This window comes from Lathamus discolor, chromosome 3 (assembly GCF_037157495.1).
Source record: "Lathamus discolor isolate bLatDis1 chromosome 3, bLatDis1.hap1, whole genome shotgun sequence".
Taxonomy (NCBI): Eukaryota; Metazoa; Chordata; class Aves; order Psittaciformes; family Psittacidae; genus Lathamus; species Lathamus discolor.
This window is the reverse complement of record NC_088886.1, coordinates 47,440,016-47,512,104: the sequence shown is the minus strand read 5'-3', so window position 1 is coordinate 47,512,104 and position 72,089 is coordinate 47,440,016. Positions and strand designations below refer to the sequence as shown.

Genomic DNA, 72,089 nt, shown 5'->3' with positions numbered 1-72,089 from the left:
CAAAAATAGCTTCATCAGTAATCTCTTATTCTTTGGTGCAGTTTTCACACAAAGAAGTTACATGAATAAGGCAGTGCAGTAGTTTTCACATTTTCTGTTACTATATGCTGATATTTTATACCATGTAATTGTAAGGTTCTGTCATGTTTCATATACACAGGAATACAGCTTGACGCAGCATAAAGTTTTAGAATTTCAGTGGTATGATCTCTGCCTATGAAACCTTGTTGTATTTAAAACAAATGAAATGGTGTGTTCTGCTCTGTGATATTATTGTCTGCTTTGCAGAAGTATACACAGAATACACAACTGTATTCTATGGGAGCTCTATAACAGATTAATATCTTTGGTAGATCTTAAGGCTTTAAAAAACAGTCACAGTGCTGAACAAGGATGCCAATGCCAGGCTGGATAGAGTATGTTACTGTACTGTCATAATGGGTAAGTAGAACCTAGCCAGGTGCATTGAATCCATCTGAGAGTTGCCTGGGTGAGAAGAGATATAATGTCAAAAAAAAAAACAAACCCATAATGCCATGTGATTTGTGATGTATCTGTTGAAACTAATACAGTGAAAAATGTGCCCCTCCATAAGCTACCACTGCCATTACCAGGCTTGTAGGGACTTCATTTGCCTTGAACATTCTACTTTACTCTGAAAAAATGACAGAACTACTGCCTCTTTGACTTACACTGATGATGCCACCCTATTGCAGGGAGCTTAAGCCTGAAAGTCTATTTGTGGTGATTCTAGAGGATTGCTAATGTCACAACAACATAGGAGCAGACAAGTGTCAAAACCCCTTTTGCAGATACTTCTAATATTGCCAAACTATTCTCACTCACACATTCCCACACATGGAGGAGAAGCCAACTTTTTCACTGTATTCAAGCAGATGACTGGAAAGTGTCACCTTTCTTGATAATAAATACGCCTGGGAAGGAGATACAGACATTACTAAGAATCGTAAGCTTTAGGTTTAGAAACAGACTGCAGTTGAGGAACGCTGATGTCTGTGAGCACTGCTATCTGTGATGTCTGCACAGTGGGTATCAGTACAATGGTTTTCATTTTTACCTGGAAGCATTACTCATTTGAGGCTCTTAAGAAAACTTGCAAGGACAGATGTTGGTGATATGTGACAGAGAATCTGTCATTGGTTGAGCCAATTTCATGAGTAAATGTGTGCTTGAAATACAAGTAGACAAGTGCCTACTTTCTCCCTAGTGTTTCTTGCTTTCATTTACTATTTCTTGATTCAGAATTTTGGGTTTGGTTGGGTTTTTTTCACAGTAGATTTTCAAGGCCAGACAAATTACACTGTGGTTTGTTAGGAAGAGGAGGAAGGAGTGGGATAGAGCAGCTGCAAACTTTCAAGATATTTTTAAAACGAGACCCAGACTCACCATCTTTCATACTCATACTGATTATAGCAGTTGACTGAACTTGTATTTCCTATGAACAACTGGAAAAGAACACCTATATTGTGGAGTATTAGGATGTGTCAGTTTTTTCTATAAATTCCCTACCCCATACTCCTTCTGAAACAATCTCAGCTGGTATTTCATCCTCTATGAAACTTAATCTAACAAGTACTTCCTGTAAGTTTCAAGGGAATTCCAAAATGAGCATGTTCACACTTGAAAATTAAACTGTTCCTCTAAATGGCTTTTATGGAGCCATTGTATGCCCAGATGATATTTAATTGAGGACTTTTCAGCATTTTTAATTCCTAACCATTCTGCTAAGTTTGTTCATGGAGCATACCACAAATATGTGCTCTAGCCAGTTCCTTCTAAGCTCACAGCTAGTCATTTGCACAGTATCATAATAACTAAATAGCAAATAATTCATCATGAACTCAGGCAGTTAAAAGTGGATCTAGAGTTAGGATTTCATACTGTTAATTAAGCACAGTCAGATGACAAATAGCCTGTGTACGGTGGGTGTGATTACGATTGGCACATAGCAATTACACACGGTGGCAATTAAATCTAATGCAGCAGAACTGCAAGGGTCACTGAGGTCACAACAGTAAGTTGTGAATGACTGATCAGCAGTCATATCAACCAAAGGTATTTTTTTCGTCTACAAATATAAAGCTTCCTATCAAGTCTTCGGTGTGATATTAGCTGCTTTGTTAATAACATTGATGTTATTAATACACACAGGCCTCCCTCAGGTTGGAAAGATAGTTGCCTACTTAGCTGAAATTCAATTAATTCAATCAAAGGCTGCAGCCTTGGGCTAGTGTTCTAAAATAATATTCACTTTGAGCCTTTCTTACAGCCTTGGAATTTTTCCTTAATCGTATTGAGCATCCTTAGGGTTCATGTATGTGAGGCAGGAGCAGGTTCAGGGTCTGAAACAAGCCATCTTTTCAGATTCACCACCAGATGTGTGTGTTTAAGATAAGACCAAATATGTCCAAACCTGACAGAGCAGAAAGAGGGATAATAATTAATGGCTCTGGAAAAATAACATTTCCTTCAGCTAGAGGAAACTGAGAAGCAGTCTGATGTTAGCAGAATTATGTACCACCAGCATATCCTTCTCTGAAAGTTATTTCTGTTTATCATCATCATATCTAAAAAACAATGAAAACAAGAAGAATAGAACTAACTGCATTTTTTCCCTGCATCCAGTGCAGAAAATGCTGATAAATGCCTGTCAGCAATGAACTTCAATAAATCTTTCATCAGTAGCTTTTATTATTTCAAGAACTATTCACCTTCTTTGCATTTTGTTCAAAGTATTTGTAGATAAATATTTGACAAATTAAAGCACGGAAAAATTAAGGGTTTCAAAAACTTTAAAGATTCATGGTGGGCTTATTTGTCTTTTGTTTAAGCAAATGATAATTTTCAGTGAGAAATCCTAGAACTCTTGCAGTCAATGGAGACAAGTATGAGAAACATGATACTACAGAGTCTTGAATTCCTTCCATCCAAATTCATTACAAACCACAGATTAGTGGTTAAAACCCAAATTTTCCATACGCTATATGTAATTAAGTTTATTTCTCCTTAAAAGCTTTAAACCTAGAACAAAGATAATGCTTATGAATTAAGGCCTGAAGGCACAGCATGGAAAATAATAAAAGATAATTCTTAAATGCTGAAATGTCTTTTGTTTTACAAAGACTATGCAATGGCTATAGAAGCCAGAACTAATTCTTTAGTTCACATACTTGTTTTCCCAAGACTTAATCAGCATTCCAGGTGATTTGGTGGAAGAAAAACAATGCAGTCTCCTAATAATCTAGCATTAAAATGCTCCTGTGACTGCAAGTGAATATTACCACTTTAAAGTACTTATTAAAATATGAAATGTGCTTGAAAAGAGGTACTTCCATAGAGTCTTCCAAACATCACCAACTGTATAGATGGAAGGTTTAGAATTTAAGCTTAAAGATAGCAAAAATGGACTTACAGTCAAAGAGATAACATAAAGTGTTACCTTTTATCTGACTGCAAAATAAAGGTTCAAATAAAGTCACTTACACAGCCAAAGGAAAGGTAATGTTGCCTATCAGATTCACTAGTTTAAGACAATTTTTGGTCTCCTTAATCAGAAAGATACAGTCACTGTATTTTGAGTGGTATTATTTTGTGCAACGTGATCAATTGTTGTATAGTGTAAAAATATTCAATAAAATTTAAGATAAAACACACCTGATGTGTTTTTATAGCCAAGACACAAAATCTCAAGCTTGAAAAAAATAGTGTACTTCTATACTTTTTTAGTGACTTTGTCTCTGTGGGTCAAATTCTCAGCTGATGCAAGTTATCTTTTGATCATTGAAATCAGCAGTGTAATGGTAATTTACACTGGCTAAGGATGCGACTTACCGTTTCAACTAAAATGTTCAGTTGCTGAATTTATGAGGATATAATTGAGGTACTCTTAAAAAAAAAAAAAAAAAAGCATTAATTTTCTCATTTATAATGGGGGTGTAGGGTGGGGAAACAAGAAGGACCATGAAATGATTAGACAACTTCTGTGACTAATAGGAATATTGTCCCTAAAGGGAAAAAGAACATCTTACCAATACAAGTGCACTCAATTAGAGTTTTAAATTAGAGTGTAATTATGTTTTTTAAAGCAGAAAAAAGAAGAAAGCTTTTAATCTTCTAGGTGGCCTCATTTTAGCAAAGAGACAAATTTAGGAAGTGTTTTGGCTAAGATGATTCTCTGCATCTTTCATAAATTTGGATTAAATCCAGCCCCTGAAGGGCTGGAAGCAGTCGTATTAGCTTTCTTGTACTTGACTTTAAAATGAAAGGAAAACCACCCCACCAAAAAACAGCACAACAACCCATATTCTCATGTTCTTACTTATATCTCTTTTTTGGGGAAGGATTGTTTACTTCAATTATTTATATTAACTATAATGAAACATTATAGATTTTTCCTTAGAGGTGAGTTGTGCCTGAGGAAAAACAACAGGAAAACAACCAAGAGGCAAGTCCAAATGTGCAAATCTAAATGTCTGGTTCACACATTTTCAGATATTATTCAGGTCATGTTTCATCCTTGCATCTTGAATCCTGCACAAACAGTGGACCTTTGACTATTTCAGTAACTCAGAACTATGTAGTCGTATAATGCAGTTTGTGTTAGCTTCACCTAAATCCTATAGGAATAAGTTCCAAAGGAAAGCATATGGTGGCTGTCTGAAACCATATTTATTAACGTCTGCTGTGGTCTTGTCAGTTCGCACAAGCTGAACTAGGTTAGTGGTGAGATCTGAGACCTTCCTCCTGGTCCCTGATGCAATGGGCATTGGTTCTAGTAGTTCAGTAAGTGGCATGGAATGCAGTCATGCATCAGTGTACAGTTTGACAGCAGAAAGGAAAAAATAAAAAAAAAAAAAAAAAAAACCAGCTAGTGTTCCACTGATAATATGTTTTCTCCAGCCTGATGTTTGGTTTTGAGTGGGGGGCATTTAATCTTTCCCATGCAGGTTTGTGGTTTTTTTCCTTGTTATTTTCCCAACCAATAAAGTTTTAGATAGAAAAAGCAATCTAAAATTCACAGTGAAAAAAAAAAATCTGCCTTCTGAGTTTCAAATCAAAATGTTTTAATGTTTCTGAGAAATGCATGAGAATGCAAAAAATAAATGTTGAACTGACATGAGCAGAAAGCAAATTGTTGAACTACAAATCTGCATGGCCAAAATCCAACAGAAATACTAAGATTAAAGAGGCAAAGAAAATTTGTTGGTTTAATTGGTGGGAATTCCAGGCAGTTTTACATTAATATAAGGTTAATTAATAACTGAAAATATTTGTGATGGGAAAATAGAATAACCATTATGGTCTGCACTAGCCCTTATCAGCAAGAACTGCAGGCAACACCCAAAAAGAAGCTTCAGAGTAAACTGAGCCATATTTAGGTACTTAATCAAATAAGCTAATGACACACTTTTCTTAAAACATAGATCTTTCAAGGTCCTTAGGCATCTGAGGGTACCTAAAACTTTCAGGCCTTAGGGTTTCAATCTGTCCAATTAATGCCTACTGAGATTGATTCCCACCCAAGTTACCAGCAGCAAAACTTCTCAAGCACATGTATTTTCACCACTAGGCTGAAACATCCAGTCATTAAATTCTAAGCATCCTTCATTACAGATTGCCCACTTCATAAAGAAGATAACGCAGCAAGAAAATTCTAGAGTAACAGCAATTGTCCTGATAATCAACTTATTAAATACTTGCAAAAAAATCTTATCTCTTTGATTTAAGATAAGGATGTAAACCTAATCTCCTGCTTACCAGACAGCACTCTCACTGAACTCCTGCAGGATCTTGAACAGTCTGTGTCTCTTCCTGCTGCTGAAGTCATTAGCATTCAGAGGGCAAAAGAGACCCCTGGTATGATGATCTTTAGACAGCACATCCGGCGAAGGAACCTGGAGGTAGTTTCTTTCCCAGTGACAAATGGGGAAATGAAAATAGAGGTACTTCATCTTCTAGTGCTTGTGATATACTCAATGGAACAAAGGGAACATCCTTGTAGAAATATATAATGCAAGTTCTAACTCATCTAAGAAGAAACAGTAATTTTGGTCTTTACCTTTCTTTTGTTAAAAATAAATTATCATGCCTTCAAATTAAAAATAACAATGAATTTATACTTGGGGGAGCACTGTAGAAATAACAAGTGAAGTCAAAACAAAAAGCTTGCTAAATTACATATTTATCAATTAAAATAAGTATCAAGGGGAATATAGATTGCTGAATGCAAAGAGGAAGTTGGCAGTATAATGGAGACAGGATATGCACATGACTACGCCGTGATCTCTGTTCAATTTCAAAGTATCACTTAGCTTTTTCTTATTTGCACATTCTGTATGCCAGCATACAAATGGAATGCTAGCAGCTAAGGCATGAAGACGTTTGTAGCTTTCTTAACCATAAGTACAGTCAAAGTTGATTGACTGTATCTAATGTATTATATCCGATAACCAAGTAGATAATTGCATACATTTTTAACAACCGTTGGAGTGGAAAACTGTAAAAATAAAAAGAGAAGGTAGAAGAAGGGAGTGAATTGTGCTTTGGTGATGAGCTGGGAAGATTATTAGACCTGACTTTTTCTTGAGATTGTACGAGAAAAGGGAATTTTCATCCATGTAATCTGAATTATAATGAAGACCTTATTTCAATTTGTTCATTTACTGTTTTGTCTTTTTCATTTGTAATAAATTTGACACCTGCTGTTTTTACCTCATGCCTTCATCTAATATCAACTTTTCTGTTAGGGTAAAAGTGTTAACTTTTTACGATAATACCTTTGAAATTGCTTTCCTGGTTATTGTCTTAAGTTGTTTTTTTTTTTTTAATCAAAACAATATAATCTAACAATAACCAGGAAGATCTTGCAAAGGCATTCATGCTTCCTTACTAATTTCAGAATATTGAGACCTCACCTGGAGTATTATGTGCAGTTCTGGTGTCCTCAACATAAAAAGGACATGGAACTGTCGGAGCAAGTCCAGAGAAGGCCCTGAGGATGATCAGGGCTGGAGCACCTCCCACGTGAGGACAGGCTGAGAAAGTTGGGGCTGTTCAGCTTGGAGAAGAGAAGGCTGCGTGGAGACCTCAGAGCAGCTTTCCAGTATCTGAAGGGGGGCTATAGGGATGCTGGGGAGAGGGACTCTTCATCAGGGACTGTAGTGATAGGACAAGGGGTAACGGGTTCAAACCTAAATAGGGAAAGTTCAGGCTAGATATAAGGAAGAAGTTCTTTCAGTAAAGGGTGGTGAGGCACTGGAATGGGTTGCCCAGGGAAGTTGTGAATGCTCCACCCCTGTCAGTGTTCAAGACCAGGCCTTGGGTGGGATGGTTTAGTGTGGTGTCCCTGCCTATGGCAGGGGGCTTGGAACTAGATGATCTTAAGGTCCTTTCCAACCCTAACTATTCTATGATTCTGTGATTCTATTTCATGCTAGTAAGCCTTAGAATCTCTAATTTGCAGTCCAAAATGCCTACATACAATCAGAAAAACAAGTAACCTGTAACCTTAAATAGAACAGGTTTACACAATACAATGATGGGGGTTGGACGAGATGATTTCCAGAGAACCCTTCCAACCCTACAGTTCTGTGATTCTGTGGTTTTGTGAGTCTATTTGGAATACTGCTATCATGCAGCACTACCCCTTAGCAGAAAGTGCAATGCATTGACATCAATTGACAGCAGATGAATACCTGGCTCCGTTCTCCGTATTTCTGCATTTAGTGATTTCTAATTGCAAGTATATAGCACAGAATTGGAAGAATAGTATGGCAGGGAATTACATAAATCCCTTGGTGTTTCTGTTGTTACTGCTAATGAATTTGCCTGCCTTCTCACAAGTCAGTCAGGATTCTGGGTTTTGAAGCAGCTTTAGGACCTAATTGGTAATAATTTGTGTTTGGTATAACTTAATGACTCGAACAAGAGAGTTCTTGTGCAGGAAGTTAAGTGTTAGCTCCTTTCATCGCTTAGAATGTTTCCAAAATTGCACCTAAAATTCAAGGGTGTGAGCAATCCTCACTTCTGGTAATATTCTTGTGGCTTCCTGCTTAAATTTTTCATCAGTGGCTGTATGTTCTTCAAAAGCAACCCCCCTGACATCAGCACTTTAAAAGAGTGTTTTAAGAATGGGAAGTAAGAGTGTACTACCGGTAGTATAGGACTGGATCACATTTCTGGGTGTTTTCTGAGAACTGCTCTGCTTTGCTTCACTGTGTGTACCCTACAACTCAATCTCATGTTTACTCAATGTAATGTGTTTAATTCTGCCATAAACTGAAAGAGCCTTTCACAGGGCACAAGCAGGTCCCTCTATGTACACTTGCTCTAGGGCTAGAGCAAATCACGATCCACAGAACACTGTATCCTGATAACTGTAGTAGTCTGTATGAACACCAAAGAAAAAGATGGATTATAGTCTGATTGGTCTGCAGAAATACAGCAGAGAATGCCATCTTGATACCAGCACAACATCTATTAGTTCAGCTGGCAATTTTTTTCAGATACATGGCACAATTCATATAGTGTGAACAGGGAGGATGGTGCTTGGCCATGTCCACTGGCATTATGTGGAATAATAAATAATCCTTATTTTCTATAATTGGACCAGGGAGCCAGTAAGCCACATTGCCATCTCAGCCTTTTAGCTCTGAGTCACAAAAGACTTTTCTCCTTCCCTGCAACTGGATGGCAGATTGCTTAGGGTGACATTATCTGGGTCCAGATGGTCCCACCTACTGCAAAATCTGTAGTACTTGTTTATATTGTAATGGTTCTATGCCTTGATCTTTTAACAGCTCTCTGAAGAAGAGGGAGGAGGGTTAGTAAGCTCAGTATGCTGTTCTCTTGTGCTACCAGTGAATGGTGTTTCCACATATTTTCATTTCAGTTTGTGACTAAGTTGTTTTCCAGAGAAGACTACTGAAGACATTACAATTTTATTGAAAGTAGAAGAACATTATTTAAATTGCCTAATTATCTTGTTCCCATTGGGGTGAGGACACAGGGAAACTATACTTAAAGAAAGGACAGCACTTCCCTGAAGTGCAGCTCTACTCCAGAAAGTAAATCTGAAACAGTTACAAGCAAGTGAATATTTACCATTTCTCAGGGATTCCATGGGTAACCTACTTAAACTACAAAGAGTAGTTTGAGTGGGAAAGGATCTCTCAGATCTCTGTTAACCGCTGGCTCAAAGCAGTGTCACCTACAAGAGTTACAGGTTACTTGGGCCTGTATCTAATCTGCAACTCTGCAAATTAAGTTTGTAATCTAAGAATCATCTTGTTTGGTTTTGGTTTGGTTTCTTTTTAATTCTGGTTCTGTGCCCACAGATTTTAATATCCATATTAGACCTCAAGGACAAGTGCCTATTTACAGTAAAGTTTGAATGACACCTTCACCTGGAGGCACTCACAGCGGGTAGAGTTCACAGCATGGCAAGTGAAGTCCCATGGACTATTCTGAAGACATGCCTGATTATACTAAACAGTTGAATATACAACTTACCAAATTAGCTTACTGCGTTTCCTGATAGGCTGTCAAAGTGGGGCCCCTGTGTGGCTGGGAGATGATCAGATTTGGAAGTTCATATGGAAGTAAGTTACGCATGAACGCGCCCTGCTTTTAGGGTAGAAAAGACAACACTTTGATAATTATCACCAAATTAGCTTCTCATTGAAGCTAATTAGAGCACAGTTGGGCAGATTATGAACACACACTGGCCTCAACAGGTGCATCAAAACATTGCAGAGATACTCACTCTGGCCTCGACAACATTATAGTTATAATACCACAAAACCATGCCTCAAAGAGCAATCTGAGTCAGGTCATTCAAGATAAAAATGTGTCTATGATTTTCACGTGTGTTAGCAGGTTGAAGTAAAGTCTAGATGTTATCAAAGTCTGAATTACGCCTTCATGTGAAGACTGTGAAGTGCGTAGTCCTCGCAAAGATTGTTCTTCAAGTCTGCTAGCTGAAATAAACACCTTTTCTCCTACCAAAATTAAGCCACTAATCACTAGATCTCTGTGTTGTCCTTAGGCTAGTGGTTAGGACGCTGTCTTGAAAAATGGAAATCATGGGTTGCATACTCTGAGGTTTATATACATACCTATCACTTTGTTGGCAAATTATATCATAAAAGGGTATTAGTAATTCCTCTCTTAGCATTTTAGAATGGAACTCTGCTGACTTCTGTGTTTTCTGTATTTAGAATTTCAATATATTAAGACATACTAGGCCTGCTGAGTCAGGCCCTTAAGCAGGTAAGTAGATGTTTGTGAACTCTAGATGACAGCAGTGTGTAGGAAAGAAAGAGAAGACTTGCTTCTTAAAATAAGGTGTTCTATATCAAGTTTGGTCCAGATCTTATATTTACAGAACAGGTATCTTACAGGATGGCTCAGGTAGTGTCAGTTAAGATGACTGCACCTCAGGTATTACACAACACTGGAGAGGAGGCTTTCTATGTTGATCGCATCTATTCTGCATGAAGTCCCAGTCTTGGTAGCAAGACTAGCAACTAGCTAGCTGACCCATACCCATACCTCAGAATTGCAATACTTCTGACCTAGTTTCCACTCTTAGCAAGCCTGCCTATATCCCAAACCCCAATAACCTTCTACTCTTTGCGGTGAGAAGCCAAGAACATTAAGAATTCAAGGCCTCAAAGCTATTCTTTTAACAGCTTCATGGGAGATAAAGTGTTCATTTTACCTCATAAATCGTTTATCCTTTTCCATAAAAGAAGAAACCTTGGACTGAATGTTTCTTCCTTTTTGTTTTTCTTTTTTTTTTTTTTTTTGTAAATATGAGCATTGTGTAGGAAGCTCAAGCTGAAGTTACAGTAACTTACTCTTTGAGTGCCAGCTGATTGTGCATTGTAAGAAAAGCTAATACACTCTCCTTCTTCCTAAATGTAATCATCAGTTCTGCTTCACAAGGAAACTCTCCTCATGGTTCCAAAACAATGCTGAGATTCTTAGCAGTCTTGCACACTACCTAACCATGTAACTTAGCAAGTGAGTCATGATCAAGATGTCATAAAAAAAACACCTGGTGTACACTAAATTCTTACTCTTCCCAAACCTAACCAGATAATTTATTAATGGCTTTTTATAATAATTAAATAAAAAAAAGCCTCTCAAATTACCAGTGGTCTTAAGGAGCAAATAGCAATCAAAGAATGAGCACCACCCTGTCTTTCTGGGTGTTCATAAAAAGATTCTGTCCGTCCCCTGGAGACTGTGTGGATTCCATATGCTAGGTAAGGCATATAATTCTGCTCCCTAACCCAGCATTAAAGGAAGCAAGAATCTTGAAAGAGTAGCCAAAATACATCCAGGGCTATGTAGTGTCAGAAACCACTCATACACATTTGTACATGCTCTGTCCACATGCAATCTCATAACATTTACTTTTGCAATCTCTGTGGATGAAAAAAAGAAAAGAAGTTTCTAACACAGATTTTTTAGTAAAGGCTCCTTAAATGATGCCAGAAAGGTTAACTAAAGTATACAAGGTACAACAAATGCCATGAAAAATTTTAATATGGTCTAGCAGTCATTATGATATTTATACCTTTAGTATAACCTTTTTTTTAAAGGGTCATATGTGTGTGCTTTAAGAAGTTTTTGAAAGTACAACACACATAATAATGTTTTGAGTCTTGCAGACTTAGAAGGCAATAGCTATCATCTGCCAAAGGGGCTTTCCCAACAAGAAGGTAGTGCTATTCTAGACCTTAATCAATACCCAAGCTGATATTTCCTAGGACAAAAATAGCAAGAAGAAGGAAATGCCTGTTTCCCCATACTGTTTGTGAGATTCTGTGTAAACTGTAGACAGATGAAGCACCTGTGATATGTTTCCCATCAGCTAAAATACTTTGCATAGCCCATTTGTGCTTTTATAAAAAAGAAAATAACCTCTAAACTTCTCACTGTCAATTATCCCCTTGCTCACATAAATAACTGTTGCGCCTGCATCACCACAGCATTTTGTTGGAATAACAGTAGCGATGCTCACACCTTGACAAATACAGATTTTGAGTAATTTATGGGTGTGTCAAAACATGTTGCTTTTATATGAATAATCTCAACCTTTGTGAAACTCTTGCAAGGCTCATTCCATCTCTTTTTGCATATTACTTTTTTTATTCTGCGTTCCCCAGCATCTACTTGTGATTAGAAATGCAAAAGAGTCTTCAGGAAACCCATTTCAGTGGTAAAGCAACTCTGTCCAGAAAGTCATCAGGAAGACATTTCTAACATTTTTCAGATCTTCTCAACGGTTGTTTCCAACAGTCTCTATTCCCATGTAAAAGTCTCTTTCCTGTGGGATTATCAAGCTAAATATTTAAATAGTTATCGGGTTCCACGCTGTTCTCATTCCTGCTTACTGTGAATGTGAATTGTTTCCATTATCTTGTTCAGTCAGTAAATGTCTCTGCGTTACCAAATTCCAGATAAGTGTGGGAAGCAACACAAGAAAGCCTGAAATGTCAGTTCTGTTTGTGCCAGTACTTGTTGCTTATTCCCTCAGCAGCAACTTCCTGATTCTGTACCTCATAGTGGATACAACAGCACATAATAAAAGGTGGATGTGGGCAGCATATCTAATTTCTTCAGCTCTAGCTAGCAAAGCATTTTAGTCTTGTCTAAAGGAAGTTGAGTTAACCTTTTTGTGAGTCCTGGTGGCTTGACTCTCACCCTATGCTCAAAAAGTTAGCTCTTGTGGAGCCTTGTGCAGATCATTAGGAAACTGGGAATCACAAGACTGGAAGTATTCAAAAACATTCAAAAGCACTTACGTGGTTTAGGAGTGCAAATTTATTGGCTTTCAATGAGAATCAAACTTGTTTGGATGTCATTAGCCTTGTGACTGTATTTGAAGGGAACAGATAATTTTGATGATTTTTCAGACCTTAAAAAAAAAAAAAAATGTGCAATTATATTATTGCTCTGAAGTCTGCAGTCAGAATTTTCTACTTCCCAAGGCTCATGCAAAGCATATTTCTTCTCTTCCCTGTTAAGGATCAGTAATTTCCAATCCTCCAGTGCTGTGGTGTTAAAATTTGCTGTAATGAAACATAGTATCAGACAAGTTACTATAAAATCACAGTATTGAACAGTTGTTCAGTACTCTTTTAAGTGCTTATAGAAATGTTCAATAGTTCTTATGCCTTGCTGCTATCTGCATTAATAGTAGAAATTCTAAAACGCTTTTAAGTTTCTATTATTAATCTATCAAAATACTTATCATCTTGGCTTCATCAGTTAACATTTATTTCACCATCATTAATATCTTCTCATTTTGCAGGTGGAGAGGAAATTATTTTTATTATTTAGCTCAGTCTCTTTTGCAGTACAAATTATATGATTAGGAGAGACTTTACATTTCTGCTTCTTAAAGATGAGAATATTTTGAAATTATCAGGTTTCTCTCCTTTAATGGTAAATATACAATCATGTATACGTGTTTCACATAAACACATAATGCACATAATGCACAAAGGTTTCACATAAATGATTGTGAGACTGACATTTTATTGTGACCTGCCTCTTCACCATTTTGACTCTTCAGAGTACATCACATTCTGTGTGGAATGTTTGTTTAATAAAATACTTGTTTTTACAATAAGGTAACACCTTTTGGAGTATCCATAAAGTAGCAGTGAATGGAAAAGTGCAGCAGATCTCCTTTTCATTGAAATAATGTGATTAGTTGTCCTTTCTAAAGTTGTCCTTTCTAAAGTATGAAAACAAACAGTAATGGTTGCTTTGGTCTTAATTTGTCAAATTAAGGACAACCTTAATTTGCATCCATTACTCTTCCTTTTGTAATCAGATGCTGAAGAAGTGTTACAGTCCTAAAAGTTATCATTTGACATTTGATAGCATCATCTTATGTAAATCATAATGGCATGCCACACTGAGTTCACAAAACCTGAAAATATATATCAAGATTTTTATTTCAGGTTTATTTGGGAACAATACAGGATTATTATTACAGGACTGTAGGTACCCATAGTCACCTATTTTGCAAGGCACAGTGACCCTTGTATGAGACTTTAAAGCTCCACCAGGAGAAGGAATAATGGCATGGAATATTGCCTCTCTGTCTCCTTCATAAATAAAGAAGAAGGAAAGCAAGGCAGATATATATGCTCACTTCATAGGTTTTCAAGATTCTATTGAACACTTGTCCGGAAAGTTAAGAGCATATTTTATTTTATTGTTCTATTATTTTATTGAATAATATGTATATTATTGATGACACTATCAGTATCATGAGATGTTCAAATAATCTGTATCTAGGACATCTAAAAACCTTTTAATTTTCACATACATGCCAAATCTCAAAGTGCTTTTTAAATATTCAGGCCAATTTTTTTGTTGTTGGGTTTTTTTTTCAGTCTCCATCATTCCAGTTCTATCCCTCTGCTATCTTCTGGTGTCATAGTGGTATCATTGATTTAATTGCATAACTTTTTAGATGAACATAGCATTTCAACACTGTACTCAGAAAAATAAAATGAAATTTTAAAGTATTTCAAACTAGTATCAGGAAGAACAGATGTCTCTGGAAATGTAAGGGTGAATCGAGCATCTGTTTCCCTTCCCGATTTGCTGTTTACAACCATTACAAGCTTGCTTCCCTCAAACTGCAGCCGTCTTTTCCATGTTGCACAAGCCAAAGAGCGGAGTGTAATTGTAGCCCTATATATCTTCTCATAATGCCATATCTGTTCTACTTTCCTTTGTTTTTTTCAAATCCTTGCAGTCTGCCCTCCACCCATTCTGTGTGAATAGCTAAACCTAATTTTTGCCCTATGATGAGGTGACAACTGATGAACAGTGGGTGTATATCACTGATTTCTTTTTAAACAAGTGACTCTCATTTCCAAGGAGAAAGAAAATGCTCTTGAGACAAAACATTTTGGGAGTGAGTTAAAATCACCTGCTCCCTGACTGACATGACGGTACTCTAGCTATTTCCTCTATCATTATATGATCCCTGCCATATCTGGGATGGAAAATCCATGTGTGATGCTAGTTATACAGTGCATTCTGGTAAGGGGTCATTTCATAAGGCAGTATTAAATTAGTTTCCAAGACGATGACAAACTGTAAAGTGGCCAGTTTCACTGGCTGGCTGGAGACTCTAATGAAACAGAGAAAATGCAGAGACTTGATTCTTGTCAGTAAAGACCTCTTCTGAGAATCACAGGTTTGACAGAGAAAATGTGACAGTGAGAAGAATGCAACTGGAAAATCATTCATGAGCTTTTCCTAGTCTATTACTGTATCTCACTTAATGGAACTAAAGTGCTCTTGAAAGCACAGTCTTTTGTACCGTATCAGTTGACCTCATTCCTTGCAAACGGAGATATTAATTTTGCTTTAGAAAACTGTTCCTTAAGGTCAGGAACCAGAAAACATTGCTTATATAATTTATAGTTTAATGAGTCCTTAATATGTGAACAAGCTGGTAAGTGGTAAGCCAAACTCTCTATGGGATAAGTGGTTTGGCTGGAGAAGATATTTCAGGGCAGACCCGAATATTGACTTTAGTATGGCAGGGGCAGAGCAAGACTATTATTGACTTTGGGCTTCTGAGTACAGTCTTAAGCACTAGACAGGATTTCCCAACCTCGTGCACTGTCGTGTCTTCAAATCTCACACACACAATTGCTTCAGTCCTCATGAAAGTGACGCTAGTCTAGACTGCTGCCTAAATAGTCACCTATATATCCCTGAAACAAGCAGAGGAGAAAAGCATTAATCTGAAGGAAACCCCAGTAAATCATCATTGATGTCTGCTGATCTTGTGCATACTACTTCCACATAGAAACACACATTTGGAAAGAAAGCAACCATTGTCACAATTTGCCCTTCAGTAAACCCATGTTATTAAGAATCTCACTTTTAGAATGTATCTGCACTGTTGTTATTCTTACCTAACAGGAGAGGAAACAAATTCTTTGTATAAGGTATTTTTGTAGTGTAAGAGGAGAAAAAATGCTTTTCTCTTTTACACTATACAGCTTTGCAAAGTTATTTGCCTTCTTTGCTTATCAAGCATATGCCTTGTCAGCTGTTGGAGAAATGCCGATTTCTATAGTTTTATTAAAACATGGAGAGTTTTAACAATAGGTCAGTGGATAATCCCTTTAGGGAACATCACCAGTTTGTCTATTTATGGAAGCAGACTTTAGGAATTTTGTAAAAATGTAGCTACTTTGAAGATAAGACAAAGCGATCAAAACCACCCAAAGTCAGCTGAATAATTTTTAAAGACTGAGCCTAAGATAACAGGGGTGGATTGGAAGGGATTTAGATTTGGTATCCTACTAACAAATCCATCAGTGTTTTTCTGTTTCCTCTGAAAATCTTTACATTAGATTAATAGAGTTGATCTGGTTTATGTCTAACCAAGCCTTCAACTTGCTCTCCCTCTGACAAAGCCATTAACTTGGATAAAACTTACAGTACATGTAATCCTGATCTTTCCTACATCTGTCTTGCACGTTTGCATGTTTGACCTGTATCTGTACTAACTGGATGAAAATCCATAAAGTCTATCTTTTCTTTTTTTTTTCCATAAGGCTAGCTAGCACAGCAGATTTATGGATTTGCATACATATTAAAATAACACAAGTTGTTAAATGTCTTTCTGTGCACAAGCTCTATTATATTCTTGAAACTAGACTTTTAATTCTGGTTCCTGCAAACAAAATATTCATTAAAATAATAGTAAGAGTATTTGCTGTTTGAAACTCATTCAGAAAGAATAACATTGATTGGGATCCTTTTAAAAACAAAGGTCTGTGTTGAAAATACACTATTGTAATAAAAAGTATGATTAATTTTGCTTAATATTTTATCAACTATGATCAGCTGATTCATCATTTCTAATATGACAGCACATTTTGCTGATTTAAAAAAAAAAACAAAAGGGAGAGGCCAAATAGCTGATCCTACAATACTGCCAAGCTGTGGGCTATTTACCTTATTTTCCATATTGCTTCATATCTGATATACAGCTCAAGTTTAATGGTTTGGGATTGCTTGGCAAATATGATATCTAAAAATAGAAGCACCATGAAACCTGCTACAGTTGCTGAATTCCACTGAACTCAGTGTTTCTTATAAGATTCCTGTATCACCCATGATTTCCCTATGGAGGAAAATTTGAGTATTGATTTTAATGGCTGAACATCAGATGTGTAGATCCAAGCAGGCCTTATGTAGTCTTAATCTAAAATGGGCAGTGCTGGGGAATATAATGCAGAGACACTCACGCGTTCATACATGCATGCTTCATTCATACAGATTTTTTCCTGAAGCAGATTTCCTTTCTCTGTCCACTGTCTCCAGTCTACTAAGCTCTGTCTATAGGTATTAATTAGCTCAAGTACAGCTTCAGTGCAAGAAGATCTATTGCTTCGCATATTTGAATTCCTCTCTGTACATTTTCTTGAGAGCAGATTTATTGCTTCCGACGTCTATTTCTATGAGTCTGCACTGTGTGCATGAAGCTGGCTTGGTTTATCATTAACTCAGGGATCTCTACATCATACTGAGGGTTAGAGGAAGCAAAAATGATTCTTGAGGAGCAGGCAGTGGTTGTGAGTGGGAGAATGTAGAGGTATACAGAACAAAAGCAACTCATGGATACACAGACATCACTATTCTTAAGCAACTTCTTTTGGTTGACTTTAAGTCAAACCAGCTTCTTTTATAGTGTATGCATTTTAGGACTGATCAAACATGAAAAGTAGTTTCTCACAAGGTACATGTGGGGGGCATGACTGTGGTATCAATTTCAGCAGAAATATATGGATATAAACTGCTGTTTTCATGCAAAAAATGGAATTATAGTATGCTTCCGAGCTTGGTTCGCCATCAGAATTATAAAACTTCTGTCTAAATCTTCAACTTTAGATCAGCAGTCGTTGATTATATTTACCTTGAAAAGTTTTACTCTTCATAGATTTGAAACGCATAAATTAAATGCTTCATGTTGGGCTTGAAAAGATTTTAATCAAGTGCTCATTATCAATTAAACATATTCATCAGTCAGCATTCTTAAAGCTTAAATTTTTCACTATTGAAAATTAACTATTAATGCTATCTTAAAATCCAGAAGTAGTGGAATATCTTCATGTACTGATCCCTGTACTATAGAAGCAGCAACAAAAATGTTCTATATAATCCAACTAATGCCCAAATATATTCTTAGCAACTTGTGTCCCTTTTTTTTGTCACCTGATAAAATTCCTTCAACTGATGACAGTATGATACAAATGGCATGAAATATATCTGCACAATAAAAAATGTTAACATCTCCACTTTAGTTTACTTTGTGCACAGAGAAAAAACAGATTTCTATATCACATATGCATTAGAAATAAAATTTCACTCATGTTGACATCAATGGCAAATTCTGTACAGCTTTAGTTGAGCTAGGATTAAATTTCAGAAGTTTGTTATAGGCCAGATAAGTGCTCTAAATCACATGTTTGATAAAGCACTGAGGTAGTTTCTGGTTTTTGTCAGAGATGCAATCTGGCTGGATCAAAGCTACCCTTGTCATTGCTATAATTATTAATTAGGTAATAGTTATTATTAATTAGGTATTATTCCTTAAACCCATACTTTGTTTGAACTTGGCATCGTAGTGCCTCAGAGAAATTTTTTCCATATTAAAGTTTGATAAAAATTTTTTGCACCTCAGAATGTGACTTAAAAAGTCATTTTTAATGAGATCATCTTGTTTGTTCATTTGCTGGTATTAAGGATGTTTATACTGTTTTCTTTAAGGCATTTAATGAAAATGTCTAAATATGGAACTTTTCTTCCCCATGTAATCATTGTTTGGAAATAAGCTTCTGCATAGGTGCTTTAATTCATTCCTTGGAGGATGGTAACTGCTTAGGGAGCTTTCTTCCTAATTAAATCATATAAATTAGAGGCTTAAAGTTCAACAGTGTGAAAACATTCTACTATGGCCAGTATGGCTTTAAATGCTTTGAACATCAGACTCCCATAATTTGGCTGGGGATGTATTTCCACAGGTTACTTTACCATGGGATTCACAGTTTTGCCTGATATTTAATGTTAATTCACTTTCTTTATTCTGTCAGTTTACACTTGGCTGTGAAGGTTTGTTAATTTGTCTTGAAGCAGCTCTAAGACGTGTACTGTGAGGATAAGCATGAGTGGGAAATGGTGAAGACTTGAGAAACTTCTTCCATAACAAATCATATGCATAAACATGCATATTTATTTCATATATAGAGACATACATGCAGTATACATGTGCATATAATAGTTACAAATTTAATCTTTAACACTTATTCCAGACCAGTCCAGCTTTCAGATTTGTTTCCTTTTTTTGATCACTTTTTAAGATCATTCCGTTCACAATCTACTGTGTGACAGTCATATAAAACTGTGTCAGACTCAGCCAGTGATTTTAATTGTATCACAAATGTAATGTGACACAAACAATGCACCCTGGTGTTCTAAGGAATAACACAATGTGTCACAGTGGCAATGTGTAAATTATGCTTCTCCCAGTACCATTGTTATGGAAACTGTGGCCTTCAAATGAAGCTATTGCACAGGAATGTAGGAATCTGAGCTCAAGAGTGAGCTTTGTCCTGTAATTTTGGCTATGGCCGCACTGAATCTGCAATCTGTAAATAATTTAAAAATGCTTCTAACTATCCTGGATAGACTCAAGAATTTTTAATAGCATGTTTATTCTGAAGGTATTGAAATGTGTTGGAAATTTACAAAATTGTAGATACCTTTTTCCTAATTGAGAGGTGTACTTAATCTGTCAGAGAGTAATCTGGTTTTGTGCTTTCGAAACCTCTTTTCCTTTTTGTTACTCCCCACAGCTATAAGTACAGCTATGCATACAAGAATTTGAACTATTGTGTATATACCACATGTACGTATTTTACTTTGAATTCAGAGTTCTGTAAATCAGAGGCTCCTTAATATTTCTAAAACTTGAACAGATACTCATTTAACATTTTAAAAGAAGGTGTAATTGGATATCTCTTACGTGACAGCATGGAACACTTAAATTGCACCCATCTCTAAGTATATCTTTAAGCCTAATGCTTCAGCCTATGTGATAGATATTGACCATCTACAGTCAGGTGGCTTTTTTCATTTTGTTTATTAAAAAGAGGTTTTGATATCTGCTTGGTGTGCTTGGGTAGCAAAGCTAACAAGCTTCCTCTGTCTGTAGTCCATAATTAAATGATATTCAGTGGACTGTGATCTTTGCATGAGGCAGTCATTTAGGTCTAGGGAGCACTGTACTCATAGAGCTTGGTTAAATGTTATTACAATTCAGGTTCATTAATTTTTCTAATTAATCTGATGGATTAAAAGTAGTTGTGAAACCCAAATGGAAAATCAGAACAATGAACTTGTTGAAAAGCCAGCTAAGTGTGGGAAAAGATCTGGAAACATGCTACTCTAAAAGACAACATAAAGAGGGAAAAAGAAGAGCCCTGCCCCACAGTCACAATCCTGGACTTGTTAGAATGTTTTGTCTCCACTGTCTGGAGCTAAGCTGTCCCTAAGGGTCTTGGTTCCAGCTCCCATATTTAACTAAATTAGATAGTGTCTTTTTTTCTGATCTGGCTTTACATTCTTTTGCTCTTGAAAGTCAAATATATTTCAGCTGTTTATCATATTGTAGGTGAGAGTTGCAGTGACCACTTGAATATAAAATTCAGAAAGAGTCCTGAGCCCAACACCCTCGACCAAAATCAGCAAGAATATTTGAAAGATGGCAGCCAACTCCACATGGCTCTTAACAGTTTCAAAAGCACATGATAATGGTGCTAAAGGCCAACACCAACCCTTGTGTATTTTGATGGTTTGTCTTTGTACTAATTACAGTTTAGTCCTGTGGACTGAATACCCATTATTAACTGGATTGCACTGTTGGATTTCTGAACAACATCTCCTGGTTTCGTTTAGTCTGAAAGGAATCCAGTTTGTGTACTTCCAAAAAAGTAAACCACAGAGCAGTACGTGGAGATAGTTGAAAGCTCTTTAAAGAACACTCCCATTCCAAATTGAAGCATCAGGGTAGATTTATCTACTATGTCACCCATCAGACCTCACTCTGTTGAACTGAACTGATCTAGCTCATATGCTTTCTGTTCTCCAGGTTGTTATGTCACGGTCATTAACATTTTCTGATAACTACGACTACGTAGTCTTTTTCGTGGCTGCATCACTATAGTGGGGCATAGTCATCCTTTGCGAATTGCAGTTTCCACCCAGGACATACATTTCGACTGCCTGTTTTCTTTCTTTAATGTTTCCAATTAACAAGCCTTTTTTTATATCCGTGTCATGAGCCCACGTGCACTTTGCCATGATGGAGAGATTCATGATTGCATCTTGTTAATATCCGTTCTCTGTTTTCACAAATATAGTCTCCTTGTAAAAATTAGAGCCACTACTGAATTCTGTGATGCCACTCTAGTTTCAGAATATTCTAAGACTCTGGATGGTTCCACCAGTGTTTCCAGTGAGCAGAATCTCCACATTAATGCCTACATAATTCACACAAGCCAGCTTTCAGGGCTTGATTTCTGAGCTCTGTGTTTCTGCATTCTAAACAGGATGGAGAAGTCATGAATTCTGTACCTGTGTATAAGCTGGAGTGAATGTCAGGGCACACTGAAGTATCAAAAGTATCTGTGTTTCACCATCACAATTAGACTTTCCAGACTGTGTTGAAGTGGTGATTATTGAGCTCCTCAGGCATATTGAAAGAACTCCAAATTACTCCTTGGACCAGAGGTTTTCATTTAATTAAATACTATCAAATAAGACGTAGTGTCCTATTGCAGAATAATCCAATTTAAATTATACTGCAGTCAGGGCCCCACAAGACCACACAACACTCCTATTCCTGCAGATCACACTAAGTTACTATGATGTTTTGAATATTCTAATTTTCCCTTTTGTGTGTTTTTGTGTCAGAGATGCAAGTTAGATTTTTTGTTTGTTTGTTTGTTTGTTTGTTTGCTTTGTTTCCCCACAAGGTGACTCTTTGAATTAATTATCCGGATAGTAGGTAGGTCTGAAATATGCTAAAAAGTTTCTAGAACCTTCATGTCAGCAATTGACGCTCACTGTTAGCGTCAGTCCCCTCTGTCAAGGAAATCATGCAGCCCTGAAGAGACATTCTTTGTGCCAGGTTACTTTCTTCATCAGAAAGTAGATGTTTATGTTTCATGTTCCACAACAATAACATACAGAAATTAAGGAGATTATCTGATTACAATGAATTAAAAAAATATTAACCACTAGCATATTGTATAAAATATTAATTGTATATGTGGGCTTTCTTAGTATGGTTTGCATAGGTATAACACACAGAGAAAATGTAATTCTAGCAATGATCTTAAGCTGGCAAAAAGTGTTGACTCTAAAATCAGGGTCACAGAACAGAATAGTTACGGCTGTGGTAAGGCTAAATGTCAGGGTGGTTGTGAGCAATGAAGTGGTTTACTGCATGCAAGAGTGGACACATTAGTTACTTCGTATGCATCCTTGAGTTCCAAGAAATATTGTTTAATTAGGTCATATATACTCCATCAACCATAGAAGTAATTGTTTCGTTTTTAGTTTGGGGGTTTTTGTCTTTTATTTTTTTTTTTTTTTTGTACTTTTCATTGTAATCAAGCCTGTTTCCTACAAATACTGAAAAAAAAGGCCACATATGACTTTATTCATACCATGAATCTGGTCTAAATAAATTAGGCTCAGGTGCATTCCTTCCCTATAAAAGATGATATTCCATGTAGGCTGTCCAAAGGGAGGGGAAGTATTTTTCTGAAATCTTATTTAGCCTGCAGTATAAGGATGTACTTAACTTGTCATTTAAGGTGATAGAGTAATCCAGCTATTTTTTTCTGCGGATGTCTTATAAAAAAACATGTTTTTTCTCTATAAATTTAATTCATTATGCAGCAGAAATCCAAGTGGTACAAGTACAGTGCAGATAGCAAGTAGAGGAAAACTGCATTTCACTATTCTTTCTCTGGTCTTTCCATAATTCATTTGCTGCTTTGCTATCTGTCTTTCATCCCAGCCAAACAACTTTTCTAGTCTAAACTTGAGCTCCAAATCAAACAACAATCTGATGTTGCAGCTTTAACAATTATTAATTTATATTATTTATTTCATTGAAGAGTAACACCAGGGGAAAACATACTGAGTTACTGGCTGCTATACATTATTATATTGTGAGGATCCAGTTCTCTGACTGACTGAACAAGCCTATCTCTGAACTGCTGAGACAAATCACTGAAAAACACCCCGTAGTAAAATACTTTCCACAGTAGTGTCATTAAGATGTCATTTGTACTCTTTCCTCATTATTATGCTTTGGTTTGGTTTTTTTTTTTTTTTTGGATTAATGTTTTTTCTTACAAACATTCCCCAAAGTGACAGAATTCAGTTTAAGACTGAATTCTCATGCTTGTTTTTTATTTACGTTAGGGCAAAGCATGTCACTGAATCCTTTTATGTTGGACTCTAATCAGAAAAGGATGTGACATATTTTGCTTTTTAGAATGCTTATGATAATTTCAGGACTTTAATGAGAACAAGAACTGATGGAAGTTTAATGTGATTTTAAGTCTAAAAAAAAAAAAAAGTAGGGAGGAAAAGTTTAATTATTTTCTCTACATCTAACCTTTTCTATTAGCGGCAACACAAGCATCAGTTAGTATCCACCACTCTTCTCTGACAGGACTCTCAGACTGAGTACTGAACCACCTGAAATCCCTGAAAGCTTTTCTGTGGTCTTCCAAAAGCTTTGAATTGGACTCTTGCCTTGATGTCTGGCTTGTTTTTCTTCTCTAGCCAGGTTTTCAGAGTTTAACATTAAGATTTTTTTATATAAGAGCAGCAGCACTGTTAATATCCTAAATACAATGTACATAAGGTAGCACTGTAGTTGGTGTTTCATTGTTATGGATAAAGAATAAGACTTGTAGTTGGTGACTTGTCATTAGATTATGATGTCTTACAGGGAGTTTTCTGCTTGGCTATGAATCTTGTAACCTGAGGAAGACACAGGAAAAATTAATAGTCACAGAAACATTTGGAAAGATTCATAGTTACTGCAGTACAGCACGGTTGTAACAGAATGAAAGACCGAGTCATGAGTTTGACTTTGCTAGTCCAGATAGCTTGAGAAATTCCTTTCCCCTTCACCCCTATACCTTCATCTGTGGAAAATCAGATCGTTAGCTTTTTTACTGGGAGGAGCAACAGACTTGTTCCAGTTTCCTTCCTGTCTCCCCTGAACAGCACTCACAATTCCAGCACGAACGCAAAGGCTGTTCTCCTTTCACTTCTTTTGTCTGGCCCAGATATAATTTGATCATCGCTGCTATTCTGTGAGAGAGTGAACAACAGCAGCCATGCTGGGTTATACCAGGTTTCACACTCATGTAATTCCATCTGTCAGGAATTTCCAGCTTTCCTTTCCCAGTAGGCTTCCCAGCACCATCAATACCGGTATGATGCTAGTACTCCTCCTTATTACCGTACCACACTATCACACCTTCGTATTGTCCTTGATCCACTGTCCTCTTCAGCTCCAATATCTTCAGCATTTTTCTGGTCTCCAAAGCCTTTGGCAATTATTGCTTCAGGCAAGAGTGCCTGGTGACATCTGTTTCCTGCCATCTTACCATGTCTCTTTCAACCAATGTAATTTTAGTTAAATTCAAGGTCATCCCCACACGGATCCCATCCTCAGGATTTTGCAAACCTAAATATTTACCGTCACACATTCCCAGTGACTATCCCACAACCACTCCCTGAACCCAGTATCATTCCCACGACACCATACAGTCATCTCCTCCTACCCTCTTGCTCTTATAGGCTATCTGAAGAAAGGCAAGCGTTACCTCACACTATTAAGGACAGCATGATTAATATTTTCTCTAAATTTAGTCCAGTCAGCTCACTTACTGTGTGACATAATTAATGAATATATAGATTCATATTCCTACATGGTTCTTTGTTCTGAGGGAAGAATAAGCTCTATTGCGTGTAACAAGTATGCAAATACCTTGTTCGTGGGCACCTACCTATCACCTTACCTGTGAGACAGGAAACATGAGAATTTTCTTAAGAGCTGCTCAGCTACAGCAAGACTGGGAAATGCTGCTATCACTATTCCCAGGCATACACTTGACTATTATACTTCTCCCATTCCCAGTTAAAACTGGATGCTTTAATAGAGATGTAACTAACCTCCTTGGCTCAGAAAGGTGAATGAAAATGCTTGGTGGGGTAGCTTTTGGCTAGGTGGCTAAATGGCTACTGGATGTGATAGTAATGTCTCTTCCTAATCTTAAGTCACCTCAGCAGTATGGCCAAGCTGAAAGAGACAAAGCTGTTGAGAGAGAAAAGAGAAAAGTACATGTTGCACAAAAAAAGGAACAAAAAAAAAGCAGATAAAAAGCTGCTTCAAATAAGTGCTTATTATACTCTCAGTCACTGAATCAATCATTAATCTACTTTTAGAGAGAGAACAGCCAAACAGTAGAAATGGTGGAGGAAAATGGTTTTAACAAACACAAAAGTCTATGCAGATGAAAACTTTCTTTGTAGAATTCATACAACTCCCAGCAAAGAACTAAAATCTTACTACAAACCTCAGGGAATATGGGATACATATATTCCCCCACTGATGTCATCCACATTTTTTTCCTCCTTTTTCTTTTGGCAGCCATGCTTTATTCACCTTAAAAAGAAGTTCATGGAATTAAATGCCTTTGTGGAAAGTCCACATCTGGGTCACAGCTTAAAGACTTTTTTGTGTTAAGATGATACCTCATCCGCCACATGAACGGACACATGTGCAAGCAACCAGGCACGTTCAGGCAAGGCACACTTGTCAGCTACTGAGTCTTTGCAGTGATTTATTTGAATTTAGGGTCCACTCCTGCTTTCTGTACAGATTTCAGAGGAAATTGCAAACACACATAGTCATAAACCTCTGGTAATGACGGGACAGAATCAGGAACTAAATAAAAAATTAAGTTTATTGAAAATTAGAAAACAAATGGAGTAGTCTAATAAACACAGTATTTTTAAAAAATTATGATGTTCCATGAACTTGCATACTGACTGCTAACACAGATTTTTAATTTTGCTATCCCCTAGAGGCACATTTTTGATCCCAAGCACTCTTGCTTTGGAGTAAAATAGACCAATATTTAGACCACTTTCATTTTCCATTCAGACAGATCAAAAATCAACCGTAGTTAGACTGTGTTAGCTGTAGATTGTCCCTGGGGGTATGATATTCATGTTTGAAGTTCGTTTGAGTAAGGAATATAGGTTTCGACCCCCTCCAAAGCTTTTTCAAGCTATAGTCACTCAGGTTCAAAAGACAAAATGGGAACTGCACTGTAACATGTAATACTGAATACTCCTTGAAGTGCTATGGTCTTCAGTTATGGTAATCACTATCTGTCTGACTTACTCATGTGGCCTGATTAGCTATAGGATCTAAACATATCACAATTTCAGGTTTATTCACCCTTTCAATACCTACTAGAGCATTATTTTCCTGCTTTTACAGTTGAGAAAGTGAGAAAAAAATATTGTAAATAAGCAAAAAGCTTTTAATATTAGACTGGAAACAGTTGCACTGTTGTCCAGATCAAGAGAAACATGTAGGAGCCCAGCTGCCTTTGATTTTAATGGAAAGCAAGAGACTGAATTGGGCTAAGTTCAGTTACAGCAATATTGACTTTGCATTAGTGGATATGACTGACAGAAATAAAACTTTTCTTAGTAAAGCTCCACATAATGAAGTATGAGCAATATTTTATATATTATTATATGTACATGCAAAGCTCAGAAGGAAGGATGAAGGCAAGTGTTAAAGACAGGGGTGCACCAAAGAAAGGCAAGTGCAGTTTACCTATCAGGACTTTGTCTCTTCTTTTCTCTTTCCTGGATGATGAAAGCACTGCTTTACAGACAAGGTTCAAGAAATGAAAACTGCGTGTATAACTTGTATTTGTAAATGTCAGCTCTGACTGTCCATACGCCACTGAACATCCAGCAGTTAAAACACTGCCATTAGCTTATACATTATGTTTCAATGTTGTTCTCATTTTACTTGCACTGTAGCCATACATGTATTCAATGTACGTAAAATAGTCTGTGCTTCCCATATCCACAGTCTTTGCACTCTTGTGCATTTGTGCAAATACAGAAGCACACATTTTCCCTGTAGGTGTAACCAGCTGGAATGATTAATGGTGAATATTAGTGCATCTCTCCTACTTGCCTTGTTCTTTCAGGCATTACGCTTACCAGTGCAGTCTTTAGTTTCGTATTACCTTTCATCCTGAGAGATCATTCTGTATGTACACAGAGGAGCTTAAATACAGCCACTTCAAAGTGCAAAGGAAGCATGAAGATGTAGGAAGGTCAGCTGAGGATACCGATAGTCTTCAGATTCTGACCCACCAAATTTGCATCTTCTGTGCCTACACAGGGTAAAAGGGTTTTGTTTTTAAGGCTTACTCTTGCAGAAGTACCATGTGTGGAGGATTGTATGGGTTGCATAAGCAACGCAGTATTGAAGCCTGGTTTCCCCAGATGTGTGTTTCTGGTGTCTAGGAAAGTGAGCCCACACCAACCAAAATTTTTCAGAGACTGCAACAGTCACAGCATTGCTGTGCTTTGTGTGTAGTATGCAGCAAATCAGGAAACTGTGTGGCATGTTATTAGGGGCTCTAACAGGGTTTCTGTCTATTTTTCTGAATCTCATATTTTCGTTTCCCCCAACATACTTGTCAAGTTCATTGAGAAGTTGCTTGAAACTGCAGCAAAATTTGGAAAGAGGACTGGACAGGCAAACTTGCAGCACAGACATATATTACACTTAGAAAAGCAGTTTCAAAATACATATAAATTGTATTTCACATGCTCTATGACCTGCGTACTCCTAATGGCCCAAGAGAGGAAGCACTAGCTAAGGGACACATAATCGCTCCCTGTCACAGTTTTCTTCAGGGTGGTTCTGAATTTTCTCATCTCCTCTTTGGCATAAAGAGGACTCTCTACCACTGCTCTTAAATCTAATGTTAAAGGATATCAGCAGAGGTCTCTGTTCTTCTCCTATTTTGTCTTCAGTTTGTCTGGACAGGAAGCTCAGTAGCACCCTTTCATCTTTAATTTGACATTTTTCTTTCCCTCTGCACCCACAGAGCATGTAAGGAGTTTAATTAATGTACAAAATTGCCTGAAGAATCTATAAAGAATTTATAGTTCTGTGTCCTGGGTTTATCAGGAGCCGTTTTGCTCCTTCTTAGTAACTGGTGCAAGCTCTGTGTTTTGACTTCCAGCCTGGGCAGAGAGCTGATAACACCGATTGTTTTTAATTGTTGTTAAGTAATGTTTGTTCTGGCCAAGGACTCTGTGAGTCTCATGCTCTGCTGGGGACGAGGGGAGGCCGGGAGGAAGCAGAGACAGGACACCTGACCCAAACTAGCCAAAGAGGTATTCCATACCACAGTATGTCATGCCCAGGGAGGTAACTGGGAGTTACCCGGAAGGGCATGGTCTCTCTTCGGGGGGGTCAAACTCGTTCGGCGGTGGTATCGTATTCTCTTGTTATTTTCTCTTATCAATATTATAATTGGTGGCAGCAGTGGTGATTTGTGTTATACCTTGGTTACTGGGCTGTTCTTATCTCAACCCGTGGGAGTTACATTCTCTCGATTCTCCTCTCCATCCGGGGGGGGGGGGGGGGGAGGGGGGTGAGTAGACAAGCTGTGTGGATCGGTTTAAACCATGACATTCTGAAAGTTTCTTCAGAGGAAACTGCAATGTGCATCTTTCTTACTGTAGTCCCGTTCCTTTTGGTGGGGTATGTGTAATCAATCAGAAGTCTAATAAATAATGTGATGTAAAGTAGGAAACAGCAGTGAAAGCCAAGTGCTGTACAAAATCAGAGTGATGAGTAATTTCCATTTAGTTCACTGGGTTTGGGATCAAGTCTTTATGGCAGAGAATAAAGAACTGGCTTAATCTCTTTTTCCATAAATAGTAAAATTGCCACAATGGGCACACAAAGAGTGCTCCATCACTATAATTGCTTTTATCTTGAAAAAAAAAATAATTAGTTATCTCATAACAATTCCATAAACAATGTAGATATAAATCTATATGAAAACATGTGACAGATGTAACCAGAATCACAATTCAGTGTTCAAGTTCTTAATTAAAACCTGCTTTATACCCACAGTGTATTATATAGAGCATACAAGCTATCTGATTATTTTTAAAAGAATACACATGCAACATCATTACATTTTGGCACTACATAAACCTTCATAAACTCATAATGAAAAGACGCAAATATTATTTATCTTTAAAATCCAGACACTAAACTTGAATTTCCTCATGGAAATTTTAATTAGCAATTTGAAAAATGCTAAGGCGAAGTATCTGCTCCCAGTTGTCTGTTTAGGTTAAATTAAATTATTTCTGGAAGTAATATAATTAAAATCCTTTTAGTTCTTAATCAATATTTTATTTACATTTATTCTCCTTGCTGTACTTGATTAGTTCTTTTGAAAAGGGTGGGGCAGCTTATTTCTTGTTTATTATATACTTAGATATATCTGTGCTTTCAGTAATAGGAAAACCTCTTGCAGTACAGAAACACTGCAGAAATCATAAAATGATATGTAGTTTTCATCTAGCCAATTGGAATTCTACCATGTCTCAACAGGAATTATGTTAATAATTTTTTAGCTGATCTATCTGTGTACACGAAAATATCCTTCACCGGAGATCATGTAAATTATACATTACACAAAAGGCCTGATTCACCTAGTTACACTTAAGCTTCTGCAAAATGAAGGGAATAGGGAAAAAAAAATCATTTTTAATTAGTTATACTTTTTGCTTCAATAGATCCAAAATAAAGACCAAAACCTGGTCTGAGACAGGGACTTAATAGAGCTTCACTGATACTAAGGCCTCTACGTAATTGGCCATCAAAATTCATGTTTAAGGACTAATCGCACAACACAGAATATCATATCTGTAATATATAAAGAAGCTGTTGATATAGAAAACATATCAACTATGATTAAAAAATGCAGACGTTTATCTATGCAAGATTTCTGAAGATTTTAGTTGGCCTCTACTTTCATCATGGCATTATTTAAGTCGAACTTAGACTATATTCTGCAAAATGTTGTTAACACTTGTTCCAGTTAGATTTAAACCACAATAGCACATGATTTGTTTGAACTGATGGAGGAACAGAGGGGTATATTTTATATTATACTTAAGAAAAGTGGTGTTGTGGGGTTTTTTTCAGTTGTGATAGGTAATTATTATTTCTGCACAAAGTTAGATTATATAGAGTTCTTGGAGGCTATTGGTGTATTGTTTTGGGCACAAAAGATGTAGTGTCAGTGACATAGATCTGTAACCATCTCTATGCACCTTTTTAACCGAGCACATGAGATTCCCAGTGTCACAAGAGTTTGGCACATGATTGCAGCCAAAAAGCCGACTCTCCATAGCTCATGTGAGGAGCTGTGTCCAACATGAAGGGTCTTGGAGCAGGAGGGAAGACAGTGTCTTCCCAGCAGTGTAAGTTGAAGGCATCAGGAGTAGTGGAAAGTTAAGCAAAGTGCTTCAGGTTTTATGTAAATTGCTTAAGACTCAACAGGTATGTTAAGTTCTATATACTGGCAGATGTGTTTACATCTGAGGTTTGGTATATTTATATATACAGTGTGTGTATGCCTAAACAATGAAAATTAGTCAGGCTGGTGTTTCACCAAAACTGAAACCCAAACAGAAATTTTGTGATTGGAAACATTTATTTAAAATTGTTTCATTTTCTTTTTTCCCTTCTGAGCTGGAAGTGGAGTACGAACATCAGAATGTTAACTAAAGAAAATGTTGTTCTGAGATCTTTGCACCCATTTTGTATAACCTGAGCCTATTATGCATATAACCAGAAGAGTAGTTCATCTATTTCAAATAAACATCCATGCTGAAACTGTCAGCCTTTAGTGCTTATAATTGAGTAGTTGAGTCAGTATTTATCAGTGATATGAAACTGACTTGATTTTTTTTTTCCCAATATTTATAAAGGCATACATTTACTGTTAAAAATTATGGCAAGTGCAAGTTCTCTAGCACTTTTTTTTATATCTTTCCTTTACCCACATATCACATACAGGTTTCCAGAGCCTAAAGTGACTTTTCAGACCTCAAACTTCAAGTTATGTTTCGAAAAAGTTCTAAAAATAGCAGGAATGTTTAAGTTTGCACATAGGGAAGAATACAAAATGCTCCAGGTTACCAGAGCACCCTGATTTTGGCTTACTTTTTTGAACAGGCAATATTTCCGGTGACTGTTTGGAAGGATTGTCTGCCTTTGTAAAGCTGCCTACAGACAAAGAGTAGTATTCATCAGTGATTGTCTCTGCTAGTCAGCTAAAGGTTCCCTCCTTTAGCTTCACCAGTATTCTGACAGCATGGCCCTAGAGAGAGCAAGACCATTAGAAAATGCATCTATTACCCTTATATATAAGATTTTTCAGCATAGTGAGTAGTTTTAGAAACCAAGACTTTAAAAGATCTCTAAGAAACAAGAAATATGCTTGGCAAGTTTGAAAGAACAACTCTACATAAGAAATGATTCTGTGACAGTGTATGGTGCATAGAAAAAACAGTATTGCAGTATAGCTTTCAAAATAGAGTTGTACATCACAGGATACTAGTTTCAAAAGCATGGAAAGCAAAGACTTACACTGAATTTGGTGTGAAAAGTTCCTGTCAGCTCCTTCCAATTTCTTCAGGCCATCTTCTTTTTATCCTTCTTCCATAGCACCATCAAATACCGTCCTGGTCGTACAAGAGAGACATATCAATCAAAGTCTGTAGGTCTTCAGATAGATGGAGAGACAGGATCTTACAGATGGAATAAACGTATAAGCACACACATGCACACACAATCCAAAGAGAAACTGTAGAAGAAAATACATAAAATACAACGGTAGCTGTCTGGGAAACATCCTTCATTTCTTCACATGTCCTGGTTAAGATTCAGAAGACTTGACTACTTTTATATGAGAAAGAACAAAAATCAGATGAAGTACAGAAAAACCTCAACAGGTCTAATTTTAATTTCATTTAAATATTACCATGAATACAGGATAATTATATTCATTGAAAATTTTCCTGATTACAGTAACATTAAAGGGTTAGGAATGACGACACCTAAAGCCCTGTATTAAACTATTTTGAAGTTCTCATGTATTACTTGTAAGCTAATATTACTATCAGCAACAAAATTAATTCATTTGATAGATAATTGTGCTATGGTTTCAAATAAAAAAGTGTGTCAGGACATGGATAGAAATTTAATTTGGCCGTCACACTAATGCATTATTCTAAGTAAGTTAATTGAAATACTTTCAACTTTTTTGCTAATGTTTTTCATTTGCGTTTTGACCATTTCCTGATGTTTCAATTAGTTTTGTTCACAGACGTGTTATAATGAACACCAAGTTAAGATCAAGGCTTACTAAAATTTATGACACAGTTACTCAGCCAACTCTTGAGCCCTGTTTGACTTTATAATATTTCAGATTACTTGATGCGTGTAAACAGCTAATTCAGCTACTGTTAGATACGTACTTAATGAATGTAATGACATTTATGAAAGCAGTCAGAATTTTTTCAATTAAATATTTTCTGCTCCAGCTAATATTATGCCACAATTGGAAAATTTTGGAAAGAAACAGTGTCTTTGATGAAGTTTTGACAGGATTATTTCTAAACAGTAGAATAGACTTCCTGGAAGATGAGAGTGAAAAATGGAAAACCTGAGTTTCTTGAGCCAAACAAAAACATTTTGCCAAAGCCCCATTTTTTGCCAAAAGCTTTTGCACACTTGGCTTTCCTTCCAGAGTGACACAAAAAGATTTGCAAAGCCAGAGAAAATGTATAAAAAGGGATCTCTGTCTATCTCTAGCTCTTTCTTGGAACTGCCATAATCAGTCTGTAGCAGTCTCTCTGGCTTTATAATCTCACAATTTATACCTCTTCAGTTCTGCTATGGTTAGTTGGAAAACCCTAAAAAATTGTGTTGGAAATGGAAGGAAGAAACTGGTGGAGCAGTGTTCCACATTGTTGCAAACTTTCTCCACAGACTGGGTGGTACTGAATTTTGCTGCCCTTAAAACCAAGGGGAAGGAACCAGGCTCCTGACAGAGGAAGAGAATAAAGAACCCAGGATGGAAGCCTGGAGAAAGCCTGCAAGGCTAGACTGTAGATCTTTTTAATGAGGAGAATGAATGACTGTTACTTTCAGTAGGAATTTTTTAACAGTGCTTTTGAATATTCAGACACATTCTTTCATCTTAAAATGCCTAAATGCTTTTAATAACTCCCAATCTAAGAGACAGAAACAGACATACAGCAGAAAAAAAATTAAAAATTAAGTAAGTTGTCTTAACTCAATGATCCTTATGGGTTCCTTCCAATTTGAGATATTCTATGATTAAGATAAATGCAGAAAACCTGAACCTGGTGTATGTAGCAAGGCTAATTGATGGTTCAGAGGGGTCAAGCTGATAAAGTCAAAATTGCCAAGAGATGTATTTTAAGGACAGGTTTATAGAAATGATTTGGAGAGAGGATTTTGAAATTTAGGGAAAACGGAGATGAAGATCTTACAGCTATGGAAAAAAGGCAACAATGAAGGTACGACAGCATAAAACAGATGTGAACATAGATGTCTCAACAGAAAAATAACAGATTAAGCATGGCCTGGAAAACCAAAATGGATGTGTAAAAGAAGGAAGAGGCAAAGATAATTTCTAGCTCATTACCATGGAAATAAAAATAAGCTGGAATAACAGGATACAGTAACCTGAATACCTGACTTTCAGCGGCCAATTTGCTGTTGTTGAACACTTAAGGAAGTACTGTGAAGACTCTATAATTTTCCGACACACTTGCAACTCCAGGAAAAAGATAAAATGTGAAAACTTTTCTTAAAATTAACTTTGCCAGTACTGCTGGTATGAATTAGTAGTCTATGTTCTGTTCAAATGCCAAAAAACAATGGCCTGATTTTCTGAAATGGAAAGTGCAAGACATCTCAGAATAAACATAGTATCCTATGACTTACGAAGAATCATATGTTTATCACAGTGCTGCCAAAGTACAAAGAAATTGTAAATGGTTTAGGTAATTTCAAATTACTTCTGAAGCAAGCATGCAATCTTGAAGATCTGAAAATTGAGCTGTTTGTTTGAAAAGAATTATCTTCCAAACATAATTATTTCATTTCAGCAAGATGTAGCAGTAGCATGCCAATCTGAGATCTAATCTAGCAGCAGACTTTTTTGTGTTACTAATATAGTAAATTTTTGTGTTACTAATATAGTAAATAGAGGTCATATGTTTAAAATTATTTTGTCTAGTTAATCTAGTTCTGTGCTAACAGCACAGGAAGGTGTATCTGTGATATTTAAAAATTGCAGGTAGCTATTTGACTTTGTAATTATCACTATGCCTGAAGTGACATGACAAATATATTCTACATTTAACCAGCAAAAGAATTCACATGCATGCATCCAAAAGCCCCAGTACCACCCTGCCTTGAATTTAATTGAACTTCAAATTCTGGCAGAAGATGTTAAAAGCGTCTTGGTCTTCTCAGTGAATTCTCTCAGACTTCAGGTATAAAGAAAAGTAACACCTTTTTGTATTGCTCAGATATTTTATGCTACTTGTCTAATTTACCAAATGTTAGCTTAATCTCTTTTTTATATAGCTGAAGAATCAGTTCAAATGGCATATAGATGCTGTTATGAGAATAATGACTAAAAGCTGGGTTAATCAATCTGCACTGTAACTAAGACATGATGAGCACATGCTCACATATGCACACATCTCAAGGCTAGAAACAAAAACAATAATGCAATCTTTACAGTACATTTTCAGCTTCTGGCCTGGTCTATTTCCAGCAGAAGTTAGAAGTATGTCAACACTAACACAAGGATATCTAGGACCCGATACAAAGAATATACAAAATGTAATATTATCTGTCTCCCTCCTTCCCTCATATACTTCTGCTACTGTAAAATTGGTTATCTATAAGGTTTTATAAAGAGTTTATTATTAAACTTTCAGCATTTTCTTGATTTTTTTTTTTTTGTTTAAATCTAAAGAAGAAATTCTCTCTTCAAAGATTATTTCAAATAAATAATCAGTTTTAGACCACTTAGGTTTTCATCTAAGAGGAAGGTCCTTTATAATATCTATTGATCTGCTGGACAGGTTTACAATACAATACAATTTCATTTATAGGGTATCTCATAATACTGACATCAACAGAATGACTTACAGTGAATTTTAAACACATTATCATAACATATCCATTGACTAAATTAGAAAACTGTCTTTGCTTTATTTTTTTAGAGATACTTAACAAAGATAAATGTGGTTTATCCTGAGGAAAGGAATTCTAAATGGCAAGAAAACAATGAGACAACACAGGTTCATCAATAAATACCTGGAGGCAGCAGTTAAGAGGTATGCTCAGCTTGCTACGAGACATGAAACAAAGTGCTCACAGTGTCATTCTCTGTTGTCCTACGGCATAATTTGGTTGGTGTAAAATAATGAATATAACTGATCTGTTAAAACTCTACTGAAAGGAATTTCTACTGAGAGCAATATGCTGGGTTCTGCATCTGAGATGGTGTAATACTGGATGTACTTATAGACTGGAGGACAAGAGGCTGGAGTGCAGCCCTGTAGAAAGGGATGTGGGGGTTTTGACTGATGGTGAGCTCAATATGAGTTATCAGTGTGCCCTGCTGACCAAAAGGGTCCATATCTTATGTTGCATTAAGCACAGTATCCTCCTTCTCTTGTCCTAGATTCTCCGTGACTTACTTATGATGGTGACAGACTCAGAAGTCAGTACACGCTCTGTAATAGCCCTATTCAACCACAGTTCCACCTGTTCAAAAGTAAACCCCAGACTGGGACAACTCTGACTGCCTTCAGTAATTCCTGTCATCAATAAGACGGTCCCCCCTTTTTGAGAGGTACACAGCCAAAATAATTGGAGCAAATCTGTAGTCACAACCATAAATTTTATCACCTCTTTCTTCCCAACCCCACCCATGAATTACATATCAATAGAATATCTGTAATAAACATTCATATATGACTATATCCTCAGCCAATGTGAATTTGATTCAGTAAAGCTTTTCTGAATGGTGAATATTTTTCTGTATTTTTCAATATTTCTTTGACTGAACTATGCTGTGGTGGGTTTTTTTCTTAATTGTTGTAGTCTCTCATTTTTCAAGCTTTAATTCTGAAGTCATTTGATTCTGAGAGGAGACTTTTAAATACTGCTCTACATGTGCTAGCTGGTGGTGTCTCTATCTATATTTTAAGAGTCTGATGATTTCTGGAGATACAAGTTAGTCTTCAGGATGATAATTTTCCCAGATTCCAGCGCAAGCTTCTTGTTAGAATTTTACTGAAAGAAGATAACACTCTATTTGTTCAGCACAGGGAGCATCAAAATATAAAAGCATGATGAATTTTCATGTTTTCTTTATGTCTTAACTAGCTTCATCATTTTCCTCTTCTCTGTAACTATAACCATTAGGAAACCTATTAGTCACAGATACAGTAAAATAAATATCAGGTTTCAAAGGGCAAAAATTCAATGTAGGCAATTTAAGAATTAAATGGCATTGAGTAGTGTCTTTCCCACCCTTTTTGCAGTGGAATAAATGACCACAGAAGTTACAAGGAGTTAAAAAAGTAGCACTCTACCATGCAATTAAAAATGATGGATAAAATGAGAATAAAACTGCAAAGTTATCATTTTCAGATATTAAAAGGACCAGCATTTTTCTAGGCTACCTGGAAAGATCATTTGCTCATCTACTCACTCTGCTTAGATATATATATTAAAAAAAAAAAAAAAAAAAAAAAGCTTTATAGCATTTAACACTTTAATTATTCGGGAGAAATAGCAAATTTAGGCCAAGTCTTTTTCTCAATGAACATAATGAGCATTTTTGTCTTTAAATTAAAAGTAAGTGGACTTAGATCCTTGGTTTTAAAGAAAAGTTTATATTACCCTTGAGAAAAGGGTAATATAATGTACTCCAGTTCTGGTACCATAGATTTGGAGGTAAAAGTAACACCTAACAATAGTAAACTTGGACAAATACACTATTTTAATCTTAAGCTTTCTTTAGTTTATGAACTTTCTGAAACTAGATGATCTTAAGGTGCTTTCCAACTCTAACTATTCTATGATTCTATGTGAGATAGACATCCAGGCTCCAGGAATGAATCACATCAGGCTCTCCTTCAAAAAAAAGGCCAGGCTCAACTTTCCATTTCCTCATTTAAGCCCATGTTAGGTTTTCAGTTTCTAGGCTTAAGGAGAGAAAATTCCCTTGAAACTGTGACCATTTCAGTGGACTAGGACAGTTTAGGTGTTTTTTCTTAAAAGCGGGGTAATTCCCTAATTGTGCAAAAATGCTTCAAATATAGGGTCACTGCTATATATAAATAGCAGCAAAAAACACAAATCCAAAATCCATGGGTTTTGAGAAGAGTAAGAGCTCACCTGATAGAGTGCAGTAAACAAATAGCTTTTTGTCAAAAGACTGCAAATCAGTATGACAGTTAAAGAAAGATCATAAAAGATGGAAGCTCAAGTACTCAGGTCTTGGAGAGTCAGTAGTTCAATGTAGTTTTTTGCATACAAGGGCTTTGCCATACAAAGGTATCGGCATGTGTCTCAAGGCTTGGTCTACCAAAATCTTTTTGAAGTTCTCCCAGCACAGGACAAACTGTGCAATGTTCTGCAGAACTTAAGTGCAAGAAAGACCACAGACTGCCACACAATACTAAGTTGATCAATGTTCAGGTCATAAAGTGCATTACTGCAGTACAAGGCAACACTTTGTTTCCTAGAGGAATTCTGTGCTGCACTAAGAGATAACTATTGCACTGCTCTTTGCCCTCACTTCTTGGTTATCTGGGACAGCATCGGTGAGATGGGTGTTGAACTAAATGCCACTGTCATTGTGCAGTCCCAAATTTCTGAGATAATGCAGTGATATTAAAAACTGTTGTCCTTATCAAAATACTACTACTCTCTTTTTCCTGTAAAGGAAGTCAAGTGGTATCTATGTCAGTAATAAACAAAAAGCTGGGAGCTATCTGTAATCCTGACATTATTGTCCCAAATTGTGAATTATGACTACCAGCCATGATACTATCAAACCATATGTAGCCACTGTCACTGCATCACTATAGCTCTCCAGCAGCATCTTCCTCAGCCAGACAGATTAATTTTATACCATATTTCAGGCTTTTTTTCCAAAAGCAAACCTAATGTTTCTACCTGCTCTTTAATCACTTCAGGTTCCTATCAATCTGTGTCAAAGAACATTACATCAATAGTATATAACTCTAGGGAATACTGATATTATATAAACTGCAGCATAATACTTAACGTGTTGAATTCAATTTTTCAATTTAGCTATTCTGTCTGTTTAACTTGGCTTTAAACTAAACAAACCTCCAGTGCCAAATGCAGCAGTTGGAACTGACCACCTACAGCACAAGATTAAGGAAATGAAAAAATGATGTGTGTTTGTTCTAAAGCTAAAGCCTCCTTCTCTCAGCAAAGGAACTTCATTGATTATAGACCACACTGATTTAAATTAAATAAAATGGAAATTTAATGAGCTATAGTGGAGTGAAGTACAGTTTTTTTAAAACTTTTCAATCACATAAACTTTAAGGGAGGTCACTCTTCTGCTAACAGAATTTTCCAGGCTTCTCTATGAAGAAAAGGTTTATCTGTAAACTTGACAACTTTATTATAAAACACAATACATGTAGTGAATGAGAAGTTAATTTCTGTTCATAAAAGGCACTTCTATTTCTTCAGTTTTACCCTGTCTGTAAATAACATCTTCTTGACAGTGTCACATCTTTTGGTGCTTTATGGAGCAAAACTCTGGTTTGCCTCTGCAGTCAGACCTCCAGAGGCTTCATTCTGACCATGCATGCGGAAGACAGGAGCCACATGTTTCAGTGCCACCTATATGCTGAACTTTGTCAACATCTCTCTAACTACTGTAGCATGAAGCAAGAGCATAACTGCCTCCACTTGCCCAAACTCAAAAGGTGACCTAAACTGATGATACTATTCTAACTCAAGTGAGTGTGCCCAATGAGGAATGAACATCAACAGATGAGAGAAAACAGATAACCTCCAGAGGCATGGTGGTCCAGCTAACTCTTTCTTACAAAAGAAAGTACATACTTATTTCTGAGGCATGCCAGTTCTCATTGTTTCTAATTCTTACCTAAACATCTAAACCAAACAAAAATTAAGCTGTAGTTTTGTTCAGAATTGTAATAGAGAGTAGTATAATGACCCTATCAGTCTTGGAGTCATTATGATGCTTTCTCAAGTACCATTGGTTGGAGGATGTAATTGTCTACTTAAAGAGATATATATAAACCTAAGATTTATTAAAGTCAAATAATCTCATTACCATTTCTGTGCTGGAGAGCAGCAGTAATATGGTGGGGGCTTCTCTGTGAGAAAATCCAATGTTTAATATATGATTCAGTACAGATTTCAGGGCTGTCCTTTGTGTCCAGTGAAGGAGCACAACTGAAGACTCTCGACAGTGTTCAACTCCCATGTAGTGAAAATAATTTCTATTTTCCCATATATTTTAAAGCTTCTTGACTTGCATACTTTGTATTACTGCATACTTGTGTGAAATCCAGGAGGCCTGTTTAGGTTACAAGTCAGCTCAGAGAGGAATAGAAACAGGAGAAATAAAACAGTAGATGTTCAAGGCATACAGAGTACTAGGAGTCAGCAGGTCACTTAAAAATATATAAAATGAATCTCAACCAGAATACTGGAATTTAACCCAAATTATAATAATTTCAAACAAGTAATTTACAACCAAGTTTATATGTCAGTCTTCTTCATAGAGCTCCTACCTTCATGATAGTTCATGATAAAGTAGTAACATTGGATAGCTGCTACAAAGCCAGCTCTTTGTTTCAGTGCACTGGTTCTGTGCGTGATAGCTTGGAAGTTCAGGAGAATTCAGTGAATCCTCATTAATATGTGAGATATCAGCAAGAGTAAAGGGAGGTCTGTAAAATTAGGGCAAAGAAGAGATGCTATAGTAAAAGGTCCATAAAGCACTAGCAGATCCTGGTTTACCATGTCTCTTCTCAGGGTAAGCAAGTAAAAAAGCTGTGTTCTCTCTTAAATGACTCTCGTGAATGAAAACATCAAGATTTTTAATTCATTTCTGGGTGAATAGCAACAGACCTTTTAAGAGGTCTCAGAGAGTTGCCACACTACATTGTAGAGAGTGATGTCAAGACAGACAGAGAGAGTAATGTTAAAATGAAGAAAGAGCAAAAGGCTGAGAAGAACCATCACTAGAAAGGCCATGGAGGTGAGTTATGTGTTAAGTATCCTCAAGAGTCAGCCAAGAATTACTACTCAGCCTATTGTGGCAAGACTTTTTAATACCTTTCCCTGTGATGATAGAGAAAATTAAACTTTAGTCATTTTATAGTTATCACATTCCCAAACTGTTAGTTTTATTCACAGAGATGGTACCTTTCAATATATTTTACTAAGCTCCACTCTAGCAGATTGGTAATTGTGGCTTCGGTCCAACAAAGCCTACAGAAAAGTGAACTTGTGAGCAGCTGAATTGATTTTAGTGAAGTATAGATATGTTTAAGGTATTCATATGCTCAACTGCTTTGCTGGACTATGGTTTAGATGAACAACATCTCTATATCACCCTATCAGCCTGTCCAGCAATTAAATGGAGCCAGCAAAAATTTAATGCAATTGTTAACTCATTGGAAATAGGGCATGCACAAGTCTATGAAATGATCTTGTGGAAGCATTTGTCTGAAATTAGTTCTTGCTTTTTTAAATTAGCTCATTTTTCTGAATAAGAGAGCTGACTATTCTGTGCAAAAATGGAGAAATTAAGTAAAATGAACATACCGAGTTCTTAATCAAATTAATAAGTGGCACCAAATCATAGCTTAAGAGCACATACGGAAGGAGAAAGGCTGTTCAAAGATCAAAAAGCAAAAGTTTATACATTTTATTAATGACAGAAAAATATTATTATTCATGTATTTTATTAGTCCTGAATAATATCCTCCTAATTAAAATTAGTGCCTGCTAGTTTTTTTGAATAGCATTTTAGCAACAATAAGGAAAATAACCCACATTTCCTGCAAATACTTTGCTGCACATTAGAAATAATTATCAATTAATTTTCTTAAATGCCATGCTTGTGTTACAATAGTCAATGAGGCTTGTGCTATGCAGCAAATTAGTTATCAAGCACCAAGCATGATCAGAATGCAGAGGCCTATACAGAAAAATCAGAAAATGGTGCTGAGCTCAGCAGGTTAAATTATTAGTAAGCATCTGTGCAGCTTTGAACCACTACCCTAGGTGGGCAGCAAGAAGTGGGAGACGGCAGAATTCTGTGGGACCTAAACCAATCTGAGTTGCCTAACCAGGCTTAAACCTCACCCCAGTGAAAGCAGCAAGAAGCGAACATTTGCAGACCCACCTGCGTGGTTTAGGAGAGTAGATCCTATTTCAGTGCTCCCTGGGTATTTGAGTCTTAAGGACACCCTACAACACTTAGGCTAGAAAGGCCCAGATTTTTTGAAACAAAGCAAAAGATGCGTAAATATTCAGATGTCTCAGGACTCTAAAGCGTGCATCCGTGTGCACCTCTGGGTATGGGATACACATGTGCAGAATACATGGAGCGTGAAGGTTGTGCTGTCATAGACAGGTATTGTTATAATTATGAACACGAGCTTGTAAGGTTCCCCTTGTACTCTAACAGAATTAGGCTCCATTCTGTTTATCGGTCCATAGCAGTTTGCTTCTGAGCATTTGTGTTGTAGAAGAACAAGGCAAAGAAGTGTTTGAAAGCCAAGGGAAAGCTGAATAAGGCAGCTTCTCTGGGAAAGAAATTTCAATGGTGTAATTTTTTAATGACTATACAGTTGCTAGCATATTATATCTGACAGCTGCTGTTGTTTAAGTGGGCACAGGTACAGGTTACAGATTTTCATTTTCTTAGTAGTTAGCTTATCTTACTCTTTTGAGGTTCTTTTCACAATGAAAGTAAAAGGGGTGGGAAGTTTGAAAAAAATCACCTCTTAGAAGTTTTGGGTTTTTTTTTTTTTTATTTTTGCATGCTGTAGGTTTTGGTTTGGGTTCTGTTTTTTTTATTCCCCTTGTGAGCACAAAATAAAGTTTGCCACAAATATTTTCTATCATACCAAAGAAAGCTGTGTGAGAATAAACAGAAGAAATATCTTAACATTGAACAGAAATGATAGGATTGTATGTGTGTGATATCAGCCATTTCAGGCTAATGTGAAGATACCTACATTTCTCCTAAAAACTTTAAACTTAAGTAGTTAGGTACCCATCAGTCTTTTTATTTCTGTTTACATTCTTAAGAAAAATTATGGAGCAGGCTATTATTAAAGATGTGTTACATACTTAGCAACAGAAAGAACATGATTTTCTTCCCATCCAGACAGTAGTAAGATAGATAGCATTTAAGGACAATCTTCCTGCAAATATTTTCCTGTAATTAAGCCAGGATAATTAGAACTAGGCTTGCCAAAACCACCAACTGACTCGTTCTATAAAATTATGTGGGGAAGAATGTTAATAATTTGTGAAGAACAGTAAATATTTGTATTCAACAACCTGATGGAAACATAATGAAGATGTGGGAGAAAGTCTGGCTAGCCTAGGGGGAAAAAAAAAAAAAAACCCACAAAAAGCCCCAAAACTATTCTATTCAAGTTACTTAAATATTTACTTTTTTTTTTTTTTTACAGTTTTATATTAACAGGTCTAAAGTATTACACCCATTATTTTAAGCAGAGTAGGACCTTCACCTAGTTGAGTACCATGTGGAAACAAAGACCATCCTTGCTCCAAAAAGTTTACTATCAAAACAAGCAATGTAAAATGAGAGAGAGGAAGGCAGTTATGTTGTCTCCACCACATGTGGGTGAGGCCAAAATACAGGCACACACAGTCTGTCCTGCAGAGTTAGTAATTTAGCCTAAGCAGAGGTAACAATTAAGGATGTGTGAAAACAACACCAAATTTTTTATGTCAGCCCCACACATTAAGGGTGAAAATTTCTAAACATGATATCCGAAACAAAAATTAACCTCATCTAACTTTAGATAACTAGCCTTTGAATCATTTCCCTAAACACAGGTATCATATGCCATTTATCAGTGGGTATCAAGGACATCTGCAATGGGCTGGCAGATACAACACAGGGAATACAGGAGATCTAGGCATCTGGATCAGCAGTAGTGGGGCAGATGAGGTGCCCTGCAGCAACTCAGATGGCTTAGATGTCTGTTAGGCAACTTAAAACAAACCCTCAATTGAAAAACATTTATCAGGCATGTATTATTATGTTTATCATGGTGTCTCCATAATAAGTAGAATGAGATACTCATCTGCAGCAAGATGAACAGCTCTCTGGAGGTATCACTTTTTCTCTCCACTGACTTCAGAGAGAGCCTTGGCCAATTGTGCTCCTGAAAAAGATTCAGAATTAGGCAGTGACTTTTTTTGCATATGATCTTTTTTGGTTTTTAGAAAGATTACCCTGGGCATCTTAGAAAAAAAAACACACCCAAAAAACCAAACAAACAAAAAAACCCCACACAATATTTTAAAACGTTTGTTCTATTCAATAATCTTATATTTATTTATTAATTTTATTCTTTAAAAAAAGGGATTTGTTTAAACGGTGAAAAGATGGTAAGTGTACATGGAAAAAATCATCATGCATTCATTATGACTTCATAAGAAAGCAAATTCACAATACATTTTGGAAAGAATTTGTTCTCTGTAACAAAGTTACTCAGATTTAGCCTAGAGTATCCAGGATTTGGAACTGCACATCAAACATAAAGATGATATAGAAATGCCTTTAAGTGAGAACTATATTCTAATTCTTTAAGTAAAAGCCTTTAGGGGAATTATAGCTGTACTGTAGTGAAATCAGTTGTGGATACTTAGAACTTTTCAAGGTCAGAATATACATGATCGCTTTTATATAGCAGTGCTGTCTGGTTTAGGATGTAGGTTCTCTGCATTGATTTTTCAAAATTTCTCAGTTTATCTCCTTGTGACAAAGCACACATACTTCAAATGAGAAGAAGTTTCTCTTCTGAGGTCTATTTTTTTAACAGGATCCAATTAAAAAGCATATGCTATTTTGCTTTGTATTCTGGTTTTCTGAGTACTGCATAGTCCTTATACTTGGGCATCCCTGATTCTGATACCAGGGTTTCAGCAATGACCTTGAATGAGAGCTTTAAGATGCCTCCCAGCAAGACCTTCCAAGAACCTTTCACCTAGACCTTCCTTAAAATATTGAAAATTTTGGAAATTTTGAAAGCCTAGGTCTGTCCCTCATCACTTAAGAAAATACTTATCATTTGGTACTCCCCCCTTTCAGTGTTGCCCTTGCTTGTATTTTTCATCATGTCATGAATTGTCCTAACACTTGTTCCCTCCCTCCCTAGTGTCTCATCATCTGCATTTTGGAATTTACTGTGTCTTCTCTTAAACAGGTAAATGACTTAGCCTTCCAAACAGTATGTGTTTATCAAACATCTCTTTGGCTGATAGCCAAGTCTATTCTGAAATAACTGAATGTGTGAGCATTCAGAATTTAGTTATAAATGTTGAAATAATCACATTTATTTTTGCAGGGTTTTGGCTCTTTTACCACCCTGGCATCACTAGAATTGTTTTTTTATTATAAACACATGTTGGCTGCCAGTCAAAGTTTCAATATTTCTCACTGGTTTTGTCATTCAAACACTAACTTAGATGAATGCCACCTTTTGTGCTATTTGTAGATTGACCCTCTCTCTTCAACCCCAAAATGCTACATTTCACTAGGAAAAATCCACCCAATCATGTTCTATCCTGTGCTGCTTGAGAATGTTTTATACATGAAGAAATTCTATACAAGTCAGATGACACTCAAAAATTACAACTATGATTACATATATCAACAAAGATTTGACGTGAATGGCTTCATCTAGAACTTACCTGGGTTGAAAACCAAGAAGGTTAATTGATTTGTGATGCTGCATAGAACAAACTGCTCAGGTGATAACCATGCCAACAAGCATTCTCAAGTGCGACTTCTGAAACCATAAAGAAACCAGAAAGGCTCGTTCCTGTCAGCAGCCCTTCCTAACAGGGTTTGTTGACAAGTGAACACACGATCACACTTTCACAGAAGCTGTAAATGTGCTCAAAAGTTTTGCAATTAAAAGATTCATCTTAAAAGTTATTAGAGTTTTACTCCCTTCAGACTATATCTTCTTAAAGTTATGAGAATAAATGTTATGTGACAAAAATTAATTAGGAAGCATCTGGTGGAAAGAGGGACTTAAGTGTTAGTTTTAAAGGGTAGGCTTTGGATGCCGCCCTAGTGAATTATGCGGGAAACTCATTGTTAATTTTTGTACAGACATGAATTTCTGAACTCAGATGATCTTTTTCTCTCTCTTTTTAGGCAAGATGTTTCATGTGCAGCATGTTGATAATCATTTATTTTAATCTCACTGTTCAGGTCTCCCCTGAAGGTCAAAGAAAATTTCTAATAGCTGAGGGGCATCCATGGAGCAATTAGCTTGTTAAGTGTTGCTAACAAAATTAAAGAAAGACCCCAAGAAAAACTTCAGATCCAAGGCCGCATTTTTCACTTTGGAATCTCCTTGTAACTGAATGAGTTCACTATAAAATATTTTTTATTTCCATTTATGCAATTTATATAATTTATATTAGATTTGTAGAAAGACACATACTGTCTAAACAATGTGCAGCAATCTGAGGGACACAGGGTTATGGTGACTCATTTAGCAAGCAATTGCTTCAGAAAGATTAGGGAAATAAACTCTATCTGACAAAGGTATTGCTAAATAAAAGATTCTTGTTAGGGTTTCTTTGAATACATTTGTTTTAATTCTAAAAACCTCCCCATCGCAAATATCTGACAGAAAGCATTACAAGAGAGCATTAAGAACAGGCTTAAAGGATGCAAGTTCTTATCAAAGAAACACTTTTTAGAAGAGAATTTAAATGAAGAGTTCCATAGAAGGAAATTCTAGTTATTCCACTACCTTCTGTTTTCAACTAAGAGTGTTTCAAGTCCTGAGTCCTAACATTCTTATCTTTCACAAACTAATCAAAAACAAAAGTTGGCCTTAAGCTTCAGGACCATGCTATACTGTCATCTAATTTCAACAAACTTAGTATCACCCAATGGGGTTCAGAGCAGTACTGAAAACTAGTGCTTACACCCACACTTCTCTCCTTTACACACTGCACCCCTGTCCCAGTGAAAAAAAGTTGAGGTGCTTCCCAGTTTTTCTGTGCCAGTTAAGGACTGCCTGGGTGCAGTCCTCCATAAGAGTTATTTCTGGACTGTTTATCAAAAAAAGATAGAATCATAGAATCATAGAATAGTTAGGGTTGGAAAGGACCTCAAGATCATCTAGTTCCAACCCCCCTGCCACAGGCAGGGACACCTCACACTAAACCATCTCACCCAAGGCTTCATCCAAGCTGGCCTTGAACACTGCCAGGGATGGAGCACTCGCAACCCCCCCCCCGGGCAACCGATTCCAGTGCCTCACCACCCTAACAGGAAAGAATTTCCTCCTTATATCCAATCTAAACTTCCCCTGTTTAAGTTTTAACCCGTTACCCCTTGTCCTGTCACTACAGTCCCTGACGAAGAGACCCTCCCCAGCATCCCTATAGGCCCCCTTCAGGTACTGGAAGGCTGCTGAGGTCTCCACGCAGCCTTCTCTTCTCCAGCCTGAACAGCCCCAACTTCCTCAACCTGTCTTCACAGTTGATAGTCATTGAGATACAGGAGAAAACCATCCCTCTCTAATTAACGAACAGTGTATTACATGTATTGATAGGGTATTGAGCAAGATCCATATTTTTGGTGGTAAGGTTACATATCGATCTTAATCAAAGCAACACATTTTGCAAATAGGGTAAGAAATCTGTCCTTACCAGTCTGTCTCGCCATGTTGGGTTTGTTAATATTTCTCCCTAAAGGCACAGGGTTTTCAGATAGTTGGTGATTTTCTGTCCTGGCTCCAATAGAGAGTGCTGTTTTGTTGGATTTTTTAAATCCCATTACAGTCCCATACATGTGAAGCACCTGCATGTACTCAAATGACTTTACAAGAGGTAAAATGAATGCTAGAGAATAATCTATGTCAGTCTTGAGCATACAGCATTAGTGAATGGAAATAAAGTTGGAAAGAGACTCATTTCCTTTTGGTTTATGCCATTTCTATGAAGACTATATTTTACATGATATATGTATACATTTATAAGAATCTGGTACATAACCATAAGACAGATTTACAGTTGAAAGTCACAGAAAAATGTGGGTGAAGTGAGAACCAGAGACTTACCTGGCAGGAGAGGCACCATGATCAGGTAGGTGGTTTTCCCAGGGTGAGGCTCGTCCCTTGCATTCCGGGGCATTTGTACTTATAAGAATACAAAACACCTTGCACCTGGAACGAGAAGGAACATCACAGTTTACAGAGTTATTCCCACTGTGCTTTTCTCCCTGCTGTGGGGGACCTGGTTTTGAATATGGGTGAGATGATCTAATAGTGGGACTCCTAATGATTTCTAACTGAAGGTGAATTGGCACAGACCTGGTTAATCTCAGATTAAAGGCATAGTTTGTAACGATATGGTCCAAAACAAAAGGATTGAGTGTTCCAGCCCTGCAAATTGATAAAATATCATGTAATATATACTTGAGGACAATCTATTGCTTTTAGTCCATGTACAATATATTATTTTTCTCTAATATACAGATGCAACCCCTCTCTACATTCCTTCAGGTTTTTTAGAGTGATGCCATGGTAATCTGCTGAAGGTCAAGCTAAGAAAACTGATATAACAAAGCAAGTGCTTTTAGGAATCATGTCACGTCATGTTAGGCTCACAGATAAATGAGCATTAGCTGCAGATATAGGTACTTACCTATTTGACTGCATCAAATCCCTTCACATGTCTGCTATTTTATCTTGGATTATGTATCATTGGGTTCAATTTAATATTTTATAAATTACTAGTTCGTAACTGGCTTTGTATATTTGTACATTAAATAGGAAAGTAGTGAATCTGAAGCACAACTCTCTCCCTGCGCTACTTCGCTATGATTGGCCACAATATAGATAATAATGATTTATTATGATGGATAGTAATTTGCCTACAATGAATCATATTTTATAAAGAAAGAAGTAAAACTTGAATTTGTGTCTTTTTTTTCTTTTCTCTGTGTCTCATTTGTAACTTTTCTTTATGGCTTGGGAGTTTCATGACTCAGAGAAGCAGTAGAGCGCAGATATGTTGACAGATTTGCTTTCTGTCATTTCATTTAAATTGAATCCATTTTCTAACCCTCTAGATAATACATTGCTAAGACATACCTTTCCATTTTTAAATACCTTCTGCTGTTGTGAAATGGTTACTCCTTTCACCACACTACAAAAAACATATGCAGTGTACCAAAACAAAGACAAAAGGAAGGAAAAAGCTTCTTTTAGAAATTAATTTTCATTACTTTTTTAAATAGGGACAGTGCAAATTGCATTTTGTAAGAACAGAATCAGATAAAACAGAATTATTCTAAACATATGAGCAAATAAATCATTCTTTCTGCACCTTATGTTACTAAGAATTTAATTTAATCAACTAAATATTGGTTAAATTGATGATGTATTTCCATATGGATTTCTAGACTGGATGGGGAACCAGCCTTATGTTTCATATTCCTGAAGCTGAATAGTTTTTATTTTTCTTTTCTATGTATTAGAATACCCTAGCTGAAATGTTTGTCTGTATTTCTTAAAAGCAGTGACACAGCTAATAGCCAAGATAAGAGCGGACAGATTTACAAAGCCTTTCTTCCCTGACTACTTCTGGCCTTCAGGGGAGTATTTGTCACACCACCATTCAGACCACTCAGAAGGTAGGCTGAATCTCTCACGTTTCCTGATGTGACTAGAAGGAGACCTGTATCATATGACTGTCTCCCATTTTGTTTCTCCAAAGTACTTTTTGTTTACTGGTTTCATCAGGGCATTTAGGAATGCTCTATACTGCTGCAGGCCTTTTTATTTGATAAAAAGCTTAAAATAGTAGTGCTGAAAATAAATATAAAAGCAGAGCAAAAGAGATTAAGAGATAATCAGGATTATTTTTCACACTAACTAATAAGTAAGTAATGAACCTTGAATTGTTTGACTAAGAAAGAAAGAAAGAATTTTGTTTCTCATTACTTTTGCTTTTCATTCAGCTTTGCATCTTTTGCTTTTAGATATTTCCAGGTATGAAATGGGTGGTTGCAAAGGTGTTGTGATAAAAGCACTGGACTGATTTTTGATTTCTCGACAGGGAGCACAAGATGTTTCATCAAAGTAATGAGAGGAAATGTGAAGCAAGTAGAAAGATTTCAAAGCAAAGTAAAAAATATGGACAGACACAAGAGTGGAAGAATTTGGCTTGTCTAAAACAAAAGGACAGTCATAACAGTTCACATACATACATAGCAGTTTGCTTCAGCTGAGATGATATGTTATTCTCTGCACTGGGACTGGGATAAAAAATAACAGAGAACACTTCAATATACAAGATGCAGACCAGCGTGGGAAGATATTTCATCTGAAATCTGAAAAGACATTCAAGTACATTAAAAATGTTGTGAAACCACAGTCACTTTAAGAACAGGTGAGGCAAATGTGTTAGAAATACTCAGAATGTCAGACATTCATAGCGTGGATCCTGACTTTAGCCTAGAGATGAACTGAATAAAAGCTGCATGTCTTTTCTAGACTCATAACCTAAGATTTTAAATTGATCTTAATTGTAAAATGTAATACGAGAACTTAGGATCTAACTGTGGCCTACTTTCCTTCAGAAGTACCACTACACTAAGGACCACAGGTTTATTGGATTACCAGAATATTAGGTAAATTTGTTTTAATGCTCTAATTTCATGGCGGTCTGATCCACAATAGTATAAACAATATTGGAATTCACTCTCCTTAAAAAGATAGGGAAGGGAAGAATTTTTGTCCTTGACTGACTGAGAAAACTAACAAAAATATCAGTATTTTTCATTCAGTTCTCTGAAAGATGGTTTATTGTGATTATTTTTCAGTTCTGTGTGCATTTGATATAGAAAAATCTTACAGGTCTTCAAAGAAGTTATATCTAAATATACTGCAATATCAGTTCTTGTTCCAGCTGTCCAGTTCCAGCTCTGGCTTAGAGCCAAAACTACTGCATAAACATCAACTTTCAAAATCATATTTAGCTGGAGTGGATTTGACCTCAAAAAAGCTATATATGAACAAGTCAGTATGCACAACTTAACTTATTAGCAGCCAGAAATAGCTGAACTTAGATGATGCAGGCACTATTTATGGAAAATTAAGTTACATTAGTGGCTTGTCTGAGAGCAGCAGATACTTTCTCTTTGCCAGTTCATTTTGACTTAAGAGAAGCAAGGCTGGCTGACTTTTAAGGACAGAAAGAAAAGAAGGCCAAGATTCAGTAATTGTACAGAATAGTAGAAAATATGTCTCATCTAGTAAGAGAAACTTTAATGGTCACATTATTAATCCTTGACTACAGGTCTCTGTAATGAAAACATAATGTATTGTGATAACAGTTAATGGTTCCAAAAGGAGTGGTGCACATTATGCTGGGAACTGAAAAACCTGTGCAAATACAAGTTAAAAAAATACAAAATACAAAACATAAAAATATCTGAATCTTGAAGACTTTACTGTCTAAGGAGACTGCAAATATTTGAACATATACCTAATAGCGTATACCATCTACTGGCCACTGCTCACATTATGTGTGACTGTGCCACTAGCATGATTACTCCTACATGAACTTTGCAAAAAGGCAACTTTTTTCCAAGACTGACAACACCTAAAAGGTGTGAACAAAAGATGAATGACAAGAGTGTAGCATTTCAATCAGAAAATCTGAGGTAAATACACAGTTTTATTATATGACATTTCTGGTGAAGCATAGCATTAAAGGCTGGCTACTTATGAGCAAATTCTAATTCCTTTTCAGTGGTGATAGAACCTGTGAGCCTGCTAAAGCAACCTGGGATGCTCAGTATATTTGCTTTCTTTTTTATGCCTTGCTGTTCACAGAACACACTGCAGACAGACATCTGAGGACTCCTTTCCTCATAGAATACACCAGAGCTGAATGGCTGAGAAGAAGCAGCATTAAAGGTTGACTTCAATGGGAATGTTCCCTGACAAAGGTGAAGATTTGACCCAGAAAGGTTTGAGTGTGTTTCTGAACAAACTGAATTATCTTTTGTGCTTCTCAAACATGGGTCTCTTAACAAAAGTGCAAAAGTTTAGCTCCCAGACCACATCTTTGAGTGAAACTACTTTATTTTATGCCTTAAAAAAAGCTTTTCTATTTTACTTCCAAACTGCAGTGAAATATTAAACTCTAAACAAAAACTGACTGTCTTTAACCCTGTGTTTTTTTAATTTAATGTGTTATCCTTGCTAGTTACTTACTCCTTAGATTTTTATTAATTCTAAAATTACCTCTTTCCGTGCAGTTCTCTTGCTGTCTTTTTAAGTTGCGTGTTGTTTGAGTACTAACACATATTTTCTAAGCAATTGCTTTGAAATTTGGGCCTTATACTTTTGTTACAAATTATTTGTACTGAACCCAAATATCACAGTCTGAATGAGGATTCAACCTGTGTTTGTTCATGAATACTGAAGATCTGTTTCTTCTGCCAAAGCTAAACTATCTTCATCCTAGCTCTATAATATTCTTGCCTATGAAAATATAATTTTAATTATTCTGGAATATTTTTAATCTACTTAAACTATCACAGTTTGTTTAGGATTATTTGATCACAATATCTTATTTAGGGCAGCACCTAACAACAGTTTTTGAAAATGCTGACATATTTTTAATACTTGGGCATATTTCAGAGTAACTTCTCTTTTTCCTGATGATACACATCATTTTGTCGTGTTGTAATTTTTAAATACTTTTAAGTACGGTTCAGCATATTCCTGTAAATAATTAAACTCATCTTGTAACTGACTAAAGGTGACCAGTTCCAAGAAGAAACATGGAGAGATGCACTGTTAGAAATGAGCTAATAACATTAAAATGTGGGAAATAATTTTTGAGAAGCCTGAATCTAGACTTGTGCTTTATAAATCACAGCCCAGAAGTAACTGGGGATTCAGCCAAATCTCATTAATTGCATAGGACTAGAAACTATAAAGACTGAAATTTATGTAAAACCAGTTCACTGGTCTATTCTTTTATGGGAACTATTTGGAATCAATCTGTATCTGCAACTCTTCTATGGGAAATGAGTCAAAGAGCTACAGCAGGTGGCTTAAAGTAATAAGGGATTTCCTATGAAACCTGGTGGACTGATGACTCACCAGTTTAATTATGGCCTACTCTTCTGTTATAAAAGCAGGAGAATCATTTGTAAAAGGCTTTTATTGAGTAAATGATTTTGAACAGAAAATCTTTGATAGGAAAACGAAGATACCCATATTTTATTTTAAGGAGTGTAGGATTTATAGAGAATGTCTTCAGAATACCACAATGATTACTGTTGTCTGAGTATCCCCAGAGTAACTGGATGGATCAGCAGTAACTGCTTTTGTGCAGTCTGGCTGTTTCTTTTTTTTTTTTTTTTAATTTCTGATTTATTTTTCAGTTCAGCCATTTGATTTATTCCTAAATTATATATATCCCAGATAGACATTAGCATAGTTCATGCTGCTTCAGTAGGGTTGGAGTGGTTCTGTGTTTGGTTTCTTTTTCTTATAAAAATAAATTAATAAAATTACAGTTAATATATCTTAGTTGCACAATACCATTCCCCTCTACCAAGTCGTGTATGCTTGGGAAATAGGACAGGCTTTATAAAATGGTGAACTACCTCCTGTGGCTGTCAGTAGGAATTTTACTATTTGCTTGGAAAACCACAATCTTTCATCCCATAAAATGGGCATTAATATCTTCCATAGCCACTGCATCTCTGCTATAAGTGATATATATCTCAGATCTGATGTGGGCTGCAGAGGAGAATCCTTTCAGTTTTAAATCCCAATACCCTAGGCTTCAACAAACAGCAACTATTCCTCAGGGATCCTCTCAGAGGAATGTAATGTTATGTCAGTCCTGCTAACATTGTTCACTTCCTGTGACCCTTCTGCAGTTGGCTTTGTGGAGACATAAAACATGTGTCTTTATTAATATTCCTTTTTTTCTTCTCCCAGCTGCAACTGCAACAGCAAGACCTCTGAGAATGGATGTGCTTTTTCTTGAAATAGAGAGCAATGGTGAAAATGGGTGAGACTCAGGGCCTGGATATTTAGGAACCCATTTATTCAGGGCATGACATGTGCCATGGTTTAAGCCCAGCAAATAACTCAGAACCACACAGCTGCTCGCTCACTCCCCCTTCTTCTAACCAGCACTCGACAGGATGGCGATCAGAATCAAAAGAATGTAAACTCCATGGGTTGAAATAAGAACAGTTCAATAACTGAAGTATAATACAAAACTACTACTACTAATAATAATAATGATAAGGAAAATAACAAGATCAGAAAATATAAAACTAAAAAGGGAAGGGAAAAAAACAATAAACACATGTTATAATAAACACAACACAATTGCTCACTGTCTCCTGGGCCTTCTGGGTGACTCCCTCCAGTTTATATAATGGGCATGATATGCTGTGGCATGGAATACCCCTTTGGCTAGTTTGGGTCAGGTGTCCTGTCTCTGCCTGCTCCTGACTTTTTGTGTCCCTCCTCAGTGGCAGAGCATGAGAGACTGAAAAGTCCTCAATCAGGGTGTTACTGAGCAACAATTAAAACATCGGTGTGTTATCAGCATTGTTCCCAGACTTAAGCCAAAACACAACATTGCAGCAGTGACTGAAAAGGAAAAAAAAAAATGGCTGTCACAGCTGAACCCAGGACAACATGTCATCCTAGCAAGTGATAAAAAGCCAGAGAATCGTGGTAGCTATACCAGAAACACCGTGCTCTTTACAATATTTATTGCAAAGTGGTAGTTTCTGGTGAAAACTCCACTTAAGAAAGTGAAGGAGGCTCTCTCATACCCTCTCTCGAGGGTATGGTAGACAACAGCCATTATGCAAAATGTTTTTTTTCACTGAAAGATGAGTCATGTATTTCAGCTCTCTGACGCTGTTCACTATCTGGGTTTGTTGGTTTTATTCAACTGCTCTGCTCAGAAATCATTAACCTGATTTTGCCCATGTCTGTCATGTCACTAGCATAATGCATCTTCTTGATAAAAGGTAAACTTTTGGTATCTGGAGGGTAAAGGAAATAAAAAAGACTCATAGCCAATATAAATCAAGAGAAAAAGGAGAAAAGAAGCCACTTAGAAGAGCAGGTGTCATTGATTGACTATAATTTTCAAGAGTCTTTCTTATGATGGACAAATTCCTGAGTGTTCATTAACTAATGGAATTATGGTGGCAGACTACTGCTGTCTCCACAGAACACCAGGTTAAAAAGTGCAGAGGACTAATGGGCTTTTCTTTAGCATGGATCAGTATCCTTACTGCTGGAGCTCACTCAAAGACACTGAAAAGGATCAAAGGGGCTTCACTATTGAAATTAATGTTTATGCTTTGCTTTTCCTCAGTAATAGTACACACATGCACTTGGGGACTTGATGAAGGGAAAGAAAGAAAGAAGGAAATGTCACTGGCAAAGAAGAAAATTCGCCTTCTGAAATTCTTGGTAACAAATTAATTTCCTGCTCAAAGCATCAAAAGAAGCCAAACTCAGAGGGTTAAACAACAGAAGAACATCACCTGGGCTTTAATATATTCAATTACCCAGAAAACAAAATCAATTTTGTTTTTGTTAATAGCACTGAAATATGCATTACACTATTTTAATTAAAGCAGTCTATTACGCTTGCCATTCAGTTCATTCCTGCATAGTCCCTTAGGGCAGTAGTCATGTACTGTGATAAAACATAATGAAAATAATTTATAAAGGAAACAATACAATAAATCAGTCTGATGCCTAATGAACCTGCATTACAAGAATGGATACTTTTCTTTAGAAGATGTAGTGCTTTCTACTCAAATGATTGGAAGAATGCCCTGCAGCACTTAAAAAAAATATCACCTTGCTTCATCTCAGCATGCTTTCAAAGCACTGCAACTTATAATTTAAGTAAATCTTGGCAAAACAAATAGAAATCTCTTGCATTTACACTAGCTTTCTGATTTTTCTGTTATTGTAGCTTTAGATGGATTCATCTGCCTCACAGGGACACCTGTAGAGACTGCAAGGATTCAACTCATCTGCATACTTAAGCAGTCAGCTATTTGTCTGTATTCCAGTAGACCTGAATTTTACAGCTAAGATCAGGGCTGTCTAGGGCTATGAGCTCTTCAAACACCAAATGTAAACCAGACTGTCCCCTGAAGATTCACAGTCCAAATAGGCAAAAAAGAGATTAAAGGCGACAGAGAGGGACCGTTATCACTTTCATTCCAGTGGAAGGGAGAAGGGCACTGCCTAGAGGATTCAGGATCCAAGCCACAATGTGGCCACAAATGTACTGGAAGGACGAGAATTTGTCAATGACCACGTAAAAATTCCATTTCTGAGTCCATTCCCACCATGCTCTGTATGTTGGTCCTATCAAGAGGATCTTCTGTATGTTTCTTCAAGGTTAAGTTTTACCTTAGTGTTATTTTCTAGTATATAAAAGCAATCATTCCTATAATTGCAAACAAAATCATTCAATGATGGAGTATTCACAACTTCCCTGGGCAATCCACTCCAGTGCCTCACCACCCTTACAGTAAAGAACATCTTCTTTATATCCAATCATCTAAACTTCCCCTGCTTAAGTTTGAACCTGTTACCTCTTGTCCTATCACTACAGTCCCTAACGAATAGTCCATCTGCAGCATCGCTGTAGCCCCCCTTCAGATACTGGAAGGCTGCTATGATGTGAATTCAATTGATTTAGCAATGTACATTCACCAGAAGAGCTAGGACAGCAATAATGAAACAGATGATAAAAAGACTTCGAAAGAAAAGAAAACAAAACAAAAGCCACAAAACCAAGCAGAAAAGAATGCCTCAAGATAAATACTAGGAAATGCTTGAAGGCTGTTAGCAGTGCCAGAATTGTTAGCTTTCATGGGGTTTTGCCTCTTCTTGCACCAAACCACAAAATTGCTCTGGAGCACAACTGAAAAATCCAGGACAAGCTGCCGAAGCCGAGTTGCAAGAGCAACTCGGAAAGATTTCAGCCCGACACTCAGGAGAGCAGGGCCTGGCTGTCTGCCCAGATGGTCAGCAAGAATTGTTTCCCAGGGTATCATCTGGTCAGAGCTGTATCAGCTCACAGAAAAGTGGTATTAAACTGTAAATCCCAGCTCACATTCGGGTACAAATTTAACAGGAGCCAGCAACGTTTGCCCCACTGTGGGGCAGCAGCTAACAATAGGTACTTCATAACAGCTTGTCTTTTTGAGAAAAGGCATCTCCTGGCTGGTCAGTTACTGTTGCCAGCCCTGTGACTACTGTTACAGGAAACTGTTACGAGCTCCTCCTGCAATGCTGAGAGGTCTAATGCCTTTGGAAGCATGCTAGTGCACAGCATTATATGTGTCTGAAGAAGCCCCAGCTCCCCAGCGTACCATCAGCAGCCTTATGCAGATTAAAAAGACAGGCTGACCGTTCTATGGTTCTATACACAGTTTCTTACCTCTTTTGTTTTGTTTTCTAAAAGTACCAAACACCTTTTGCTGAGCTCAGTGAGCCAACATGAAATGGTCAGATCTGAAATGGTAGGTGACAGAAACCTTTTGCATTTTGTCTCCTTATATTCATTGCTTCTATCAGATGTAACATTTTTCTTGGTGAATAATTATTTTGCTTGACAGAAGCCTCTCTGGAAAAGTGTGTTCATGTATGAAAAACTGTTCTAAATGGAAGCAAGTGATTTGGACTCTTACTTTTGCCATGATTTATCCCTTGTCCAGCCTCCTATTTTCTGATTGCTTCAATGTTTTGAATATGGAAATTAGTGACTTTGCTCCACTTTAAATACTATCATGATAGCACAAAAGAAAAAGAAAGCCAACTATTCCACTCAGTTTTGAGACTCATTTACAGACAGATCTTATCTTTCTGAATAAACTGAGTGGAAGACATTAGATGGCAGTTGTTCTCCCTTTTAATGATGAATATAGTTGGTTTAGATAGAATAGAAATCAGTAAGAATATAAGACCTCCAGGTTCACAGAGAAGGGATCTGTCAATTGCCCCCCAAATTGTACTTCTCCAGGGGTCCAATTACTCTATTGACTGGATGTTTTGTTCACCTTTCTTTCACCTTTCCTGCCACCCTTAGCCAACAAGACACTGTATTTGATGGACTAGTGGTTCAGGTACAACCATTCATGGACTGGATTCATATGCCTCGTGGTATATTAATTGTGTTTAAGAATGTAGATGATTAAAGTCAGATTTTTTCCTCAAAAAGGTACTGGCCATTCATTGCAAGTGTTCCACCTTATTTCACCATTGCTAATATAGACATTTTCCTCTGTTCAGCAGCCAGAGAAAAACTTATGGAATAACCTATACTGTAAATATAATTTTAAGTTAATTGAAACATAAAGTGATAAAACTACAGAATATATCAACTTCTGTCAAGTCTTTGTTGCACATGGGTGACCTGAAATCCATGACAGTCAAATTTGGACTATTTTCAATCAGAGTGAGAAAAGATGCAGATCTCTGATAAGTATATAGCAACCAACCCCCTTCAATCCAATGTTGAAACTCACTTAGAAGTCTATAGGCTGTAGAGTCATACCTAAATTCTTTTCTGACCATGTCAAAATAACATTTCTTAAGAGAGTTTGGTTGTTTTGGTTTTTTTTGCACACAAGAGGCATTTTGAAAGTGTGGTAGATACACTGCAATTAACGAGCAACTAGAAAAAGTTTGGCTATTACTGGAAAGGTTAGGCAGTCTCTAAATGTAGGTATCACCATATGTGCTCACTGTAATACACATACACATGTTCATTTCTATAGACTCACATATACATGTGCTCATTGCTATATGTGCTTTCTGTTATAAATCAAAGTCAATACTTGTCTACAAAATGTGACTCAGGAGAGATTTTTGGCCTACTGCCTCTTTGGGGCACCTCATTCTATTAAATAACCTACTTCTGAGAAACTTAGCTAGACCTTCACCATTCAGTAACTTATGGTTGCCTTTTTAATTAAAAGCTTGAACCTTACTTTATACTCATTAGTCATATTAGATTGGAGTGTTAATATAATATGGATAGTTCACCCCTTAGGCACATTAACAGAAGTTTTATTGGAGCGCAGGGTAAGATGTGTGAGGATTTAAAGATGATATTTTTCTCCTGGTGTACTCTGCTTTCACATGCCTCACTTACTTAATTCCTTGCGTGGCACAACCTCCTTTCTTCAGGATTCACTTACAATAACAGTACATGAGAGGAGTTAGTTAAGCTAACAGGAGAAAAGCAGCAGGGCATAAGCCTTACCTCTGTGTGCTGAGAATCTCTGCTTCATGTCTAATGTCAGACTATCTCCTTGGCTTGGTTAATGAGCACTCAAACTCTCCAGTATGAGAAGTATTACGAAGTCAGGGTACAACTCAAGCCTTACTTCATACCTGCAAGTCCACAAATCTCAGTTATTTATGTGGCAACATTTCCCCTCAATTTGCTGAATAACCTATGTTGCATGTATGGATGAATGCTGCTTACCTGTAGCAGACAGCTCCTTCAGCATGTGTTCTTTTTCCACAAATGTCAATAGCAAAACTACAGGTGATTTCAGTGGTAGCAGGATTGGGTCTAACAAATCTGTCTTTTATAAGAAATACAAGCCTCAGCCTCTGCTGGTATAAATCACTATAAGTCCCCACTGGAGCTAGGCTAATTTACACCAGATCAGGATCTAACTTTACATTTTCTTTTCTTTTTGCTCTGTCTTACTGGCAAGAACCCAACAGCAAAGCTTTTTGTGCATTTGTTTCACTTTGTGTAAGGTCAGCTAAGGTTTTATGTAAAACAGATGGGCAAACTTAAAAATGATTTTTCACATTGCATTGAAAACCAGTAAAAGAGCAAAAGGGGGAAAATTATTCTTTCTGTTCTTTCAAAGGTTTTTGCAATGACCTTTATTTTACCCAATGCCTCGGTTTTTAAAAAGGAAAACAAAATCATGTTTTTATTACAGTGGAGTTGTTTTCTGTGCTATTCATAAAGGCCTTAAAGAGGATCAGCAAGAAAAAGAAAATTCCCAGTGGTTCATTGACAGATTTGAAATGAGAATATAGTGCCCAAGTTATAAAATAAGGACTATATTTAAAAGTCTTTAACTTTTTCTGTTATATTTTTCTTCTCACAAGCCTGTAATTACATGGTAACTAATGTGGTAAGCCTGAAAAAGTACGCAGACGTACGGGTTACCAGCTGGGTATAAGGGGATATGGTACAACATAGCATGTCCTCTTCTTCTTGAAAAACAAAACAAAACCAAACCAAAACAAACAAACCATAAAACCCCCACCCCCCCAACAGGATTTCAAGATTATAGACCTTTTCATTCTAAGGCACACAAAAGAGAAGTTTATAAGGCTTCTGTGCTGTTCTGATAGCTGAAGCAGGGTAGAATTCAAATGAATCAGGTTCTTTGTCTCTAATTAAGAGTGATGTATATGTCCATTTGTTTACATAACTGTAGGCTGCAATATATTATCCATACAGCTGAGATATTCTTCATAAGGCAAAGAGAAAAGCCAAAGAGAAGCAGTTTGTGCAATCTGCAGACACACCCTTCCCCTTGAGCTTTGACTCTGGGTGCTATAGTCATGAGAGAGACAGACCAGGTAGGGAGAGTAAATAAAAGTGGTCCCAAGGAGAACACTGAGCGCAAACAAAGTAAAACATGATCTCAAAGTCATGACTGGCCAAGTAGGGGACTGACAATAAAGAATAAATGGATGACAGGAAATGTAAGAAAGGTCTTCACGTACGCAGAAAAAAAATAAGTGGAAAAATTAAGTTTGTAAGAAGTTGTTATATATGATGTTGTTAGTGAATAGAACTAAAACTAACAGGACTTATATTTTGGGAGAATTCACATTAGAAGAAAAGAAATGTAAATATTAGAAAGATGGACTCAACTGAGATGGCCAGGCTGGTGACCTGATGCTGCCATTACCTCAGGACAGTTTTGACAAACATCTGGTAGGAGTGACGTGGCATAGCTGATTCTGTCCTGGGCATGGTGAAGAGCCTGAGCTGAACTCACAAGGCCCTTCCAGCCTTATGAGTTTATAAGTAGGATTGAATGCATACATATTTATAATACTGTGACCACGCACCTGTGGTTGCAAAAATGTATGCTTGTATCACAAGTTTTATGGCTTCAGAGGAATTTTGAATGGACTACAGTGCTACCAGGAAGCCTGTCCAAGTGTTGACTTAATAATATACATGATGACAAAAATAAACTTTTAGTTATGCATATATGTATTTCACACAAGTTTCTAAGCTTAAAAAACAACTGAAAGTGTTAGTGAATTAATGCCATATTGCCAAATATTTAGTTGCAATTTTTTTTCAAATATTTCAAAGTCATTAATAATGTTGGGTTTCAGCTGTTTTGTTTTGTTTTGTTTTTAATGTTATGTGACTGCTTTGGCAGGCCAGATACCCATATTTCGTCCCGTTTTTTGCTCTCTGAATACTGTTTAACCAGCTCAGACATCCATGTCATTTTTAGTCTGGGGCTAGCTATGTGTTATCTTAGGCTCAGGGATCAATTGGTCATATTTGCAATCTAGTGCTGAAAAAAAAAAAAAAACAAAAAAAAAACCAAACCCCAGACTTAGAAGTTGAGACAAATTGATGGCATTAATAAGTGTTTAATTCATTGAACTCTACAGGAAGAGAGGATTCTTGGAGTGAAGAAAACTAAGCAGTTACCATGTAACATATCACTTGAAACCAGCTTACAATTACTTGGGGGGCAGCAGGAAGGCAGGGGGAACTGTACATTTGGACTTCAGTGACTTTTTCAGAACAGAAATGTGACAGCCACTTAAAATGGAAAAAGAATCATGAAGACAATTTTCATTTTAGTTTATATTCAAATATTTCAGAAGACAAATAGCCTTTAAACTTTCCAAAATGCTTGGGGCACTTCAGAATTAAAATACTTTGATGTACTTAGACAAATTGAATCAGGATGCCTCCACAAGGGCAGGAGTAACAGTAAAGCTGCTGACTGCTTGCAACAGTTAAATGTTTAGTCTATGAGCGTAACAGTGGTTCTGAAAACCAAAGCAAGAATGATTTTTACTGCAGAGGGTCATGATGGTTTAAGTTTGTAATGAAGCTGGCACTTTGACATGCTTATGAAATTTAAAGATAACGACCTTAACAACAAATAATTTGAATTGATGTTTTGACACATTATAAAGGAATAAAGATGAGCTCTTTTTTTTAAGTGTTTGTTTGGGGTTTTTTTATGAATTATTGCATCCTGCACTTATTTACTGTAGCTCTAGCTTTCTCAATCTGATATCTGCTTTTATTTGAAGACACTGCCTACAGATTCAATCCAAGATATCTGTTACTAAAGTAGTCCACAGGACTCAGGAGAATGCTGTTTTCATGCTACTTTCATTAATTGTCTTTGGTATGCATAGGTGGGAAAAAGTTTGTAGGCAGGATTTATCTGCCTTGAAAATACAGATATCCTTGAAAGGATAGATGAAGTAAAAATACAAGAGGAAGATATTAACGAATACTCATAATTATTTCACCTATGAATTTAAAAAAGCTTTAAAAATGTTAACTGCTAATTTTGATTTACTGCCTGCCAGCTTAGTATCTCATAATTTAAGAAGAGTTTGCTAATAATGTAAGAACCTCAGCATTCCTTACAATGGTTTAAAAGTTTACCAGAGCAAAGCAATTGCGTCATTTCCCTGAACAAATGGAAATAACTGGTTTCTTATACACGAGACTAAGAAAATACAAGCTTGAAAGGATGCTATGTGTTAACTTAAAATCTATTTCTACATATATAAACATATATATAGACATACATATGAGAAATAGTAAATGGATTTAATATATGTAACTCTAGGACTCTAGTCATAGCTATAGAGAACTGGTGTTTAAAAACAAATAGTCTTGTCCTTCCAAAAAATCATGAATATCACACTTAAAGAATTTGGGTTTTAAATAATAAACTTTGAATTCTTTTCATTTGCCTTCGGCTTTCAAGCTTTTAGTATGCACTTGGGTCACGTTTTCACACTTTGCTGTTCAGCTCAAAGAAAAAGAAATTAATTTTTTTAAATGACACCCAAGAGTCTCACATAATCACATTACCCCAGGAAACAGGACTGAAGAAAAAATATCTAATATTGTGAAACTTTTCATAAAAGCGTGAAAGTAAGTAACTATAAAATAGTAGTATATTATGTGTGCTTTAAAACAGAAGTTCCTACTGATTTTAGGCCAACAGAAGGTTGTCTGACTAAAAATTAGCCTCAGTTAGCACTTCTTTGATTTTATAAATGCACATGTTTAAAAAGTGGTATTTTCATGATACAGAGACCTTCCAGCAATTAATAACTAGCCTGTGCTCCAGATACATAAATAAGTTTTTGGTGATAAACAAACAACCAACCATTAAAAGATTAACGGCGAGGAATCATGTATATCTTGCTAGTCTTCAGTGAGAAAACACACAGAATTTATTCCACATTTACACCTCCAAAAGAAAGGGAAAGAGCATCAAGCAAAGAAAAGATCAGTCAGGCAAAGTGTGTGTGGGGGGAAGTACAAATGAAACTGTGGCGCTGGCACTATGTGAACCTCCCGGGCTGAGTGCATCTCACTGAAGAAATAATCCTGTCTAGTGAATTACGTCAATTCAGGACTTATGTCTTAATTATGTACACCAGCTGAAATAACGATTTTTACTGCTGAAGTTGGTAATGTAATGAACAAGTAAATAAGAGAGGAATTACTTAAAAGAAGGACTGAAACATTGTTCTATGACTCCACTGAACATTAAATTACTGAATACCTTTTGCTTGTGAAAACTTTTTTCTCAAGTAGAAGACTAAAGACTAACATAAAGGATCTGACACAGGGTAATTATACACCAAAAGCCTTTAGGAGTCCTCTCTGTATTCAGTCAGTGACAGGTAGCTCCAATGAGAGGGAGCATTACCTCCCAGCAGGCTTTACAATGCCAAAACTTCAGAAGACATCCCACTTCAGATTACGGACCATTTACACCCTAACACACAACACATACCAGTACCAATATATTCTATTGGGTAGCAATTTCAAGTCAGACTCTTAGCCAAACATTATAAACAAATGCAGTTGAATAACTTACATTCAAGGGGTGGGATGTATCATCTTCACACATACCAATAAGAGTAGTTTGTCTCTGAAACTTAAGCTAATGATGCTGATGAATCCTTTGGGTTTATGTCACTAGGTTGTCCTGAATGTGGAAAAACTGGAATTCAAGACACTGATTAAGTTTCTAATGTCAACCAAGTAATTCTAAATAATTCCCTTATTGTCTGAGATATTTTAGTGTGAGGTGTCCCTGCCCATGACAGGGGGGTTGGAACTAGATGATCTTAAGGTCCTTTCCAACCCTAACTATTCTATGATTCTGACATTCCATTCTGAAAATTAAATCAACACATCAAATCAGTACCTAAACCCTTTCTCCAGCCCTAAGGCTTGGTTGCAAGCTGCCATGCAATTTAAACTGATTGTGGTTAACCAGATTTGATCCCTTTTTCAGTACCACAGTTGGTCCAATTCTAATTTCTTTGATAGAACTGCAAAGTCTGACCAAGTCCAAGAACTGCATAAAATCAGTTCTGGATTTAGCCAGCATCAGTGAGATTCAAAGTACAGTCTTTTACATTGTTATGCTATGGGATGCCTAGTGTTAGCTCACGATCTATTCAAAATTATCATGGTTTTATTGAACAAAAATACAGCAGTTGAGGAGCTGGCCCTTATGTTTAACCACTCTCCAGTGTAAAAAATGAATCATATCTGAGCAATGTTTGTAGCTCACCCAGTACCAGCAATTTTAAAATGGAGCTAAGATGTGCTGCAGTTTGTAGTGGTCTATGAGGAAAAGCAAGAGACCTTTGTACGACTTTTCAGCTAAGTCATTTGCTCAATGACAGCTGCTTTGGCAATTACCCCTTTTTCTGACCTTACGGTCTACCACAGTATGCTTCAGAGATCTCTGGGAAGGGAGACTGTTACACCTAATGCATTTGGACAAGTCTAGCATGTGTGCAAATTAATAAGAAAGGTATATTCTATTCTGTATTTTCCTTTACAAATGTTGCCCTACATTTATGCAACCTGCACATCTGCTTACCTGCTCTGACTATGATAATGGCTCTAGCAGGATGTGGGAAGCACAGTCTTTCCTCAAGTGGTATAGTTTTGGGAGAGAAGGGTTACGGAATGCAGAGATCTCCTTCCCCTACTGAAAGCTAGGATCCTTAACCAACTTCTTAAAATGGAGAATAGATTTCTTACGAAATTCTCCTCTTTGGACAGAGGAGGAAGAAATATCCACCTATCTATGAATGTAACACATGAAAAAACCTGGAAGCTGGGAAGAGCACATCAGGTCATACTTTACTATATTCATATTTAAACTGCAAGAAGAAAATTTCTCTTTTATTATAAAGTTAAGCTGTACTTTTGCCTCTGATATTAAAAAATAAACACACTTAATATTAAACAGCATGTGGCAACAGGTGCCTGGTACTCTTGATAATGTCAGACATGTAAACAAGGGAACACCTTGGCTTCATTTAATCTTGTAACATTGCACTTCTCTTTCTAAAGTGGTCTTTATACGTTTTTAGCTAAACTACATGAAGCGAAAGAATAAAAAGCGCAGTAACACATTACTGCTTAAAAAAAAAGAAAAAAAAAAAAAACAAAAAACCCCACCAAATAACAATAACCAAATAACTCAAAAGTTTCTGCTGTCTGTTTCAGTATCACTTATGAATAAACGAATGTATTAAGAAAAGCTGCCGTATTACATAGTTTGTACAACTCATTGCAGGAGCATTTTGTAGCTTTCTACTATCCACACGGAGGTATAAACCACCTGTCTTAGTGACCAGATTTATAGCCTGGTCTCTGACTGATACAGCATGCACATCTTTTCTCCTTGAAGAGCAAATTCCCTCTTTTTACCTGAGCACAAGCAGCAGGAGCACAGAACAACTGGTACTCAGCAGCACAGTACTAGCAAGATGCAGATCTTGCAAGATAGCGAACACACATATAGCAGAAACACCATAGAAAAGCAGTGTTATCAGGGAGGCTGGTCGTGTTGCTTGTTATCGGCTGTATGTTCAGCAGTATTACAGAATGCAGAGTGTGATCCTAGAAGCTGTCAGGACCCTTTCTTGGAGGGTTCAACTCCACTAAATTTTAATAGTGCGAACAGAAATAAAATGTTTCTGCCTTTCCACATTTTTGGCAAGGGCTCCCTGTAAAGCCTGGTGCCCTGGCAGCCATATGACGTCCTCAACAAAGTAGTAGAATCCTCCACACATTTGCATAATTTCCTACTAAATCTTTACACAATTTTTACGTACCTTGTGCAGGTATTCCAGAAGAGCGCCTTCTTTCCTGTTCTGTCCAGTACAGCAACACCTAGTTTCTTAAAAATGAAGAAAGAACAAATCTAAATTGAGTACTGTGTCTTTCTTTCAAATACCTTTCCTTTCTTTTGGTGAAAAGACATTACCTGGGGTCAGCTTTGTCTATGAGCTACTGATAGATTTTAAGCTGCTTCTCATCACAGTTTTAGCATTTATTACTTTACATATAAGATATAATATCTAGATTATTAAATTATCCTGTAAATCACTGCAACTATTTAATTGTATTACATTTACTTAAATTGTACAGTAGTTTACACCCTAAGAGGAAGCCTTTTACACAAGTCATGAGGTAAAGCTGCTATAATGTTTTTAAGAGCCTATTCCAAGTATCACTGTCCTTACAGAACAAGTATTCCTGTACAGCACAGACTACCAAAGTATAGATTGCATGAAGGTAGTGGGTGTATATATGTTACTATGTGAATGTCTGTGAGGACAGTAGAGTTTTCACTAGTTTATTACTGGTGCTTATTAATTTAATAAGGTTGCTTAGAAATTCCCAAGATTTCCCAGCCACACAGACTTCCTGCAGTAACTTCAAATATTTGGAGGAATATTGCATTTTCTATCAGATGAAACAATAAACACTGGCTTTTAATAAGCTGTTGAATATTTCAGCACTTCTGAAATATGAACTCCACAGCTTATAGGATCGGGGCTGCTGTTTGCAATTTGCTGTCGGATATAAAGGGATTGTTCTAATATGTTTGGTATTACAGTCAGCTAATCCTTTTCTGATTTCTGTGAATATGTCACAAGCTAGGGAAATAAAACTATGGGATGTTGTTTTATGAGGAATGCAATAATAAATTCCCAAATAAGTTTTTTCTTAAACCCAATTTAGCCTGCAAACAACAGCTTGAGGAACGCTTTCTGGAATCTAAGCTGTTATGATTTGGACCCAATTTTCACAGGAAAGAGATTTGGAACTATCTCAGCATTAAACCTTTAGGCTTGGATTCAGAACATACTTATTCTTTTTAGTATGTATAGGATATTTTTAGCTTACTGCACTAACAGAATACACAGTAAAAAAGGGGATTGTGAGGTTTATTCTCACAAATCCTGTGTATTTTGCTCAAAATTTATAGGCTACTTGGAGAAAAGCACTTCGATTTTGTAGAGAAACATGAGATCCATTTTGGATTTTAATTTTTTTTTTTTGCTTAATAATAATACTAAAAATAACAATCAAAACAATGGTTTAAGTTTAAGAACTCAAAATTACGTTAAAGTCCAAAATAAACCTTGCCTTCTGTGAAAAGTCCCCACATCCAATAAAGTCAGTGGATTTACAAAAACGTAACATTGAAGTTTTAGAGAAAAAGTAAGAAAGAACAATGCTTAGTTTACTTTATAAACATCTCTGGATGGCACCCTCCTGTCACGTGGGAGAACAAGGCTTGTGATGCTTTGGTAGAGATGATATGTTAACTTGCAACTCATGATATTATTGTCTTGTATGTCTATTACAGATTACCAGAGAATTCATATCAGAGAGAGATTCATGATTTTTGAAATGTTCCCTTTTACTGAAGCAAAGTCTTGCAAAATTAAATTCTAAGGAAAAAACAAACAAACAAACAAATATTTTGAGCAAATTAAACTGTTTGTTTGAGTTGCTGTCACTGCACACATGACTCAAGGAAATTTTAAAATTTTAAAACACAATCGTCTTGAAACAGGGAAAAAAATTAAATTCTCCCTTTTCAAATGCAAATTTCTGATGTCATTAGAATATTTGGTCAAAATAAGCTTTACTCAGCTGTCACATTGTACTATGCTGCTGTACATCTCAGATGAATGGCTGGTTTTTTTGATGAAGGCAAGATCATCTGGAAAATTTCTGAGCAGGGTCACTGAGCTACCTCTTCTTTACAATTTTGTTGAACAGATGAACACTGGATATCTGTAATTTGGTCCTCAGGACTTTATGTTCCACTTGAAGTGTTTTTTTTTTCCTTATAGATGAAGTTTAAATATCCCTTTAAGAAGCCTTTCTCAGAATTGTGAAATTTTTCCCACCTGGATTAATAGGGCACAAAGACTTTGCGGAATGGATAGTCAGGAGTGGTAGCAGCAGAAGCAATTGCTATCTCACTATTACTGGGAAGATAAGGTGAGGCAAAAACATAAAACAAGTATAAATACCTGACATAAAGAGGCAACACAGAATACAGAAGATGAAAATGATTTCTTAGTGAAATGGATCTTGAAGCATGAGCCTGGTACTGAGGCATAGTATTTGGTAAGGAGAGGAAATTAAATTTTACTTTTAAATTTTAGATCATGTATCTTTTTAAAAAGAGATTTATTGATAAGATGGGTATTAATTTATATAAAACATGGTACTAGATGGCCTTTTAAATGACAGACTTTCACAGACCCGTATTTTAATGTGCCATGCCCTGGGGTAATACAGTATATCAGAGGTTCTCAAATTATTTCACAGCACAGATCATCCTTTAAGTGAAACAGCTTGTTCTTGGACCACTTTCCCTTTGAATGACATTCCTATTCACAGCGACCTAACACCCCTTTAGCAATCAAGCAATGACTGCACCTGTACAAACACACACTCGCAAAAAATATTGGTCATCAATAAAAGAAATCTACTCTTTTCCCCCTGTAAGTGCAGGGATTTTCTTTCTGCATGGGACTCTCACTTCAGGTTCCCAGAGCTTTTGCCTGCAACAGGGCTTTGGGCAGCATGTTACCTGTGAGGTGTCACTCCCGCCATGCAGCTTTGCAGATGCTTCTGTGAGAACATTAGGCATTTAGAGACTTAGGTGCTCATTTCCACAATCACTTAATGGTTCCTGAGGCTCCTGGGATGGGGCAGAGCAGCAGTTTGGGTGTTCCCAGTAGCTACAGCAGAGGTAGGCTCTGACTCAGTGGCTGGCTGGGATCCTCTGGGTCTCTGGACCCAGTGACCAGAAGGAGGCATTCACCAACAGTTCTGAAAGCAAACATACTTTGTTCTTGTTCTGTTTCAAACATGTAATTCAATGTAGCAATTAATTACTTATTTCTTTAAGTAATTGCTAACTTCTAAAGAATTATTGCAATACCGTATGTAGAAGTAATAAAATTACTTAAGGGTTTTAGAAAATTCTTCAAGAAAGCAATTATTGTTAGTTGTAGTCAAAATTATTTGTTATATTAATTACCAGTAATCTCTGCCTAGACATAATTAGACTGAAAGCAATTTTATAGTAGTGCAATATAATTATGTCATTAATAAGAAAAATAACAGATTATTTAACTTTTAATTTGACATATGATATGTTTAAGAGCTTGCCAGTTAAAGAACAAAGCGCTGAATGAAAGAACAAAGTGCACGAAGTTTTGGGGTAATTTCTCACACCAGTAGCATGTTAAGGCAGATCTCAACATCTGTAGATTCTTGTTAAGTGCTTATAAATATGAACTGAAGTTTTCAATAAGTTTCCATGTGAGAGCTCAGTTCATTGCTCTTCAGGAGTTGTAAACTCTTGTGCAAATTTTACTCAACCAAATTTTTGATGAATGCATCTTTCAGAGATACCCATGCTCATCTCAATAAGACTAGTCCGATGAACAAAATAGTTTATTTCACATTTGTAATTGACTATTTGTTACTTTTCTGCTAACATTAATCTCAGTCAGCCCCACTTCAGCATAATTTAAGCAATAACTTAATCCATAATAAACTTCATAGCATAACTCAGAATAACTTAATCCCACCAAAGCCTATTTGTTTAGTCTTCCTTTTTTTTTCACATATTTTTTTCATAAGGTCTAAACACATGCTTGATAATAAATAAATGCATAAGGGCTTTTCCAAATTTAAGCTCAAATTAGCAAGCAAAATAGGTAATTTCAGAGCATAATCATAAAATATTAACTAGTGATACAATGTTTCTCTTTGGAAAAACCTGGAGTTTAATAACATGAAACTCTATACCACAAAGCAAAAATATTTTGCTGAAAACTTTTTGTCAACTTTTTTGGTGAGGAAAGACACATTTTTTAATTAGGTACACTTTTGGCACTGAATAGTAATATTTCTGGTAAGTGCTTACAGAATTGCTTAGACAAAGACAAAGCTTTTTGGTTTTATGTTTTTTTTTGATGTAATGTGGGGCTTTGTTCTACAAAATATCATCAATAATCACATAATTTTATAGCACAAAACCACTGCATAAATATTAGTTATCACAGATTGCTTTTTACCACTTGTACTAGTTTTATGAGAATTCACTGACTTGGGGAAAGAACCTGAAGGTGTCACTGACAGGTACCCTGCAGAAAAGGCAAAACAACATATACCTGAAGAGTCAGAGGGGCTGTGGTGTACCTAGAGGTGGCTCTGTCCTGTGCCTGGCACACAGAGGTAGGCACTCTGTGAGATGAGCGCAACCATAAGCACTGAAGGAAGTCAGGTTGGGTTTATGGTCTCAGACCCAGTCCTCAGTGGCCCTGCGGACAGGAGCGTTTTGCTGCATGCTTTAACCTGACCAGCTAGTAATAAGGTTTTCTGAATGTTCACAAGCAACTTATACAAATACAGGCTGATTCTTTCTGTAGTCATTGTCTTACAGAGGAAGGACATGAATTAACTTGCGTGCAGATTAAAATACAGCACTTCAGCGATGAAATTATTCCCATGGTTTTAATCTGTAAAATATTTCAGCATCCTTTTCAAAGGGGTGGTATGTATAGAAAAAAAAATGATGTAAACCCCCTTTTCCGAAAACTTTGTGTGTAAGATAAATGCTTCCTGTGACTGCTAGAGCATGTCTAGACCTACAGATAAAACACAGTCTAGGTAGTAAAATAAATTTTAGGAAGATTCCACCTGAGCACATTCTTTATAGATATCTGAATTTCTAAAATGTACCATATGTCAAAACCAACCAAACAAACCAAACAAAAATCCCCAAACAAAATATCCCCAAATCAGAATCCTGCACATATTTAGCTTAGCTTCACCAAGTTATTCCCTGTAGTAATACAAATGAGACCTAGCCTACTTTTACTAGAATTTGAGGCAAAGTTCTCCTTCAGAAGTCTGAAAATCATTGTTCAGTATTGAAAATAAATAAATAAAAGAAAATAAAATCTTTTTAAGTAGCTTGTGACTTTCAAAGTGAATAGCTTTTGAAATTAGTATCTTGTGGTTTTTAAGCTACCTTTCAGTTCTAAGTCACATGGTAAAAATTGAGTCAATTTATGGAGCATTTTAGATTTTTATTTTTCCCCTCATTTTTGGTGGTAATGATAAATCCCTTTTTAATGAGGTTTTAAAATAAAAGCTAATCTCGTGGCTTTTTTATCACCTATTTATTTTAGATCAAAACTCTTACTGTCCTGTACCATGCATATTATCTAGACTAAAAATGCAATATCCAAACTGTAGTTTTAATCCCAAAGAATGGGTTGCACCATAATTTATTGTACTAAAATTACAGTAACAAATAGCAGTGATGATGTAACACTATATTTCAACATGTTTTACAGCACCACAATGTTATTCTAGTGATTATACTGTAGTTGGAACAAATATTACTAAATTTGAGACAGATTTATTATGGTTTTAGACTTTCTTCTGCTTGGTCCAGGAAACTGAGGATTTATGCAGTAACACTTATTAACATTAATGAGTATTAATTGCTTATCTCCCTTGTGTACCATGAGGAGTTTCTATCCCTTTGGCTGGCCTGTCTATTAGCACCTTTTAAGGTTTGATTTGGGACTAGATCATCCCTTCAGTTTCAACACTGTGTAAAAGGAGGCACCAAGCCAGAAAAACATTTCAATTCTTTACAAATTTTCTCTTCATCCCTATTGCTCTTGAGAAATCATCTGCTGCCAGTCATTTG

The 72,089-nt window shown here is 36.5% G+C and overlaps 1 long non-coding RNA gene across 1 annotated transcript; it reads right to left on the bottom strand.

Moving 5' to 3' along the window:
- Positions 1-31,515: 31,515 nt before the first annotated feature.
- LOC136012153 (uncharacterized) lies at positions 31,516-39,770 on the bottom strand. The gene is made up of 3 exons (XR_010611596.1): positions 39,723-39,770; positions 31,904-31,998; positions 31,516-31,634 (listed from the first exon to the last, which is right to left on the bottom strand). It is a non-coding gene; the product is annotated as an uncharacterized LOC136012153 (long non-coding RNA).
- Between the last annotated feature and the right edge of the window lie 32,319 nt (positions 39,771-72,089).